The 62,479-nt window shown below is 29.6% G+C and overlaps 2 protein-coding genes across 4 annotated transcripts; both read left to right on the top strand.

The window, feature by feature from the left end:
- Positions 1 to 6,946: 6,946 nt before the first annotated feature.
- On the top strand, positions 6,947 to 24,598 carry LOC107437319 (cyclic GMP-AMP synthase-like receptor). 3 transcript variants are annotated; one of them, XM_087163559.1, is made up of 7 exons: positions 6,947 to 7,290; positions 13,670 to 13,940; positions 16,018 to 16,218; positions 19,001 to 19,147; positions 20,137 to 20,304; positions 22,321 to 22,449; positions 23,023 to 24,598. In XM_087163559.1, exons 2-7 carry the CDS (start codon positions 13,767 to 13,769, stop codon positions 23,227 to 23,229), a joined length of 1,026 nt encoding a protein of 341 aa, XP_087019685.1. In that variant the 5' UTR covers positions 6,947 to 7,290; positions 13,670 to 13,766; the 3' UTR covers positions 23,230 to 24,598. The 3 variants fall into 3 exon arrangements, with proteins under 3 accessions (XP_087019685.1, XP_087019686.1, XP_087019684.1); XM_087163558.1 differs by lacking the exon at positions 6,947 to 7,290 and adding an exon at positions 7,314 to 7,425; XM_087163560.1 differs by lacking the exon at positions 20,137 to 20,304 and having other exon boundaries at positions 6,947 to 7,425.
- A 7,586-nt stretch (positions 24,599 to 32,184) lies between these two features.
- Positions 32,185 to 61,873, top strand: LOC107437322 (extracellular serine/threonine protein CG31145). Its single transcript, XM_087163557.1, has 8 exons — positions 32,185 to 32,827; positions 39,225 to 39,349; positions 40,362 to 40,440; positions 43,856 to 43,948; positions 49,132 to 49,244; positions 51,835 to 52,134; positions 57,366 to 57,453; positions 61,506 to 61,873. The coding sequence occupies exons 1-8, from the start codon at positions 32,406 to 32,408 to the stop codon at positions 61,831 to 61,833; spliced, it is 1,548 nt and encodes a 515-aa protein (XP_087019683.1). The 5' UTR covers positions 32,185 to 32,405; the 3' UTR covers positions 61,834 to 61,873.
- The last annotated feature ends 606 nt before the right edge of the window (positions 61,874 to 62,479 follow it).

Genomic DNA, 62,479 nt, shown 5'->3' with positions numbered 1-62,479 from the left:
TCAGCTTTTAATAATTTTTTATTTATATATTTTTCGCAAAAGTAAAAGGTACAGTTGGTAAAGGGTTTTAAAAGGTAAATTTTTTTTCGCTCTTGAGCGAGGTTAAATTGCGAAAAAAATATGCTTTCAGTAATAGGCATGAAAAGAAGGGAGATTAAGGAGGCAAATGTTCCTCCCTCAATATTCGTTTACAAACTTCTAAAGGTTTTACAATATTCACTTAAAAGAATTGTTCATTTAAAAAGAAAAAAACTTAAAAATTTATTCTTTATTGATTTTATTTTATTTTCATTTTATAATCGTAGTTGAACTGTTGACCCAATTTTTGGGTTAACGATTACTAATGTTCAACTCTGTAGGCTTGTAATTTTGAACTCAACCTAGAAGACAAGACAATTCCTGGATCATGTATTGGGAGAAATTTTTCCTTCGTGGAGGACTTTTTGATAGAACATTTGCTTTACATAGAGATCTAGAGCACGAGAACCTATCACGGTTAACCTTGAGACAAAGGGACTCTAACCCATGTTCCGTCTACGACTGAGGATATTTTACCTCAGCACTGTGGTCGGAACAAGCCGGATGTGCAGTCGTATCAACCAGCCATTGCTGGAATTCGAACCCGGTTCACCTCATTTGAAGGTGAACGCTCTATCCCCTGAACCATAAAAATAAAATTTTTAAATAGTTCTATGATAATTACCTTCATGTAAGTCATAACTAAAAAACTTGTTTTAACACGAGCGCAATTATTTTAAAGAAACAAAATTTAAATACTATTTTAATTTATAATTGTATTAAATAGTTTCTTAGTGTAGTTTATTAAACAATAAATTTGTTTTATTTGATTGATTTTTTGATATTTTAATTTCATTAATAGTTACTCTGCATTAATGAGTTAAAATAGAGATTAGGTTTTCACATCAGCGTAATTTATGTATTGTTGCATATTTTTTTTTTTGGCATACATTGAATGAGAAAAAGCGCTAATATCAACCTAAAATAATGAAACCTGAAAATAACTTTTTAAATGTTTTTGGACAGTTAACCAATATTTTAATTTTATAAATAGCGAAAGTTAGTTTTTATAACTGTTGAAATACCTAAGTTTGGTATAATTGAACTCACACAATTTATACTATCAAATACTATATTTCAATTAATAAATCAAATTATATTGTTACATTAGTTAAGTTATTAAAATACTTTTATTACTATAACATAAAGATGCAGGAATAATTATTATAAAGTGTTTATTTGCAAGGACTTCTTTATTTATAGAGGTTTATCAGTTGGGACTGTTATATTTTAATCCGATATTTATAGGAGTATTTATCAATGGGGTATCAATTATATACAGGGTGTTTCATAATCTCTACCCTTAATATACGTAGATAGGAATCGCAAAGCAAATAAAATATTAAAAAAATTATTTAGATCTAATAAATTACAACTCAGAAAAGCAGAACTGAAAAAAAAAAATTTAAAACCTGCAGAAGAAAACTGAGACAGGAGTAGGAAGACGATTATTAGAGACAACTCCAAGAACACCAGTGAATCAAACTGGCTTTATGCTTTCAGTCATACATTCCTCAAAAGTGATTCCACATATTTCGATAATGCTTTTTCCCTCACTAAATACCGTTTTATGACACAATTTTTAAATTTAGTTTTAGAAAAACTTTAAAAATATATATTTAACTCGGTGATTGTAAAACATACTGACGATGCAATATCTTACAATATATCTCAGAATTCATTATCTCAGGTAAGTTTGCATCTAACAGAACATACAATTTCACATACACTCTTTGTAGACATTGCTAAATTTTACGTTTTTTGTAGGGTTTTTTTTTTTATTAAAGTCGAAGACAAATTTATGTTTTAATTACGGATATTTGGTTTTGTATATTATATAAAAAAAAATCGAATTACCACGACTTGCATTAAAATTTCCCGTATCAAAAATATATAAACTTCGGCGGTTTTCCCAATTGAAAAAAATTCGCCAGATTATTTTCTAGAAATGTGTGATTGAAGAGCGGATATGATGCGTGGAAAGCAGGTAATTAAGAGATTTTGCTATTTAATGTCTGACAATCAGGAAATGATTTAATTGAAGCAAAACTAATCTGAAAAACTAACAGCACTCTTAAATACAAGCATTTGTTTCAAAATTAGGTCCACATAAAGTGAATTTATTACTTTATTTTAAAATAAATGTGGATTCATACAGAAGAGTAGTGGACAATATATCCAACTCTTTTACTACAAAATAAATAAATAAATGAAATAAAATAAAATAAAAAGAATCGAAAAAATGAAGAAGAAAAAAAAACAGAAAATACCTACCATTTATAATAAATTTCTTTACTTACACTTTGAACTAATTATTATTAAATCAGCCGTCTGTTAATTTTTCTAAATTTCCAGCTGACAGCATATGCTTTTACTTCTCTATGACTTCCTTTATCCCAAGCGTCTCAACATTGATTATATGTTAAGGAAAAGGGGAAAAAATGTCTTATTAGCCTCGCTCACATTTAAACTGGCACTTTTTGTTTAACTATTTTTTTTAATCCTGATTTCTTTATTCATTCTTAGAACTCGAAAAAGTTATTTAAGTCTGCTTCTTCTTCTTCTTAAGTTATGCTAGCTGGGCACCAGGGCCTATTAGCCCCCCCTATCCTATCCATCGTGAATTATTTAGCAATGTGTGAGTTCTTTGAGGCAAGCAACTTGCTTGAATAAATAAAAATAAAAAATGAAACAAAGCAGCTTGCTTTAAACTACTTGTGGCTATGAAACTAGATGCAGGTGGATGGTCTACTGGGGAAAACGCTTGACAGATCTTTCAATATTGTTGCGGTTGAATCTGATGCTATAGGCTGGTTCTGTGATTAAGAAATTTTTTGAGGCTATAATTTATTTTGATGATTGTGATATGAACCGTCGGATGTTAAGTGAGCGGTAATTGGTTTGAATTTTGTGTCTTTTTTATAGTTTTCGAAGTTGAATATTTGGTTGAAGTTGGCTACATTGCATTTTACGGCCTTGTCAAAGAAACCTGTTGTGGGGAGAGTAGTTACAGACCATGTCAACCTTCATCTATGAAAAGGTACCCCAACATAGAGTCGAGTTAACATGTCTTATATACTAGTGAATTGTAGTTGTAATTTTGTAGTGGTAGATACGCTACACTTGTATTTAATTTGTCAATATATTGTGATAAGGTCAGGATCTTGAGGTCTTCATGAATATTTGTATTTCTGATTTTTCTTAGTATCTTGTTCTGGCATTGGTTGAGCTTTTTCATGAGGAATTCTGGTATGGTTGTCCAGGCAGGTGAGGCGTGTGTGAGAATTGGTCTCATCATAGAAGTATATAGCAGTTTTCATAGTTTTAATGATACATTCTGGTTGTAGATGAGTGGTTGGTTTATTATTGTTGCTGCATTTGCTTTATCGATTATATTTTTAATATGATCATTCCAAGTGAGTTTGCTGTTTATTATAAGGTCGAGGTAGTTTGCTTTTTTGACTATTGGCATTTGTGTGTTGAACATTTTTGGTTTACATTGTGGTAATATTTTTATTCTTCTTATCTATATGATAAGGTTTGATATTTAAATGCATTTACAGCTACTTTCCATTTAACGCACCAGTCTTTTATTTCGCATATTTGATCTTATAATTTCTGTAATGCTATATTTGTGTTTCTGGATTTAATGATGATTCCTGTATCATCTGCGTAGAAGGCTGTTATACTATTGTAGTATGTTTTATTAATTGGAAGTTCATAAATGTATAACATATATTATATCGGTCCAAAAATGCTGTCCTGAGGCACTAAAGCTGTGATATTTCTTTTTGATGATTTGTAGTTTTGAATTGATACTTGGAAGATTCTGTCTGAAAGATAGCAGAAAATTAATTTGATGAGATCAAGTGGAAAGTTCAGTTGCATTAATTTGAATATTGTGTTAGTATGCCAGACTTTGTCGAATGCTTTTGAGATGTCCAAATTAAGTCCGCTCTGCTCTCAGTACATGCTCAGCTTTGTAAAAAAAATTCTTTCTAGTGGTTACAAAGTTTAAGTTATTTTCAGTTTAGTAATTTTCATTATAAGTTATTTTTTCACCACCGTAACTATCCTTATTCTACAAGCTTTACTATTCGATTCGTTACCAATTTATTAAAATTCTTACAGAAAGTCTTTTTTTTTCTTTTAAAAAAATGATGAGCATCACTCAAACCCTCCTCCCTGCCAATAAAAATAAGCAAATCATCCCCGTCCCATTTATGTGCTTATGTAACATTTGAACGGCCTTCTTCCTTTATATGGAATAATATATTTTTGCGAAAAAACACCTCGTATTTATTCAATCAGCAATTCATTCTTGATAATGATTTCTGGGAAGGTGCCATTCTGTAGGTGCCATAATTATAATTGCATATTCATGCACTTATAATTATAATTATGACCGTCGTTGAACAGCTGCCCCAAACTTTGGGTTTACGACTACTACTGTTCAATTCCGTAGTCTTGAAATGTTTAACCCAAGCTAGAAGACAAGGAAACTCCTGGATCAAGTATTGGGAGAAATTTGCCTTCGTGAAGGACTTTTTTTATAGAACTTATCCGCATTTGCTTTACATGGAGTGGAAAACCACGAAAAACTCCTACTGTTTGCCGATGGCAAACGGACTCTAACCTATGATCCTTCATCCTCTAAGGATATTTTACGTCAGCACTGTGGTCGGTGCTAGTCGGATGCGGAATTCGTATCGACCAGCCATCGGTGGGATTCGAATCCGGTTCAAAAATCTTAAACTAACAATTTCTGTAAGCGATTAATGATGTAAATAGAGATGTATTATGAGTTTTTACTCGTACAATGCAATGAAACTAGAGACACTATAACGAAAAAAAATGACAGTACATTAATAAGTTTATTAAGCAAACCGTTATTTTTAGCAACCATTAAGGTTTTAAAAATTTAGAGCGCTATGAGTGATGATCCAAATTACAAACTATACATTTCTTATAAATACACACTTAGCTAAAAAGATGTTGGCAGCATAATATTATGATAATCTTGTCAGTATTTATCTTTCTGAATAAAAGAATTAAAAATTTTATTCAATGCAAATGCGCAAAAGGGCAACTTGGATACAGAGACAAAAATACTGTCTTTTCTCATATATGCAAGTATTTCTATGAAAGCAAAAAGAATCTATATTATATAAAACGCTAATACGTACGTATGTATCAATAAAACCGATGATATTTCTTTTCTCGCACTGGCAACAGTTTTCATTTTTAATTGATAGGATTCGGCGCGCAAGAGCACGTAGTGAGCATCAGATGGCTAATCTATATTATATAATATAGATTAGCCATATAAAACGCTAATACGTTTTAATTGATAGGCTTCGGCGCGCAAGAGCACGTAGTGAGCCTATCATATGTCTAATCGGGTGAATTCTCACCGAATTATCAAAAAAATTCTCACAAAATTATCTTCATCGAAACCGATGCTTTACATCCGGCGTTCAGTACTATTTCATATTGCTTTACAACGCATGGTTTTTTCCCTCTGGTGGGAAAGACTTTAAAACAAAACTTACAACAGTTACTTTTCTCAACAACTGAAATTTAGAATAGTGTGATTAAGAAAAATATGTGAACTGTTTGCAATTTCAAATTAATATTGAACTGCACAGGTTTAGAATTTTCTACAGTGAAAAGTTTTCGGAACTTCAGTGTTCTAAAAAGTATACAAAAGCTAGACGTTAAGAACGTATCCAATGAGCGAGCAAAGCGAGCATCAGATTGCGAAGCAATCCGAAATGAACTGCGAAAGCAGTTTTGGGGGTTGGCAAGCGCCAGCGAGCAGGGGGCGAAGCCTCCTAGTTTTACAAATTTTCTTTATTTTATTTTAATGCGGTATGGTTAAGTGGAAAAAAAAGCATGAATTTTGGAAATAAAAATTGCGGTCACTGCAATACCATTTTTTTGATTATTGGACAAAAAAGTTAGAAAATACTTTTTTCTAGTTCTTATGGGTGAAAAGAAGATATTACTAATTCTTTCAACTTTATTTAATACATTTGAGACAATATAAATTGCATTGTTCTAATAAAGCAACATGATTACGTTGGCAGTTCAATAAATTATATGAATGAGGCACAATTCTCTAGCTCGTCTTTACGTAAAATGCTGTCAACCAATGAAAAAAAAAGTTAATTTGGAGTATTTTAAAAAATCGTTGTGTGGTTTATGCAATGTTTTAGCTAGTGGCCGGCTTCGGAAGGAAATATATCGAAGTATATTAAATAGAACAGAAGATAAAAATATATTAAAAAGAATATTTTCTATTATCTATAATTTATTCCAAAATTTTTGCAATGTTCAATTGAAGCATTATGTTTAATGCAGTTTTTGAGTTTAGGGCAAATTTAAAGTTTTTAAATTGATTTCAAATTCAAGACCTTTTGAGCTGCCCTGAGTCCTGAGACAATTAAAACCTTCGTAGCAAAATTTCCGGAAGAACATTCGTGAACTCCCCGGTTTTTACCTTTCGAAATCAATCTTCAGAGAATAGAAGTATCTATCTATGAGATTCTCTAACAGAATAAAGATTTTTTAGTTATTGGAAAAGTAAAGAATTGAAATTTTGAATGATGTCTTAGAAATTTTGGTGCTAGGTTCCTAGATTTTGAAAATGTTCGTCAACTTAAAACTGGAACAAACGCGATTTATGAGTAAAAAGATTTTTTATGTACGCCATCTGTAAAACTTTCTATTATCGTAAATAAAGAAAGAAACTTCTTACCCCTATAATTATCCACACGTTTGCAGTGCACCATCTGTATCAAATTTCAATTGATAAATGCTAGCCTCGTAATTTGGTTAGATAGGACAGAAATAGAGATCCAGAAACGTTCTGAATAAGTTGTTTCTTAAATTTTTAAGTTATTATCCAAAGTGAAAAATTTAGTGAAATATGAATCTTCGAATACTGTTTAGGCTTTGTCTATATTTATTATTAATCTATTATCCCATCATGATCAATTTTCTGCTCTTTAAATACCATTTCTTCCTTATTTCTTAAATTTGGACTTAGTTTTTTAGACATTGTGAATCGTATAGTTTCTGTTTGCTTCGGATGATTTTCACCTAAACTGAAACCCTAAAGATAATATGTTGTTACTTTCCAATTTTTATGTCTCTCTTCGTAAAGGTATTGGATGATCAAATGAGGGAAATTAGTTAAAATATTTCATGGTTTGTGATATTTTATATATTTGCTTAAATTCTTCTATACTTTTTACATTTAAATATAATAAATATTTGAGAGATTTTCACACTTTTTAGCTGTATTTGAGGGAAATTGTTGTTATTAGCAATGAACTACTGCAGGTATTTAAATAATTGTTCCATTCTGTATTCCATATAATAGAATTTTTGCATCAATAAGAGTGTTTTTTGATTAAAAAAATTTAGTGTATTATTTTTGCCAACGTAAAATATCAACTTACTAGCTCAATTATGTTTGAAATAGCATTTTTATTGTTCAATGATATAACTTTTCTGTTTCTAATATTTGATTCTGCTCTTTAAATACCGTAAAATATCAACTTACTAGCTCAATTATGTTTGAAATAGCATTTTCATTGTTCAATGATATAACTTTTCTGTTTCTAATATTTGATTTATATTTGTATAATTTCATGTATGAAGTTGAAGAGAATCAATATTTGACCAGAGGTTGGGAGGTTAAAAATATTTTTTTATTAGGCGAAATTCATGGTTTTGAACACTTTCCAGGCAATGACTCCTGGTTAATTATCAATGAAGGAATAAGAATATTCTCAACTTGTTAAATTTTTTAAGTATCTCTTTTTGCAGGGAAAATAAATTTTTTAATGATTTTAAAATTATATTTGAAACAAATACCTTTTTTTTTAATGAAGCATCTTTTAAAAATTCATTTTCTCTTAATTTTTAATTATGAAAAAAGTCTTTCAAGTTTTAAGTTATTCATCAATTATTCTTTTTATTTTACTTTTTATTTGAAAAAAATTTATGCACAAAGATGATCTTTTAGCATGCCTTTCATTATTTTTATAAACAAAATTTTTTTTGCTTATTTTGATTATGGAAGCAAATTATTTTTTAAAATATACTCATAAAATAGTATAAGACGGTAATTTAAAAATTTTGGAGGATCAAACTCAGTTATCCCATCAGATATGCCAACGGCTCCAAATTCGTCAAAATATTTTAAAAAATGGTAGAGAACAACAAACTAAAATTTTTAACTTTTTGGATGAATTTGAGAGCTATTTTTAAAGGGCTCAACACGGTTGAATTACGATTGACATAAGCCTTTGAATGAGGAACCTGCATGCTTCGCAGAATGTTGATTATTTCGAATAGTTTATAACTTAAAACTCCCTAAAATCAATTCAGAATTTATAAAACTGACCCGAATATTAAAAAAAACTTAACTTAAAATTAGCCCAAAACGAAACTAACTTCACGTGACACAAAATGAGGCGTGGTTTGCTATGACGTCAAGGTATAGTAACTCAGCGAACGGGAGGAGTTAAACCAAAGCTTCCTATCTAAAAATGTGTTACAAAGGCGTTTTAATTTGAACCGCATTTTTTAAAAATGGTTTTTCTTTCATGATTATATAATTTATATATAGTTTAAATATATATGTAGTGTATATCAGTTGCATCCTCCTCCGTGAGAAAATTTTTGTGAGCACCTTTCAGCATAATGAAATAAAATTGAGGAATGAAAAAATAAATATCGAATCTACATTCTTTTTAAACAACTTTTGAAATAAATTCATTTTTATTTATTTATCCTAATTTGTTTTTATTTATTTTTGTCCATGCATAAAAGTCTGAACTATTTTGAAAGTTTTTTATTTAATAAGTTGATCCCAATTAGAGGGAATGGAATGAATGGTATATGACTTGGAATTAAAAGTTTTTAGGTAAATAAAATGTTTTAAAAAATTATTTTTTATTATTAACTTCTAAAATATTTTATAAATTTTTTTTTGAAGAAATGTAAATAATGCTAAACACCTATCATTTTATATTGTAACTTTCATAATTTTTTCTTCTAGATAAAATTATATTTTTTTTAACTCAAAGCCCTTCAGCATAATGAAATAAAATTGAGGAATGAAAAAATAAATGTCGAAACTTTTTTTTTCAATAACTTTTGAAATAAATTCATTTTTCTTTATTTATACTGATTCATTTTTATTTATATTTGTCTATATATAAGAGTCTGAACTGTTTTGAAAGTTTTTATTTAATGAGTTGATCCCAATTAGAGGGAATGGAATGAATAGTATATAACCTTGAATTTAGGTAAATTTTTTTTAAAAAAATCTCTTTATTATTAACTTCTAAAATATTTTCAGGAATTTTTTTTTTTTTGAAGAAATGTAAATAAAGCTAAACCCCTATCATTTTTTATTTTAACTTTCATAATTTTTTCATCCAGATAAAATTAATTAATTATTTTTTAACTCAAAACCCTTCAGTATAATGAAGTAAAATTGAGGAATGAAAAAATAAATGTCGAATCGAAACTACTTTTTTTTTCATCAACTTTAGAAAAAATTAAATTAATTTTTAATTTTTTTATACTGATTCATTTTTATTTATATTTGTCTATATATAAAAGTCTGAACTGTTTTGAAAGTTTTTACTTAATGAGTTGATTCCAATTAGAGGGAATGGAATGAATGGTATATGACCTGGAATTCAGGTAATTTTTTTTTAAAAAATTCATTTTATCATTAACGTTTAAAATATTTTCTTGATTTTTTTTTTTTCTTTTTTTTTTTTTTGAAGAAATGTGAATAATGCTAAACCCTATCCTTTTTTTATTTTAACTTTCATAATTTTTTCTTCCAAATAAAATTATTTTTTAACTTTAAAAAAAATAACCTGTACACAACTGCTCTGTCAGAATAAAATTCTTTCATTTTAAAGAATAAAGAAGGAAAAAAACAAAAAGAAAGAAAGTGATCTGAACAGCATTTCAAAAACATTTTAAAATTCAGTATAATGAATTATTCATTCAGAGAAGCTTATCAATTAGAAAAACAATCTTATAGAATTAAATTATAATTAAGTAAGTTACTGTAAAATGGTCTTAGCAACAGTATAATGCAGTAGTTGCAGACAATTTGCGAGTATTTTTTTCATCGCGTTTGATGGCTTTGCACCAAATTTGTCTTTTTTCTTCTTTTGGTACACTAAAGAATAATTTATTTGGCGTGTTTAATGTAGAACTATTGCACATGGTACAATGCAACACTTGTAGTTTTTGCTTGGAGCCATTTTTCAAAATTTATACTCGGAGTGGCATATACTTTCACCGTTTCACAAGATGGAAGTTGTGGTTGTACTATATCGTGACGTCATCAGAGCAGATGGGAAACCTAGCAGCGATTTAAGGGGCGGGGCTAATCGAGCGATTTCAACTATTAATAATAAAATAACTAGTTATCGCACCGGTCTAAAATTGGTGTCTATCTTTATAAAATGACATGATGTTTCATTTTAAAACATAAAAAAAAGCATGCAGGTTCCTCATTAGTATGCGATTCAAAATGTCATGATTTTTGACAATTGTCAAAAATAATGTAATAATAACAAACTTTTTTTTTAACATGTCGGTTAAAACAAAATAAAACCGTCAATTGTCAAAAACTTTCCAACCCTACCTAATTATGATTAAAAATATTTTCTGAGTGCTTAAAAGGTGCTTATTTTTTGTTAAATAATTTGGCTATGCACCCTGTACCAATTTTTAGAACTATCTATTGATTGGAATGTAGCCATAATTATTTTTTTCGTATTTGCTTCTTCTATCTCAGTTTCCCATCCCTATATTTTTTGTACGCCAGACGAAGAGTAATGAAAAATAAAAGTTAACACATTTTTTGTTATTACATATTGTTTTTTAATCATTTTTGTATTTCTTCTTTTATTACATATTGTAAATAATGTAATAAAAGAAGCAATGTGTATTAAACAGGGATGAGATTTTTCCGCTTTTTAGCGGATTTCCGCTTTTTTTCACTTTTGTCTCTCGAATTTCTGCCTTTCTTATCAAAAACTCCGATTCTCTTAAAATTTCGCTTTTTTTTAAAAATAAATATTCCGCTTTTTCTGAAAATTCAGCCACTGAAATATAATAATTATTTATTTCCGATTTTCAAAGGTAAACAGAAAATTCAAACTACAAAGCTACCAACCCTTTCCGCATTTTTACTTATTTTAGCTATTTTCTCCGCTTTTACGCACAGATGATAAGATTTTCCGCATTTTTACCCGGCAGCCAGACAGCTCGTATTTTCGTAATTCAAACGACGATGCTTCAGACAAGTCTTTCAGAAGTCGCAAGCCTGGAATCTGCTAATATCTCGATTCTCATTCACGCGATTTTAATATCAAGCATAGCTTTTCGTATTTACGTGATTCAAAAGTTGCATGTTGCGATTCTTATTTACGAGATTTAAAATCCGATATCGTGATTTGTATTTACGCCTTTTTAAAAACCTATGTAGCGATTCGTATTCACAAGAGTTTGAAATCCAATGTCGTGATTCGCTCATGCGGTTATAATATCAAACATCGATTTTCGTCTTATACGTGCTTTAAAAATAAGGCATTGGGATTTGCATTCAAAATTAGGCCTCATAATTCTTATTTATGCAATTTAAAATTTACGCATCATGATTCGTATTTACGCGATCTAAAAATTATGAATCGTGATTTGTATTTACGCGATTTAAAAATTTTATATCGCAGTTTGTATTTTGTCATTCTCAAAATCGTATATCTAGTTTCATACTCACGTGATTTCAAAATCCATAATCGTGATTCATATTCACGCTATTTTAAAATCCAGGATTGCAATTTGCATTCGCGCAATTTTAAGCTCAACTATTGCGATTCTTGTAAGAAGTAAATTTTTTCTTGATTTAGTTACTCTAAAGGTGACTGTTTTTCTATCGACGATTATTAGTATATGTAGGTGTTACAACATCAGCGAAACTGGAATAGAATATATTTAAAACTTTTACTCTGGGCTTGCAAAGAAGAAAAAGTAGGATTTGTCACAAGATGTTTGAAGATGGGCTAACGACTAAATATAGCAAACATAAAAGATATAGCACTTAAAAAAAGATAATAATTTTTTTTTTGGAAAAAGAGTTAATTAACTCAGCATCGAAATGCAAAATTTAAAAGATAATGTTGCTGTTATTTATGCTATAAAATGCAAAGTTCTTATCAAATGAAAAATAATTATCTAAACAGTTGCCGATTATCATGTAATTTTTCAAACTAAAATAGCAATTTTTGTATGTTAAGGAGTTACTATATATTTCTACTTCACAGTTATTGATATGTTTCACAGGGCTCTAGTTAGATCAGATTATAATTTAAACATAGTGATTTTCCAATTATAGAAGTTGATTTTCTTTTCAAAATAATTTAAAAAGTCATGTTACTGATATCTTTGCCTTAAATCATGTAACAGTATTTATTAACAGAAATGGAATGTTAATGTATGTTTAATTTGCTAAACCAGACAGTTTCTCAAGTAATAATTGTCTCTTATGTGAACTGAAGAAAAATATAATTTCTAGCTTTATTTTTTCAATTGGTAATTTTTCTTTTTACTAAATGTTAAGTATCGATGTAATCATTTATATAATAATAAATTAATACACAATTTTATGTCAACACATTGTTATTTATTATCTTAAACTGTCTGTAATTTATTGTTGACCGATTGTGCGTACGTAAAATTTACTTGCTTGGAAATTCAGCTTTTTTGCCTTTTGGCCAATCTCATCCCTGATTAAAAAAGAGTAGTTTGGAAAGATTAGTTAAAATTGTTTGCAGTATGAATATAGTCAACTCGCAGTTATAGTAAACCAAAATTTCGGAAGATTCACTATAGCGGGGTTTGACTGTATTATATATGAAATTTATATATATATATATACGGGCAAATCTCAGGAATCATTAATGGAATTCGATCTATTCTCTAGGTTGTCCAGACCGTAACCTCAGGATTAATTAATTGAATTTAACTTAATACAGGCATCAAAATCTTCGATGTTCTCGATTATTTTCTGATATTTTATGCATTTTCAAACAATTCTGGAGGTGGGAAAATAGTGTCCCTATTATTTTTTCTGCACATATACATTTAATATATATATTTCTCATTTTATGGCATTTATTTTTATTCTGTTCACTGTGACATATGAAACCAAGAATTTTCCCATCAGGTAAGAATAGGGACATATGTATATTTGGACAATATATATATTGCCTTTGCGTAAGGATGAGTAAGAGATTATTTGGTAGCAATTTTCACCACGGGAATGTTAAAGCTCACTCGAATGAGAGACATTTTTTTAAAATTCAGCATTGACTTTATTATTTATTACTGAATAATTGATTAGATAGCTTCTTAGTTACTATATATTATATTTTTTATTGTTTTAATTTTTCATCTTAGATTTTTTGTGTTATCAAACTAATGTGATATCTTTTTTCTTTTTTAAATGGGTAATTTTCTACAATTTTTTATTCTTCATTTACAGAGAATCATGCTGTAAGAAGTTAGGCTTCCTCTTGAAGAAAATTTATTCTTCTAAAGTTGCATTAGAACCTGAGCATGATTGTAAAAAAAAATTGTTGATGTTTTTTGTAGACCATTTTATAAACTTTTGCTGTGAAACAAGTTCTGTCTTCAAAATATTATTCCATGGACTTTATTTGACTGGTAGTTACTTTGAGGGACTTAGAGTCAAAAGTGCTACAGAATTTGATATTGATATCATCTTTGCATTTCCTGAGAATATAGCATACAAGGTAATTATTATAAATTATTACAGCACTAATTATATCAATGCTCATTTACATTAATTCATAAGCATATTTTTACTGTATCAAAACTTATTTTTGTGTTTTTTTTCTCACAAATTGTCCAAAAATTCTTAAAACCTACAATAAGTTGCTGTTCTATATCATTATGTTGAGCATATGCTCTATAATTATATCTTTGTTTTACAGTGTTGTCAAATTTAAGACATTAAAATTTGATTTGTTTGTATTTGAAAATGTTACTAAATACTGTCAAAATCTACTATGGAAATGCAAAATTTCTTAATTGATTTGATCATATTCATTGTGTTTTTGAACGATCATGTTATGAAACAGTTAAATAAGTTAATTGTGTAGTTAATAAATCATGAAATGTTATTTTTTGAATGTTATAATAAAAGAAATATATAATGTGTAACTGATGTTTAATGATCAGGAAGATTCTTAAATAAGTGAGAGCTTCACAGCATAAAAAATCAGTATTGATATTGTTGCTAATATGTTTTTAAAAAAAATCCCTAGTAATAAATTCATAAAAATTCCTAATTTTAAAGTGTTTTAGAGCTGAAAATATACAATTTTAAATATTTGTTCAAATGTTAAAAAGGAATTTTGCTGCTTCTAATATTTGAGAAAAATCTCTAGCTATAAGTCAGAGAAGTTAGCAGGTTTGAAAATGCTTGTCTTCCTGTGGAGAAGTCATAGCTGTAGATAGTTATTTGTATCAACTATGTTATCAACTGATGGCCTTTGTTTGCTGGCTACTACAATGTGCCACAAAAGCTTAGGCCCTCATGAAAATTTTCAATAAATTATAGAATTGGGCATATTTTTTCCAATAATTTTATTAAACAGGTAATTAATTGTTAGAAAAAGTGTTCCAGAAAAATATCAGAGTAAATTAAAAGTTAAAACAGAGAAAATCACTTTATCCATAATTAAAACTCTGAGAAGGCTCTATTAATACTTAACTATGTTCTTCATTTCTCACAAATCATGTATAAGATTACTGTTCCATTTAATTTTTGCCTTATATTATAATGCTATTCATTATCTTCTCATAGTTGACTGATCGTAAAAACACTCTTCCTAGGCGAACACGGAAGTCAAGCAACACTCATTGCGGTTAATAAGCGGGTGGGTGACAACTTTGATTAGCCTACGTAGGATGTTTCAGTCTCCATTAAACTACTCTATCATGAAGTGCTTGACTTCACATGCAGTTGGGCTACGAAAGTGAGAGCCGTTCATTCCGCATAGAGTCAGAATTGTTATGACATATCTTTGGATCATCCTCGGGATGCTTCCCAGACCGTACTCGTATCATATCTAAATAAAAAATTTTATTATTTTAATTGTTCGAGCTTTTGCACAGTTACTAAATAAGATTAAAATTCTTAATTGCCAGTATCTTGCTAACAGTAGAGGAGCTGGAATGTTAAATTATTCCATGAAATTACTAAAAATGTATGTTCACATTTTTATATATTTCATTGGTTTTGTCATATTACTATCTTCTCTAAAGGGGCCTTTTTGTTATATTTTTGTTTATAAACTACTCAATTGTAGTCTCATATATAATTTAAATACATTATAGGAAAATTTGATTGTTGATTGAAAAACTCAACAGTTATTTTTCTAACTATCTGAAATTTTGTTTTTACAATTTATTAGCCAGCAGGACAAAACTATTATAATTTCATAAAAATTGTTGTCTGGATAATTTTTTTATGTATACCTAAGTATGCTTTATTTTTCTAAAGTTAAGAATTCTCACATTGCCATATCATAACAATAAATTGTTATAAATGATAGTTGATATAAAAAAAATAATTACGTAAAATGCTTTTTTTTATTTTTGCTAAAGGCAATGAATAACTTAACATTAAGGCAGTGAACACATTCTATTTTTATACATAATACGAAAAGTGACATTTCGAATTGGGACTATTTGCGGTCAATCGAGGTGTTAACTATGCTATTTGTCTACTTTATTTGTGAATTAAAATTTTTAAATTTTTTAGTGATCCACATTTTATAATAATTCTTTTCATTTCTCTTTTAGGTTACGGAATTAGATGAAATACCTTCTTTTGCAAAATACAATGTAACTGATTCTTCTAACTTAAGCAGTGAAAACTCAGAATTGAAAACATTTTTTGACAGTGAGAATTATTTACATGCAAGTTACCTAATGAAGTGGTTTCAGTCTCTAATAGATTCTTTTATATTCCATTTCCATTCAACTTATCCTGGACTCTCAGAGGTTTGTAGTATTTTATATCATAGAAATTATTTAAAGTATATTTATGAAGATGATACATATTTATAAATTTTCATTATTTACATTTGTGCTTGTTGATTCAAACTGATTTCAATTCTAGAAGAAAATTTTTCTGGAAAACACTAAGTTTTCTGTTGTTAACCAATGATGTTTTTTTCTTTCTACTTTCTGTTTGTAATTATGACTGTATTTCAGGCTGACTCCAAATTGATTTATTTTTGTGTTCTGCTGTATAAAAATACCTAATAATATACACAACGAAGAAGCCCTTAATTTCATATTCGATGAAAAAAACTTAAGGAAGTTATTGTCTAAAAGGAAGAAACTTTTACTACGACTGTCTGGAGGAAAATATGTCGGACCAAAATCAGTAATCTTGTTATGAATTTATGGAAAAGTTAGTTCTGAGAATGAAGGAGCTAGTCTTCTTGAATAGAACTTTTAGAATACTTATTTCAAAGAGTCGGGTTCAGTTTTTCTTGTGATAAGCCAGAACTTTTAGCTCTTATGTTAAAAGAAAATTCTGTCTTTTGTGCTTTTAGGGATAAGCATATGGACTTAGTAAAGAGAGATCTTTATTCCCCTTACCCTTGAGGAAAGCCAGACACAATCAATCATTGCACCAATCTGACATTATTCCAGATATTGTGTAAGTTCTTAATGAAAAATTGAGACCTTTGTATATAGAGAAAAAACAACATTATCCTGTGATTTCACTAGACTTAGGAATCTTTGGGACCCAGGATTTTTCAATTTCTAGGTTTTTTTTCTTTTTACCTAAATCGGGTCCCAATTTAAGATATTATTCTTGTTTTAAAGATTTACAAGAAAAGTAAAAATTTTATGACTTGAAAAAAATACAAATGCAATTAGCAATATTTTCACAAATATTTAAAACCCAAATTTTCTTATTAGTTGCCTTTTAAGGTTCAAAATCTGGAGATATTTTGTAAAATTAACGAGAGATTCATTCTTCTTATCATATACTTCTATATATATTTATAGTGCTGATTTGATCATTGAAAATAACACTTCACAAAATGAAGGATAAAACCATTAATAATAAGAATTAAATAGTATATAACTTGGGTGTATAAAAAATATTTAAAAAAAACATTCAGTAGCTTTAACATAATTTTAGATTAACAACAAGTATTAAGAAAAAACTGTAATATAAGTTTTATTTACAATTTATTTCTTTTGAAAAATATCATAAGTAAATTGCAACAGATTTTATAATGAAAGTTCAAACCTTGATTGTGGCAACAACTGTTTTATTCAAAGTGTATTTTTTAGATGAGTTATTTTATTAAAAATGAGCTTTTATTAACTTCTTTAAGTCAGCGTAATTTATTACCAAAAGCAAATGTTGTCTGCTAAATAAAATGAAATCAATTAATTAGAAAATGATAAATAATAACAAGTAAATAAATAAATCTGTTATAGTAAAAAAATATTTTTGATTTATTCTATGTTTAGCTGTTTAAAATGAATGAATCTTAAAAGAAAAATTTTTGAGCAATCAACTGAATACAAGGTAGTATAAAATTTTGAGAAATTACAGAATTCTACTTAAAATAAATTAACTCAAACTTCAAACGTTTTTTAATTTTGTTGCTGGATCACACTATATCAAAAGATAAAATTTTTCCCTACAGTTTGTGTCAATAAAGTAAAGCAAGCAGTAGCTAGATGCATATTGTCATCCAACTGTTTTTTACAGGACATATGATATCGCATTACAATAATGTTGTTCATTACAGCCAAGTGCAGGCGGTGATAATGTGTCTGTCATTGATGAATTGTAATCTGTAAAAATAAAATCTAAGTTAGATTTTCTTATTTTAGCAAGCATTATTGTTTTTAAATTTTACAATAAGTTTGTTTTAGTAAAGAATATGTTTTTGTCATGAAAAAACATATTTTCTGAGAAAGTAGTTGGATGATATTACACATCTTGCTAATACTTAATCTGTTTTATCGACACTAATTGTAAGAAATAATTCTGTCATGTATTATTGTGTGATCCAGAAACGAATGCGTTAATCTGCATTTTACAGTAGTTTATTTCATGCTTAATAATCTTTCTTGTTGTTTACATTATCTGGACTAAATTTAATTCTAATTGGTTATACAATGTATCTAACAGAAATTACTGTATTCAAATGAAAATGGCAGGACTTTTTCAGAAAATTATAATAATCTAATCTTTTTGAATTGAGGAGAGTATATATTTTTCTTTATGGCTGAAAAAGTCATTCGTCAAATTAACGATTTAACCGCATTTGGCTAGGCTGTAAGTGCTTAGCCCACAACCTGCAGTAGCAGAATTAATGCGTTGTGATTCATTTTTTTCCCAACAGATAAAAATTAGTAATAAAAATAGATAAATTGGGGTTTTAACAATTAAATCTTGGAATTAAAATTTTTCCATATTGTAACAGATCAATACAAAGGTTACTGTTGTCTGTAAAGGAATTCTCTGCATTAAAGTGTTAAAACTTAAATTTTTGAAAGAAATTTTTTTCCCCTTTTCCTTTGTACGATAGTTCTCATGAAGAAAAAAAAAATTTTAACTCAGAATGTGTGGATCATGGATTATCGGGATTCTTTTGTGTTTCAGTTGACTAAGATGTGGGTTGAAAGTTACTTTTAAAGATCTTCTTAATAATTGAAAATTCAATCTAAATTATGTTATTTATCTTATTTCATTACAGTTGAATTTACTATTGTTATTTTGTTAATAATTTAATCTATTTTTTAGATTAGAACTACTCATAGTGGCCCTGCTCGCACTATCAAACTTCTTTTCAATTCTGAATGGATAAGCGTTGATCTTGTTCCCGTTATTTCAATCGCAGCTAAAAAGTTACTCAAGTGCACTTTTTGCAATGTTGCAAACTTTCAAGAGGTAAATATTATTGTACTTTCAAGTTTATTTTAATTGAATATTATGATATATATATTTATTTAAATAAGCATTATTTGGAAAGGAAGAGTTAAAAAAATTTTGAAACTTCATTCAAAACATTTTTTGATGTTAAGTCATTCAAAGATTTTTCAGTCAATTTGTCAAAATTAATAATAATTGTGCCATTTCCAAAAGCATCTGCCATGTTTAAAAAATAATTTAGGCTTTTTTTAAAAAAACAAACAAACAATATTTAACTGTTTATATTTAGGCTGTGCCGCGGTGGCTCAGGAGATAGAGCGTTCGCCTTCCAAGGAGCTCAACCGGATTCGAATCCAGCATCAGCTGGTTGATACAAATTCCGGCTTGCATGGGACAGTGCTGACGTGAAATATCCTCAGTGGTAGACGGATCATGTGTTAGAATCCCTTCGCCGGCAGGCTGACTGTGGGAGGTTTACATGGTCTTCCTCTCCATGTAATGTAAATGCGTGTTAGTTCTATCAAAAAGGAAGGCAATTTTCTCTCAATACTTGATCCAGTAGTTCCCTTGTCTTCTGGATTGGGTTCAAAATTACAAAGTTGCAGAGTTGAACATTAGTAGTTGTAAACCCAAAAATTGGGTCGGCTGCTCAATGACGGTTATAATTATAATGTATACTTAAGCTAATGATATGCCAAGTTTTTATTCATAATTACGTAAATCATGCAATCGCCTCTATTGACCCTCTGACACTTTTGCAAATCTGCAAATATAGGAGAACATTTCTTCCTTATACTTTGCTTATTGTTCATGCATAGGGAAAAACATTTCTCCTATTGCTAGCTAATGATATAGAAAGAACTGTTGGAAAAGAATACAGGTCTAATCTCCACTTTTCGATGTGAAAAACTGTCAGAGGCTTAATGAAGCTATGTCTTTTCTTCCTGCACCCCTTCTTATTTTCTATAAAGATGATTAACCTTGTATTTTCATTATGTTTTTTGTAGGAATCATTAGCATATTGTTTTTTGGTTCCTAAACCTGTTAAGTCTGATTTGAGTTCTTTGTTATCGAATGAGGTGTTGGAAAGAGTGTGGCGTGTGCATTTACCAGAAATGGAGAAAAATATTATTCAGAAAAAAAATACCTTAAAGAAACTTATAAAACTGATGAAGGTATTTTCACTTATGCATAAAAATGGATTTAGTTAAGGCTCTCATCATTTTAATGCACCAGGATATTAAAAAGCAACAGATATTATTATATTTGAGATCTATGTGGATTATCAAGCACTTATTCAGTTTTTTGATTGATTAATGAAACATGCCTAATGAGATTTGATTGAAATGAAAATTTTTATTTTGAAATTCAAAACGAAATTTCATAATTACTGTTGCTTGATGTTATTCTTTGATGTTATTTCACTATATTTTTGTATGCCTACTGACATTCGATCGACAGGAAAATGTAATTCTGAAAGAATTTACATTATTATTTTACTGTTGCTTTATGTTTATTCTTTGATATTATTTCATTATATTTATTTTTGTGCATATAAATTTTTAAATATTGTGCTGCACAAATACTTTATATTTGTGTAGTTTTAAATTAGTATATTACTCTTGCTTTTCATAAATTCTATTTTTTTATTTCTTTTTTTATACAATTTTATTGTAGTTATGCTTGGTGTCTTACTAATTAAAATCTTTATTGGGACTACTTATTATTTAATCTAAATTTCTTAATATTTGGTTGTACTTCTAGAGAAGCAGATTACTTCTAGAAAAGTACATTCATATTATTTATATATTTTTGTTAGTTTTGGTAATTAACTGACTTAACCTTCTGGCAATCGGTAAAATATTTCTCTCCGTTACGCTAATACAGTGCAAAGTCCCACGTCTGTTTCTTTTCAAGACAAAAATAGCACACCACAGAAACCATGTTTATTTATATGTTGCTGATTAAAATGAATGTTAATTATTGTCAATTTATCTTTTTTTAATTGAATAAGGATGTTTTAATGTTTGTCACCTTAAAGTCCCATTATCCTGAAAAATCTATTTTCTGGACTTTCCAAAGTCCAGGCGATTTCGGATTGGTTCCTCTTTTTTTGTAGCCTTTAAATACAGGCTTTTGCTACACGGAGAAGACTGCAGGTCGTGCTATATACTTAACTGCCATGGTGTTAAGTTAGTTTTTAATCTGATCTTAGATGTATTATGAATTTTTAATCAACTGTTCATGATCTATAATTTAAATAACTAAGGTGGTTTCTGGATAAAGCTTTTTTTACATGCATTTTATTGATTAATACATTTGGAATAAAATTCTAAACCCTTGGCACAAAAATGATTATCTCTCACTAAATTGTAATTGGGTTAGTTTTAAATACTAACCCAGAAAAAAGAGACAAAATTTAACTGCTAATTAACAGTTTACATTAAGTATTGAAGTCGTATGTCACATAAAGATTATAAATATTTAACATCGTATTCTGTAAAATTGTAAAAAAAAAAGTATTAATAATAAATGAAATAAATATATTTTTAAAAGTTCTAGCAATTTAAACTGGCTTACCTATGAAATGAAATATAAACTGTTGTTACATAACAACTGTTTGATACATTGAAATACAACTGTTGATACATTAATAATACAAATTTTTAAATCAACACATTCCATCTTATCAACTACTTAATATTTTTGCCTTTTTAATTAATTATATTTAGTCAAAGATTCCCTACTGAGTTATTTCAATCATTAATCCTTTGTGATTTTATCACAATTTTGAGCTTCCAGTTCCTATTGAACAAAATATGATTACAAATAACCACATTAAAATTTTGTATTCTAAAAAAAAATTTTAAGATATCATTTATTTTTCTGAAGTGGGATTGACATTTTTTATTTTACCAATTTTTGATTAATCAATTTACGATACACTCTGCATATTAATCTTTTCTTAATTCTTTTTCACTAGAAAAAAAAATGCTTTACACATTTTTTAACAATTTTTTTTTGGCCTTATAATAAGTTTGCAGTTTTTTCAACTAGTATAAATATAACTGCAGTTGGACATAAGTTAATTTGTATGCAGTTTAAATACCTTAAAGCAGATGTAAGCGGAAATATGTACAAAAAAAGTTTAATACATTTTTTAAAATAAATGCTCTTCTCTTTTTTTTTAGTATTTAAGGGATCAAGAAAACTGGCCAATTTGTTCATATTTCATCAAAGTCATGGCATATTGGCTTGTTAAGGAACACCCAGATGCAAAGTGGTGGAAAGATTCAAAGCTGGGATTGCTTTTTGTTGAGGTAAGTGTGTAATTTATTTACTTGAACATTTGCTTATTAGTATTGTGCTGATAAGTACAACACATTTAGTTATTATAAATTATCAATAATTAACGAAAATATATATTTAAATAGCAACATTGTATTATATATCGAATGAAATCAAAAAAGTCTTATTAAAGAGTTAATGGGCAATATAGATAAGTATACAATCATGAAGTGCTGAAATCATTATTGAGACTTAATACCTCACTTTCGAATTTAAGGATGCTAAGATTATTTTCAATGTTTACTGTAATTTTTATATTCAGTTATCATTAAATATAGACATTTTTATGAACAAAGACTATACAGTAAATGAAGAAACTTATTAAATTTTAGTAAATGCATGGAATAGCTTGTTTGAAGAATTTTATTTTCAATTTATGTTTCAGTGCACTTTTTTTTTCTTTCCATTTTCTCTTCCTTTTCCCCTTTTTCTCTATTGATGAGGGGTGGTTTTTTTCCTGAAATGCATAGCTTTATTTTTCTGTCTGTGTTTAAAGAAATTTCCATAAACATTCACAAATTCTAATTATTTCTTTTTTCTTTCAGTTTCTCAAAGCTATGCAAGGACATCTAGATAAAAAGTTTCTCAGGCATATATTGTATCCTGCTTTTAACCTGTTTCATTCTTTAAATGACCGCACAATGTTTAACATGAAACAAAGAATTCAAACTATTATATCTCAGATTGAAATGAATCCTAAATACATTCTTCGAATTTACAATGTTCCTATTTTAATACATAGAAGCCTTTAAAAAGCACATGGCATTTAATTTTGTGTAAAATTGTGACGTGTCTGTCTTTTATGCTTTGCATTCAGTGCTGATATCTATCGAATATAAATGAAAATGTCATTAAATTATTTTTATGCATACAAAAATTACTGTATCCTGTATAATTGTAACGCATGATTTATATATTTGTCCAACTTTGCTCATAATAATTTATTTTTCCCATCATCTTTATTTATTTTTTTTACAAAATTATGCTATTTCATTATTTATATACATTTTTCATACAATTGCATAAGAAATGAATTTTTTGGCTGATTTGTGATATTTTTTTCCATATATTTTTATGTCTATTTATTTATAATAATATTTTTTTAAATATTTTATTGCTGGCACATTATGTTATTTAATGGATTTTTGCCCTTGAAAATAAATAAATAAATAAAAAAAGAAAAAATTTGCTAGTTGATTAAGTAGTAGTTGAAGAATTCCTAAGTAATAGAAATTTTGATTCATTGTCATAAGTTTTCAGTTAAAGTTAATTTTATTTATAAAAACTAATTTAATTATCAATATTTAAAATCTAACTCATATTACATTAGATCGAAACAAAATCTGTCGACTAATTCTTGAGAGAACCAATTTTTTCTATTAAACTTTTTTTTTTGAAATTTCATAATATAGAAACTATTTTATTGATTTCAATCAAATTTTGTATTTTGCCGTGTAATTTTGTGTACCTTAATTCCAAATTTTTTTGGTCATCTATAAATAAAGTAAAATAAAATAATAAATAATTATTTTAATTTATAAAAAATAAATTATTATTAAAATATATAATAATTTATTATTATAAAATTAGTTTTTGTTGAGAATTATCTTTGGATAAGTGAATTTAATAATTGAGTGTAAAGATCTTATGATTTACTTTAAAACTTCTTGAGATCTAGCAAAATATGAAAAAAGTAAAATTATCATTAAGGGGTCCAAACCTTCTGCCCAAACTTATTGGGACCTTATTTTCCAGATTGTGGCTACATCCCATATTTTATTTGTTCAGAGAAAGTACATTTTTCTGAACTTAAAATATTTTTTGCACTAATTAGCGTACTTAAGGCCACCCCTATGAAGCATTAAGATTAAGTCTTAGTACATGAAAATCCAATTGTTAGATCAAAAGTTATTCAGTGTGTCCCGCTTTTTTTATTTGTGCACTGTACAAAATTATGCCTGCACTATAAAGTAATTCATGTATAGCTTAATTTATTTTTGATTTTCTGAATGTTTCACTATACAATTGTTAGAAGATTTGTTATTTATATCGATAGACAAATTATTTATATTCCATAGTTGCATAATGTTATTTCTATTAATAAAAATATTTACATTTTCATTGGGTGGCTTATATTTTCTGTTAAATTATAGCTTTAATTTTTGTCTTGTTCAACCCTCTTTTAGTCACACAATTGACTTAATTTTTGCTAACATATTTGTTTTGTCCAAATAACAAAACCAGTTTTCTCATGTAATGTGGATAAAGAAAATGTGTATTGAGTAGACATAATTTTGAGTACTTCATCCATTTGAGAAACTGCCAATTCAGTTACGTTTGATTTGACATACTATGTACAGTCAATTCACTATAACTCGAAGTACGATAACTCGAATATTACTATAACTCGATTTGTTTATGCTGTCCCGACCCTTTTATCTTCAATTTCATGTTAATTATTCTCGATTACTCGAATTTTACTCCCTTTAACTCGATTTTTTTTGGATCTTTTAAAGCAAGAAAAAAAAACCTAGGAGCTGATATCTTGCCCCTTCCTCTGCAAAACACACACAATGTCTTTCGCACTCTTCATGGAGAAGCTAAAGCTGTCCCTCTTGAAGTATGTGAACAGTGGTTTAAATGAAACGTTACCAAATTTACTTCAAGGATGCAGTGAAAATGATGTTTTCAATATTGATGAAATGGGTTTATTTTTTAAATGTCTTCCAAATAAGACTGTGATGTTTAAGGATGAAAACTGCTCAGGGGGCAAAATGTGCAAAGAACGTTTTACTGTCCTAGTTGGAGGAAATGCGTCTGGGACAGAGAAATTGCCCTTACTTGTTATCGGAAAATACCGAAATCCCCGATGTTTCAAAAATGTAAAAACGTATCCTTTGGATTACAAGTCTAACAAAAAGTTTTGGATGACATCAGTTTTATTTGAAGACTATGTAAGAAAATTGGATCGGAAATTCGTCGCTAAAAAAAGAAAAGTGATACTCTTAATGGATAAATGCACAGCGCATAGTGATCTACCTAATTTGAAAGCCGTAAACTTGCAGTTTCTCCCGCCAACCACAACAGCAAAGTTGCAGCCGATGGACCAGGGTATCATAAAGTGCTTCAAGTCTTATCGTAAATGGCTTGTCAGAAAAATGATCTTAAATATTGTAAGCATTTAGAAGATTTGTAATTAATAAGCATTAATTAAATAATCCGACAATATTTTAAGAGTCCAAAACTAACGGTAAGTCGAACTTCCGATATGTTGAAGTTTTTCGTCAGTCCTATCAGATTCGAGTTATCGCGAATTCACTGTATCTGGTTTGTGGGAGGTAGAACATCAACTGAAATCAAGTAATTCGTTCACTTGAGAAACTGTAAATTCCATAAGGATTAATTAGATTTAAAGTGAAACCTCTCGAGAGCGATCACTCTCTGTTCCACAGAAAAAGGGTCGTGAATGGAAGTTGGTCGTTTCTTAGGGGTTACCTCCATTGACTTCAAAATATTATTTAATTTTCACGATTTTTCGCAAAAGATTTTAATTTTAGTCAGTGTCATTTTCTTAGTGCGAAAATGCCACTTGTGTTAGCGTTATGAAAACCGGATCGATGATTAAAATTTGACGTCAATAAAAATTATTCTTACTGATATAATTATGTGTAAAAACAAATTTACTAATTATGAATGATAGAACTGTTTTAAATAAATAAGTATCATATTTATTATTTAAGTTCGCATTTAATTTTATATCATAAAAATTAGTTAACTTTTAAGAAATGAGAAGAGGCATGTTTGTTTGAGATGCTTATTTTTTTCTAACAAATTTTATTCCCTATAATTTAACTTTGAACTCTAAAAATAAATCATTGATAGCATCGTCTTTAGTTCATTCTGACTGCAATATGAGGTTGTAGATCGCTTTCTGAGATCATCAAAAAGAGTTCTAAATAAGAACCTCATACAAATGTTTTGAATTAATTTTAATCTACCTATTTGTTTTGTTAATATTTCTTGTTCTGATATTTTTTTGTGTTTCCTTATTTGACCTTTCTGCATTTGGGGGAAGAAGTTTGATGGACTCTCCTAAAGAATATCTTCAGCACAAAGTCTTTGAAAAATATTCTGTTCCACCCAAAAGGGATCGTAAATAGACGTGGTCTTTCCTGGCGGTTTCACTATGCTATTTACCTGGTTTGTCAGAGGAAGAACATAAGTAAAATTAGTTTAAAAGAAACATGCTTTATTTTAATTTAAAAATATAATTAATTTATCTAATGGACAAAGAAAAGGAAGACTTAATTTTGAGTATTTCTCCAATTTGAGAAACTTATAATTCAGTTAGGATTGATTCGATATACTACGTTCCTGTTTTGTCAGAGGAAGAATATTGAGTAAAATTATTTTAAAATATAGCTTTTTTTATTGTAGAAAAATAATGAATTTATCCAAGGGTTTTCTGGCAAAATATGCTATTTATATTTGATTATATGAAATATATTAGTTTAATGTACTTTTTTGTCTGAATTATTGCTTTTAATTTAGGTACTAATTATTTATAAATTTTTATTGAGAGATACCTAGTAATGACCAATTTTATGAAATTTCGAAATTTAACATAACAGTGAAGGCATGGTAATTATAGACTTTAACTGAACTTATTATCTCTCTATGCAGACAACTTATTTCTTCCAAATAAAATTAAGAAATGGAGCGTTTTTGCTAGCAGTATTTTTTTAATTTCTGTATAATCTGCAGGCCTGTTCTACAATAAGTCCTAATTTTTACTCACAACAAAATATCCCATTTCCATAATACTAGTCTTACATGCAAACCCTCTAACACTTTGAGGTCTGTGTGAAACATCTTTTTTTCAGTAGTAATAAGCTGAAGCAGAAATTTTTATAAGCAGGGATGCCACATATGACTAAAATTGGTAGAAGTCAATTCCATACCTGCCAACTTTTACGCCTTTGGCGTAAAATTTTATTTCTATACTTAAAGTGGTAGTAAAGTGTATGCTTTCAATATATTCTTTGCATTTAGAAACTTAATTTATAATAAGCTTTATTTAAATATAGCGAATGTTTCTGTCTAAAATTGTAATTTAAATTCCATTTAACTACCACTGGGGAAAATTATCCTTGAAAGGATTAAAAGTAGGCTGCTATGCAATTCATTTAATGTATCATTCAACGTTTCTACCACTATAACTTATATTAATAATTAAATCGCAAAAGTGAGTGTTGAACCGACTTAAAATGTCTGATGTTAGCGATGCTAACTTGCTCTGGACGGTCTATAAATATTTTCGAGTGGTAGTTTTTTAATGTATAATTCTTGCTTTAGTTGACTCGATTATAGGGTTTTTGTTCACCACTACTTCTAAATAATTTAAAGGCTTATGTAGTACACAACCTTATTACAGATAAGCTGTATCAAGCCTTTTAAAAATTTGGCAAAATAAACCGGAAATCTGCACATTTTAGTTTGTAGCTCTGAGCCGTTTATTAAAATAATTTTGCCATGTCCGGCAGGGGTGAAAGCGAGACGAAAAAGAGAAAAGGCTGGTAGTAAAACCATTTCAGTAATTGCTAATTTTCGGGAGGAGTTGACTTATTCTTTTTTTAAACTATTCAACAATTTCAATTTTATACTTGAAAAGAAGCAGATTTATATATACGTTAAAATCTTAAAGAAATCTTGGTAGTTACAGATATTTTATTTTTCTCAGAAAAAATGCTATAATAAAATGTCTTTTGTACCAGTTTTTCATCATTTCCGTCTTGCTACATAAGGGCTTTCAGCCATGATGTCCGGATCAGTTAGCCCCTTTGCTTGTATATGGTGTAATTATTGTATATAGTTCTTATCCTACCCCAAAATAATCTTGTAGAGAACCATATAGAATATTTATTTTATTGTGTTCATTTGATAACGTAAACTCTCTCTCAACCCCTCTTCCCTCAATCTTATTATTTTTCGATGAAGGAACAGATAGCCCCCTGGGTTAGGTACTCCATAACCAGAATCCACATTGGCATTCATTGCCATTCGCTTTCAATAATATGCTGGAAAAAGATGCTAATTTTAAATTCTTTCTAATGAAAATTTGAAGTATATTAGTCACCTGTTTTTGCATTTTTAGTCACCCTTGGCGACCGTGTTATAAGTAACAAATATGTTACCAGATTTTTAATGATACTAAAAAACATGATCATATATATATATATTTGACCATTTATATACCTGTTTAACCAGGGACCGATCAAGACAAATTCAGGCCCAAGGCCCACCAAATTTTCCGGGCCCCTTCCAAAATATTTTGAAATTAAATTTCTGAAGAATAGTCCTAACAATAAAAAAGAATCGATTGAACTGCATGATTCAGGAGAAACATTCTAAGAAATTTTGAAAACGGACAATTGAAGATTATTTTTCTAACATAAAGTTTACGCATATACATTAAAGCAAAATATAAAACAACAAAACATTGTGTCAAAATAAAAATAGTTTGATGACCACAGATAATTGAAATCAGTGATCATTGCTAAAAGTTACTGATTAGCTAAATTATTATTATTTCTTTTTTTGTTTGCTGTGATTATTTTTTTATTTAGTGCTTAAACCAACACAAACCCAGCCGACTTTTCATTATATTTAACGATAAGTTCAGCATGTATGCTAAGATATTACGGTTATTAATTATAATTTTTATTAAAAAATAAACGTAAAAATATTTAAAAAAAATTATAGCCACTCACGGAAAATTAAAAACACATTTAAATAATAATTTATTTAAATATAACACTTTAGAAAAATTTAAAATTCATATTCAGTGCATTCACTTAAGCCGTTGACGTAAAAATTGCACCAATTCCAATTCAGGTATACTTTCGAATTAGATTCGTGCAATGTTTACACGAGTTTGGTTTATCACAATATAAAGAGAATTTTAAATGTAAAAAAAAGCAGTTTTTTGAGAAAAACTGTTTTTTCACTTTTTTTTAAAAAATAGTAATATTGTGGACTTTTTACTAATTTTCGATGGCCCACAGAAATAATGGGCCCTAGGCCCGTGCCTATTATGCCTAGGCGATAATCAGGCCATGTGTTTAACCCATTTAAGACTACTGTTACGAAAACGCAGCATGTAATTTTGACGCAGAAAGCTCTTTTTGGAAAAAGTGATAAACTTTTTTTTCTTCTGTTTAGATTAGACTAATGCGAAATTTTATAGCCTCGGCTTCTACTTTAGTTGAAAATTACTTTATTCCATCATTTATTTAAAAATAAAACCTTTATATTATTTTATTTTAATAAATTATGGTAAGTACGACTATCTTATTTCTCCAAGATAAATTTTAAGAATGAAATAATTGAGCTACCGGTTTTAATCTTTTCGAAGATGTTTCACGAGCACAATGGCACTAACTGGGTGAAATAATTTATTAATAGATAAAATTCTTTCTACCACTAAGAAATATATTTTCTGAAAATACGGAATTTATCCCCTTTAATAAAATGGTAAGCAAGGATGCCACAGAAAACTATAACAAAAAAAACTGGTAGAATCTCAATTTACTTTTATTTATTTATTATCTCTTTAATTAATCAGTTGTAACTGCCACTATGACTATAATTCAAATTATCCATATTCACACCCTCCAACTTATGAGGATTTTGAAAATAATTCTTTCTAGTGGTAGCGAACCAAAGTAGAAATTTTTAAAGCAAATGGATCTCTCGTAAAACTTTTATCAGAACTTAAGAATCTAGCCATATGGCGTGCACTTTTATAAGTAATAGTGGACAAGTTACGCTAAAATTAATTTTTTTTAAATATTAAGACATTAATTTTGCTACCGTCTGAAAAGAAGATTTCTGAAGCTACGGAAATTCCGTAGCAGTTGGAGGGTATGCATATTTAAAACAAAATCCTTAGAATTTGCTCTTAATATTAAACTGAAAAAATTATACTATAAAAAGTTACTGATTTTAGTTTCTTTTAGTAAAATTTCGAATTTTATAAGTCAGCACTCACATTTTTAGTCGCCCGTGCAACCTAGATACATTTCATCGTCATCAATATTTATCTGGGTACCTGGGGCCGTACATAGATACATTTACCGATGCGCAGTCGATATATATCAGGACGGAGAAAAGTAAAAAGTGGTAAAAAAATAAATTTCATTTGTTAACTTTTTTTCGGAAATAATATATCCATTACTACCATTATCTTTCCAGCCCAAAAATTATCTAATATTGAAATAATTCTTCTACAGTTTCCGCAACTTCCGCACAGGCCAGTGCGGAAGTTGCAGATTCTTACAATATTTAAACCGTTAGCTTTCTAACAATCGATTATTACCAGAGATGCCAACTGCTCCGGACACGACAAAATAATTTAAAAAACGGTAAATAACTTCAAGTAAATTTTGCTAACACCTGACTATTTTGGCGCGCTTTTTAAAATGTATAGCCTGAAATGAGTACTACTAAGTGGTGAACTTTATAAACCTACGAATTATTTAGAAATAGTGGTGGATAAAAATCTTCAAAATTGAATTTATTAAACCAAGAATCACAATTGATAAACTACCACTTTAAATTATATATTTGCTGTCCGGAGCAAGTTGGCATCTCTGTATTACTAGTTCGTGTCAGTGCTGCGACAATCTCGATAACTGAAAGCCTCCACACAGTTTTTTATAGGTAGTCCGATTAGACCACTGTGAAGGATATCTACTTTCCGAACGAGTCATTTAATACAAAATTTAGTCAAAATAAGAAAGTGGTAGCAAATATATGACTGAAAATTTGTTTTATTTATGAATATTATTGGATTGCCTTATTCACTTGTCAACCATTACTGATTCAATTCTCAAATATGTATGATAAATTTCTCTCAATTACTTTTATAAAAGGTTTTAGGTTCATGCGCACAACTGGTTTACTTTTTAAGCAGTCTGCGCGGACTACTTACAAAAGACCGCGTGGAGGCTTTTTGATGTAGGAGGTGATGTATAATCTCTTTTAATAAAATTTTGAATTTTATTAGTCACCACATTTTGCATTTTTAGTCGTGTGCTTAATGAGTTGTATGTCGTTGTAGTTGTATGCTTAATGATGGTATGCTTAAATGGGTTAAATAAAAAAATGTTTATTTGGTGAACGAAGTTTTATCAGTTGTAAATGAATGATAGTCCTCTTTAAGTTCCACACGGTTTTACATTAATTATCTAAGAACAAATAAGAGTTTGCATAACTATTATAAAATCGAGCTCGAAAATTCTTCCAAATATCCAGCAATTTCTCTTAAAGCAACAAAGTGCAAAGTATGTAAATAGAAGTTATAGATGATGTCACAATTCAATTTTTAGGATGTTATATTGTAGTATTACGTGTCATGTAGACATTCTTATAAATAGATAAATGCTTTCATTGAGGAATTGACAACATTCAAACATGTTTACTCTTGAGTGTTTACTTTTTTAATTATACGATATGATTTCCCGATGACAAAGTTTTATAGATTTGTAAAAGAAACGAAAGCAAATTAAAACTTCATTTATATCATCATTTTGAAAATACAGCGTCAATGCGATTGAATTTAGTTTATTTTTTATAGCATATCTACCAAGAATCTAGAAAACATCAGCTTGATTTGAACAAATACATTTATGGGTCGTAAAATTGGTAATTCAAACCATTTCGCTTTTGATGCTCCACAATCTTGAAGATAACGATGCGGCGTTGGCAGTTTTCAAAATTTTAAATTAAAATTTATTCTTCGAAGTTTATACTTTTTAAATTCATCAGTCCGAGAGAACAGGTTTTTTAAGTATAAACTTTTTACATTCGCAAAATGCTTCCATGTAGTCTTAACTCTTAACTAATTGCCACACGCCCCCGTTCGAAAATGAAACTTAGCGAGAGACTTATTGTGATTCCTGCCTTGGTTGTGGTCGCCTTATTTATTATAGTTTTGTATCGTAGTGAATCGAACTATATTGAATTGAAGTCTAAACTGGAGGAATCAAATATAGATGTCAAATTACCAAAAAAGTTTCAACGTTCAGAAAAAACTGAAAAAGATGCAGAGTTTGAACCTATGCCAAAATCATTAGCAAAAGTCATTGTTACCGAAAAAACAACATTATCAACAACTACAAAAACAACAACAATTACCACAACAAGAGCACCAAGAGTTAATAAGTTTGAAGATATGGATAAATATACAACTAACAATCCTAGATATCGCTCGTATATGGAATGGCCGCCATTTGTTACTCTTCCTCCAGATAATCCGCGGTTAGCAGACATTATGGGATTAGAAATAAGGTAAGTGCTTTGCATTTGCGCATCTTGTAATATATACAATAATATATTAGAAACCACGAAAAAGTATGTATTTTACTTTGCTTTTGCTGAGTTAAATCTACTCAGGCTTCTTTGAAATTTGTATTTTTTATTTGATTATTCAAACACTATAAGTATAATAAAAATAACTACTTGCAATTGAAATTACAATAGTAAATAAAATGAGTGGGCTGTAGTGGCCCCTTGGTTTGACGATAGTTTTCATTCAGTTTTGTTGAAATCCCATTTCTGGTTATACCACGATATACTTTTCGGTCTTTGCATACAAGGACGTCACCTTCGGTATCCCAACTTTTGTTTCTTTTATGTGATTGGTCCTTGGTTTATTTAGATACATATTCGTTTATTTTCAAATTGTAAAAAATGAGAGGGTTCCCGAAAATAAACTATTACCACTGGGTGTTCCAAAAATAAAAACAATCGAAAAATGGAAAAAAAATATATATTCTTCACTACGTTTAGGAAACTAGCAATTTCTCTGCACCCAGTATCAAAATTAACTAAAAAGTACCCAAACAGATGGCGCTTCTTACTGAAAAATTACAAAGCAGTTTCCAGAACAAAGACTAATAACAGAAACAAGGAGTTGTTATCTGAAAACAAATTTAACCCACTCTCAAGCAAAAACTTTTTTGGAATGATCAGAAATGCAGCAAAAAACATTGTTTTGTAATTTTTTATGCTAGCAATGTCATCTGTTAACCAACTTCGTAAATAATTTTGAAGAGAAAAAGTTTGATTTTCCAAGCACATCGCAGCAAAACGTTCGAATTTTCTTTTAAAAGATTTTTCAAATCGTTGGTTATTATCTGGCCCCATGACGTCACTCGGTCTGTATATGATGTAAATATTTCAATAAATCGGAGGACATTTGTGTTAGGGAGCATGGGGATAAAATTAGCCATTTTGGGAAACTCTTGTCCCCAAGTTTCAAAACGAAATTAGCATCTGATTCGGGACGAAATTTCCAACCTAATTGTAGCAAATACTTTGGAATGGTGCGAGTATTATAAAATTTGCTACCACTTTTATACTTTTGGTGAATCTTCGGGAACTCCCTTTATCAAAAATAGGCACACTTTCCGGGCGACCCAATAAATTTGTAGTTAGCAACATGTTTAATATTACCAAATAATTACGCCGAGTTGTGACGCATTGAATTTTGATTTTAAAGTAAAAGCCAATAAGAAGAAATCTTTAAATTCTTACAACAATATTGACACCACTTTTAAAATTTTGTAACAACCTTACGAACTCTGTTGGGGCAATTATAATGAAGCATTATTTTACAATAATGCCTTCAAACAAATAAAACAATTTCAAATTAATTTTATATTTCCGTACAAATATTATAACTGCTTGAAATCTATGCATCCTATGTTGTTATCATAAATCTAAGCATTAGGAATAACAAAATCAATTCAATAGTTTACATTTGCCTCTATTGCAATCTGTAAAACATATAAATGTAAAATAGTGCATTCTTTAAATTTTGCAGAAAAAAAAACACAAATCCAAAATTAAAAATAAAGAAACAATTAAATTTTGCTGGCATGTATCCCATTCGCTATCATAGGTGCTGTTTCCAAACCAACAGAAACGTTGGTTTGGAAACGTGGCTTATTCCTTATGTGTTAACCTATTTTTTAAAGACCTTCATACAAACTACATTTATTTCGTCAGTGACGTCGAAACGCATGTTTTACGACTCGCAAATTTTTATGATGCAAAACAAATTAATAGAAAAAGAAATGTTTGAAACTAGCAGTCGATATTAACCATGAAGAAATATATATATTTATGCTTCGTAGTAAATTAGGATACTGTAAAATATGTTGGTTGAAATTATTCATGCTAATGCAAACAATGACGAGATGCGATCAATTTTCGTGAATTCAATAAATATCTACATAAATAAAGCAGAATATTTATATGTATGAACGTATATAAATTAGATAATTCCGCAATATTTTTTTACTGTTCTACTCGAAATTTGGTGGATAAACATTATAAGACAAGGCGTAATCCGATCACCGGTTTAGTCCCCCACCCCAAATTTCTTCCCCAGAGAATTTGATAAATATTTTATAGTCTGAGTGATTTTCTAGCTTGCAGCTCCAATCAATCAAAAATTAGTTTTGTTGCAAGTTCTTATGAATTATTTATTTTAGGTTTTCTTTGTTAGCTTATCACAAGCAAAACGATTATTATAAATGGGATACCCGCAAGTATGGGTATCTCAATCCTGATTGGTTGTTGAAACGTGGCATTTGTTTACATTATCAACTGTTCTTTCCATTCAATTTCGAGTAAGCTAAGCCCATCCAGTATAAATTCTTTTAAGTGGCACAATCTTTCTTTGACAATATATTTCTTACTTAACACAAAAGCAGGCGATGTAGAACATAAACTAACTATGCATCGAAGTTGCCAGGTGCACTAAACAAAAATATGTCACGGTTATAACAAAATACCTTAACAAAGAGTAAATATAAGTTAAGTATAAGACGCAAATTAGAAAAACTTATATTTCAACAAATTCGATGACCGAAACGGCGCAATGTTTAATTAACATTAATTAACATTCTAACTTTTGTGGAGAAACTTGGCTCAAATTTAACAAAAAATTTTGTTATGAAAGATCAGCTGGAGCTGACGTCATAGGTCACATGCGTGGGTATCCGTCATCTTCTTCTTCCTGAAATGCAAGCTCCACAATTTCGTAAACTATGGGAATGACGTTACCGACTTCGTATTTTAAAAGGTATATGAAATGTGCTTCTTAATTTGATCTTACGCTTTTAAAGCACGCTTCTATAACTGAAATAGTAGAAACTCAACAAGTACTATTGTTATTACAACTACAACAACAAGTACTATTACTACAACAAGTACTATTGTTGTCATATTGTTATTGACTCCAAGGATGTTTAATTTTAGTAATAAGTACAAATTGCCATGAAATAATTAGTTTTGTACTAATTATTTCGAAAATATATTAAAAGTTAAATTAATGAGAAATTATGCTGAAAGTTAAATTAATGACTAAAAGGTGCTTTTCCCCCATCTAGAAAAACCATAAAAAAATCACGGTAGTATTATTGACGCATTTGTTATTTTTATATTGATTCTTAATTAATTTTAGTAAAGGGTACTACTGCTATTGTGTTAATTGGTGTTTTTCAATAAGACCGAAATAGACAACTATTGGCACCGAGATACTTCTGTAGAAATAGGTTTTTAAGGCCCATCGAAAGTAATATTTGATTATCAGGAGGTGACCTCAAACAACAGAATTATGTCAAATAATGTTAAATATGGTTAATTTTTATGAACTTCGAAAACGCATATTTTACTTAATCTAATAACATAAAGCCACCAAAAAGACCAAAAAAATAATAAAAAATATATGTAAATTGGAATTGTTTCACCTTACTAAATGATGTCGGTCTATTGTTTTATTGATCATTTACTTTTTCCCCACCCCGTTAGAAGAGCGGCTATTCAGCTAGTGCGCAATAACAACAACTTCTAGGATTAAAAATTTCAAGTAGTAGATGTAAATAATGCTGCATACTTTTGCCAGATGATGACAGTCAGGAATAAAAAAATGTTAGTAAAAATATGTTAGTGACGAAATTCATTTCATTGATTTTGCTAAAACTCCAATTGGGTACTTGCACTTCAAGAAGAACAAGATCACGTATACCTATCCACATATGTGACTTATGACGTTGGCATTCAGTTGATCCTTTGTAAGTAAAATGGCGGTTCAAGGTGAGCTTTTGAATCATTTAAGTATAGTTAAGGGGAAAATAATTTTAAATCAAATTTATGAAACAAAGAATCATACATTATAACATAATTACCACTATGTAGATATGCTGGCTTAACAAAATGTAAAAGAGTAACAAATCAATAAAAAAATGACTGTGATACTTTTTATCTAAATCTTCTTTTTTTTTTATCACATAAGCACAGAAAATCATATTGACTAAAAGTTGCAACCTATTACAAATTAATAAGCACGATTTTTTAAAAAAAAAAATCATAATTAAATAATATCAAGTATCTATATATAAATTTATCCATTACACTTTCCTCAACAATTCGAAGTCATCCGGTAAATCTAAATTATAATCTATTTTCATCTTCATATCTCTCGCTTCAATTCAAATCACCCATCTATTTATAGACAAACTGAAGAAAATTCTAGATAGAATTTACTGAAAATTTCTGAAAGGACATTTCCGTTTGTTGGCACCTAGAAAATTCTGGAAACATTCAATTCTTAAAACCGGTAGATATCAAAATGAGAAAATTAGCTTACAGCTTCTATAGAAAAATAAATTTGAGGGATTAATAGAGTAGTTAACAAATTAAAAGTGCTTAATTGGGTACTTGCACTTTCAAGAAGAAGAACATCTCCCATACCCACACATGTAACCTATGATGTTTGCTACAGCTAGTTTTTATCAGCAAAATGGCGTATTAAAGTTGAGTTAATTTTCTCTGCATAAGTTAGAATGTCAATTAACGACAAGTTCATTAAATACAGAGCAGTATTGCACATCGAATTAGATAAAATATAATTCTTTCTCGTTCCAAAATTTTGTTCAATACCTGTAAAAATCTGGGATATTTTTTTAAGGTTTTGAGATATTTCTCTTAATAACAATATTTTGCTTTTCTTCTTTTTTATCAAATTAGTTTTCAAGCGACACGGATTGTTTTCACATCTTACATATTTTTTAAAAAATATTAATGATAGCACAAAGAGTACAAAAATATGTGTAATTTTATTTTCTGGACAAAGAAAAAAAATATTATTTAACAAATTGATTTCAATTACAGGGCTGCCAACTTTCAATTCGGTTTGTAAAAATTTATTCCAGCGGTACCTAAGTTTATGCTTTAATGTATTAATTTTTATTCATTTGAAATTATTTTTCACACTACCATACATAATTGACTTAAAAGTTCTTATACAGCGCCACTTTTTTTCCAGCTCAATCCTGGTAAAGTTTTTAAATTGTTACCAAAATTTCTAAAAGCTTTGGTTTTTAAAAGTCTACCACTATATGAAATATTTTGTGAAAATCGTAGAAGTTGGCAGGTCTACAGTCATGGTAGATTTATTTATCGTAAAATACTTAACTTTTTTTCTAAATTTAGGTCCTAACTGTACTTCTTAGTATAGTCCAATGCTCTGTGCAGTGTCGCGGTTGCCCAGGGGATAGAGCACTCGCCTCCCAACTAGGTGACCCGGGCTCGATCCCAGCTGGATAAAGGCAGGAATTCGGCACCCTTCTTGCACCAACCACAGTGCTGACGTGAAATATCCTCAGTGGCTGACAGATCATGGATTAGAGCCCCCTTGTCATCAGGCTATCAGAGCTCTTGTTGTCCTTCTCTCAATGTAACGTGAATATGGATTAGTTCCATCAAAATATCCTACATGATGGAAAATTTCTCCCAATACTAGATCCGGGAGTTCCCTTGTGTTCTGGATTGGGTTCAAAATTACAAGGCTACGGAATTGGACATTAGTAGACATAAACCCAAAAATTGGGTCGGCTGTTCAACGACGGCTATAAAATAAAATATAAGATGCTGTGTTACAAATTTTGAAATAAAATACGTCAAGATTTATTCTCCAAAAAGGCTGAAATCAAAATTAATTTCATTTTGGCTTTAGATATACCTTTATGAGTTGTAATGCATGGGGCTATTTAATAAGTTATCAAGTTTGTAAATACTAGTCCCATTGCTTTAGAGACTAGATCCGTGTGGACAAAAACATTTTTTTAAAAATATATTTTGGAAAAATTAAACAACTTTATAATTCTACATGTAAACCAGAATCCAGTTAAACGGTATCAATTGTTATGTATGAAATTGATTTGTAGAAATAAACTCGTTTTAGTAACTAACTTAAGAATAAAATTATACGCCATAGACCCCGAAATCCCGGCTCTGATTATTTTTTTAAAATTCCGCATGATTAAGTTCAAAATATTTAAAAAATAAATTATTGTAATAAGTTCCATGTTAAAACATTTTTATTACTTCTCATAAATTTACGTATTTTATTCTTTAAATGTATAAATTATATTCATTATAAATGTCCAAGGCCATTTTTAAAAAAAATAGATAGGGATATTTTTTTTTTAGAGCATAAATTCGAAAGTGAAGTCTGAAGAGTCTGCTCCCTTACATAACTCCAGGAACCTCTGTAATCTAATTATATTTCCAAAAAAAAAAATTTTTTTTTTATTCTAAATTATTCGAAGTACATTATTGCTTTAAGTAGAAACTTCTTTAGATGTTCAAACTAAGTAGTAAAATTTTTTCTTAGACCTGAATTACCGAGCTGGGAAAGATTCAACTTACAAATCAGCAAGCAATATGTGTACGAAGAGAACTCAACCATTATCGATGATTTAGAACGTGATTTGGCGACTCAAAGGATTGTTGCAGTAGGTAAAACTTATTTATTGATTTTAATAAATTTTACTGTTCTTTATCTATTTGTAGCTTATGTTATTTGTCTAAAGATTAATTTTAGTTCCCGATTTCCCTATTAAAAAGTAAAATTTTTTAGAATAAAGAATAATTTTGCAAACTCTTCAAAAGTTTCCACCACCAAGATAATTGTCGCAAAGTTATATTTTAAATTAGGCTTTTAATTTTTGATTCGATTTGGTATAAAAAATTTTCTGAAAATAAAATTTACTAAATGAAAAATAACTTAAACTTCGCTACCACTAGAAAATAATTTTTTTGCAAAGTGAAGCTAGCATTTAATGTAAAGAAATATATAATATCAACTTATTTCATATCAACAATAATTTTTTATCCAAAAAGATTCTGTTTGTTATTTTTTTTACAAACTTGTGTCACTTAGAATAATTGAAACTGCATACCTGCCAACTCTTCCGGATTTTCCGGAAGATTTTATTTTCATATTTAAAGTGGTAGTAAATATATATTATTTTTTCTTTTATAAATTCAATTTTTAAATGATTTTGATCACCGCTATTCTTACAAAAACTAAGCACATATATCAATATGCGTTACCATCATGGTTGTCAACTTAAGTTTTCTCAAATACAACGTGTTTGTTTGCCTAAAGTTGAAGTTTTAATTCCGTTTTAATACCACTGGGAAAAATTATAATGGAAAGGATTAAAAGTTGGCAGATATGAAACTGTTGTTGTAAAATTAAAATATTTTATTATATTGAAAATTATCTTAGATATTTTGCGTTGAATATAATATGTGCTTTAAGTTTGGAACAGGGTGTCATGTGACGCATTTCACACGAATCGATTAAGTCATACTCATAACAGTAACTTCTTCAAAATCTCTAAATTAAATTCATAATTTTAATAAGCAGCATAATCTGTTTCATTATTTTTTTTTTTAGCTATATACTTAATTCACTTTACCTAATGAATTTAGTTATTAACAACCCAACTACTATTATTTGCAGAGCAACTGGGTGGAGGTATGCAACTGAAGCTTTTGTTCACATTTGCTGATGGAGGTCATGGTGTGTTTAAACCTCAAAGGTATTCACATAAAATTTTTAGCTAAAGTCATGGGTGCCACTCTAAAAAAATTTCATGACTGAATTTATTTTTTGACTAATTAACACAGTCTAGCATTGTTTACCAGAATTTTCAGAAATTTATAATTGACTGCAAAATGCACCTTTCCACGATAATGGCTCGTATATTGTCAATAATTTGTTTGTTTTTCTCCCTAAGGAAATAAACAATATTTTTCTCTATTTTAATAATTTATTTTTACGGCAAACAAAACAAAAATAAGTAGCAGCTTACCTTGTTTATCTTTTTCACATTAATCACCAAGTAAAATCTCTGACATGAACCACTATTTTTTTCTGGAAGATACTCATTTGTCTGTTTCTGCTTTCATCATTATATTTTTTCCTAACTCTATAAATTTCATTTCTTTAAGAAAAATTGCAATTTAACTTTTCCTAGCATTTCAAAACATCGGGGAAGAGTGTAAACTAAATCACATTTATAGTGAACAACAGTACAAATTTTGTTTACACAAGCAAATGTTAAAATTCAACTAAATTCTTTCATTGTGGTGTGACATTATTCGATCATTTACAATAAATACAAAATAAATAGTGTTTTCATTAAAAAATATTTTATTTATCTAATTCTAAAAGAAGATATCTGTCACATTTTTAAGGAAATAAAAGAAAATTTAATTAAAAAAACATTTGGAAAAGAAATATTAATTGATGGAATTTAGTCATCACCTCCTACATCAGAAAGCCAGCACGTAGTTTTTTATAAGTAGTCAGTGCAGATTATTTAAAAGGTGAAGCAGTTGTGCGCATGAACCCCAAATTTTATTTTAAAAGAAATTGAGAGAATTTTATTATATATATTTGAGAATTGAATCTGTAGTGGTTGACAAGTAAATAAGACAAACCAATAATATTCATAAATTAAAAAAAATTTTAGACATATATTTGTTACCACTTTCTTATTTTTATAAGATTTTATATTAAATGGATCTTTAGCAAATTGGCTTATCTTAATAGTGGTCAGATAAAACTACTTATAACAAACTAGAAAAACAAAATATAAATCTTCTTCCTTATTAAATCAAAACGAATGTTTTAAGACATGAAATTAAAAAACAATGTTGCGTCCCATTTTTAATCTCTATATATGCATACCCTCCAACTTATGAGGATTTTGAAAATAATTCTTTCTAGTGGTAGCGAACCAAAGTAGAAATTTTTAAAGCAAATGGATCTCTCATAAAACTTTTATCAGAACTTAAGAATCTAGCCATATGGCCTGCACTTTTATAAGTAATAGTGAACAAGTTACGCTAAAATTATTATTTTTTAAATATTAAGACATTAATTTTGCTACCGTCAGAAAAGAAGATTTCTGAAACTACGGAGCAGTTGGAGGGTATGTATATGTATCAGGATAAAATAAATATGGTCAGCAAAAGAACATAATCAGTTCTGACGAAATAAAAATGAAAAATATTTCCCTAGAGAACATAAATAATTTAGATCTCATATTCAATTTAAATGTAATTTGAAATTATAGATTAACCCAGTTTTAGGCAGGGCTTCTTGTCCCATTTAAAGGTTTTCGTTGAATTTATAAAATGGCAACAAAATTTAAACGTTTTTAATTTTAATTTGATTGAACAAAGTTTATTAACAGCGATTTATATGAACTTGATGTAAATAAATTTAAAAAATGAGTATTGACCTATCCCAGGCCTGCCAACTACTACGCTTTTTGCGAAATATTTTATAGAGTGGTAGACAGTTGAAAACGAAAACATGCAAATTTTCTGGTAATTTTGCTAGCATTTTAAAAATGTAACCACACGATAACTGGAACTAAGAGGCGTTTCATATGAACTTTTAAATCATTTATGTGTAGTAGTGTGGAAAATAGGATGAAATGAATTAAAAATACATTAAAACATAAATTTTTCCAAAAAGCGTAGAAAGTAGGCAGCCCTGCTATTCATATGCCTTGGTAAATGAGATATCTTAGTATCAGGGGTTCTAACTAACTAACTATCTAGGGGTTCTAACTAATTCGTCTGAGTGAAGATTAGAATAAATCAACGAAGCTAGCTTAATTGGATGGGGAAAAGCCCTGCTATTCATCGTAAAGTGAAGTTTAAGGAGTGTTTTTTCCTTTCAAAAAAAGTGATAGTTAATCTCCATTATTATTATTACCATTTCTTTTTGTAAAAAGAGGGTGTAATTGAATATTGGGAGGTTCTAAAAGAATTATTTAAGCCATTCCTTGTTTTTGTGGACTCATCCATGATTATTATACTACCACGGTTTTGATTTTTTACTCAAATTCTGAAAGGGTACACATTAATCTCACATTTTAACATTTATATTAACTTAAAAATGTCAACAAATATTTTGTAGTTGATAAAAAAAGTTTTTTATAGAATTTTTTTAATATTTTTTTTATAGAAAATATTAGTTTGTCGTATTACTTATTTATTACATAATGACTAATATCGAATATAGAACAGGCTTTTTTATATGACATTCAATCAAGAAATTCATTTACATAATATGTTTAATTTCTACGTTTGTAACCAAACTCATATTTTTTGTCAAGTGTTAGCCAACGACTGAAGGGAAAATTTACTTAGATGTCTTAAGATGATTTACTTAGCTTACTCAACTTTACTTAACACATTGCTGACCGGCCACGAGTTAACTCGTGTTTTCGTGGCCAAGCGTTGGTGACCGGTCACGAGTTAACTCGTGTTGTCGTTAGCAGTGTTCTCGTGGTGACTATTTTAAAAAGTGGGCGTAATTTTCCTTACTTTTCAAGTTTCACTATTTAATTCTGTACCAATTTATTATAACTTTACGAAACCTGATATATGTGCAAAACTTGCGGTGTTTCATACTGCCTCGTACTCCTCCAAATTTCCCGTCCTCATTACTTCCAATGTCATTAGTCTCAGTCGCCCTAGGGCATATCACAGATCAGAGGTCTAGTGCCCGCTTGCGCGGGCAGGTACCTTGCCAAAATACATGATCTAGCTAGGTGTTTCATTACACACAGGTGATTGTAATACTTTTTATTATATGGCATTAAAAATTAAAAGTTTTTTAAGTTTATTTATATTGTTTTACTTCCACATTCGCTTTCAAGACAATATCCGGGTTCATGGGGTAATTTTCAGAAAAGTGGCCGGTCAGCAATGTGTTAAGATTTACTTTAGATGTGTAAGTTTATCTTCGGAGTTGACATTTAGCCAAATCTAAAGTCGTGTAGTTCTTTAAATTAAAATTTTAATTATTTAAAAAAATTAAGCCATTTTTAAAGTTTAAGACTATTTCTTATATCAAAAATGAATTATTCTGTTTAACTTTTATATAATATAATAATTTTATACAATATAATTGTTTTTCCACGAATCTCTTAGGTATCCAAAAGAACAAGATTTGAACCCTAATGTATTATATATGATGGAATATGAGAGACACAACGCTGAGATAGCTGCATACCATTTCGACAGGTAGAGTTATTTTCAATAAAATTTTTATCAAAATTAATAAACTTATGAAACTAATCTATGAAATTTTAAATAGTATGTGTGCAATTGGTGCAGAAATTTCTCTTCAGCTTTTTAAAACTTTAAGCGCCATTTGTAATTATCCTTTCTAAGTTATTGAGATATTTATCTGCCGTTTTTCATGTAATTAATTTTATTGCTTTTCATTACCAAACAGTTGTATCAATTTATGTCAATTGAGTATACCACATTGTAAAAAATTTCGTGCATCTGAACATTAAAAATGCTGGCAACTACTTTAAACCAAAGTTATGTCTCACAAAGTGTTCTATTACACCAAAACCAAGGATATTTCCAGGTATAGTGTTACATCTTCCAAGTTGAAATTTTTGATGGTTTATTATGATGGACCAACATAATTTTGATGGTAATCATCAATAATTTCATCATGAACCATTATATTTTTTAATATAAACCAACACAAGTAAACGTTACCTCAATGTAGGAATTCGGTCTGATTTATGATGGTCCAGCATAAGAATAGCAACTTGTTTTTATGGTTTGTTGATGTTGAACCATCAGAAATTTCCATCATGATAGGCCAACATTGGGAGTCAAATTTCTCTTGATGGTTAATCATAGCATACCAGCCAGCTCTTACGCATTTGGCGTAAAATTTCATTTTTATGTTTAAAGTGGTAGCAGGGCTCGAAAAAACTCAGAAATTTCACCCGTCCCCGAGGACGACTTGTCCAACAATGTACTCGTCCTCCTTTGAAACTAACCCGTAGCTTCTAAATAAATAAAAAATATAATTTTCTCTTATTTATTACAAACATTTATATAAATTGCACAATGAATTAGTAATTACTAGGACTACAATATACAGTAATAAAAGAAATACTTGGTTACTAGCAGTAACCTAGTATTTCTTTCTTGAAATAATTTAAATGACAAAGGTCAATTTATCCGAGAGTACTGTGTTTTTTAAATGAATCAGATTGCCAGTTTGCCAGTTTCATAATCAAGCCAATGATTTACAGAGGTTTCTGCACAGAAATCTGAAAAGGGTTTTCCATATAGGTAGATGTTCATAATTGCGTTTAACGCTTCTTGTTTAAAACCTGTACGTAATGTGTTTTTTGTGAGTTCGTTGTTGAAAAGCCCTTTTCAACGGCTGCAGTACTCCCAGACAGAGAAAACATCAATTCCACCATGATCAGTATGTTGCTGTATTTCTAGATTAGAGGGTCATTTTAGAAGTGAGGCGCTAAACTATTGTAAGGTAACAAAAATTGAAAATGTATCACGAACATTAACGGGAAAATGGCCGTCCGCGTGGACGTCGGATTCGAGTAATTCGTTGTCCGCGGGGAATTTTTGAGCACCGAGGACGGGCGGTTTTTCGAGCCCTGAGTGGTAGTAAAATGTATGCTTTCAATATATTCAATGCATTTACATACTTAATTTACATTTTTTTTTACCACCACTATTTTTGAAAAACTTAAACATATATAATAATATGCAATAAAGCTTTGGCAATTGGCTAAAAATTTTTCAAAATACCGCATACCTGCCAACTTTTAATCCCTTCCATTATCATTTTTTCCAGTGGTACTAAAATGGAATTGAAACTTCAATTTTAAGCAAACAAATATGTTGTATTTGAGAAAACTTAAGTTGACATCCATGATAATACCCTCCAACTTATGAGGATTTTGAAAATAATTCTTTCTAGTGGTAGCGAACCAAAGTAGAAATTTTTAAAGCAAATGGATCTCTCATAAAACTTTTAAGAATCTAGCCATATGGCCTGCACTTTTATAAGTAATAGTGGACAAGTTACGATAAAATTAATTTTTTTAAATTATTAAGAGATTAATTTTGCTTCCGTCTGAACAGAAGATTTCTGAAACTACGGAAATTCCGTAGCAGTTGGAGGGTATGCATAGTAACGCATATTTATATATGTACTTAATTTTTGTAAGAATAGTGGTGATCAATATCATCTAAAAATTAAGATTATAAAAGAAAAAATAGTATATAATTACTACCACTTTAAATATGAAAATAAAATCTTCCGGTAGAGTAGGCAGGTATGATACCGCGTAAGCCAATCACGAGATGATCTACCATATTGAGAGCATCAAGCAGATCCCGATCAGCATAGAGAAATACCACGGCGGCCGGCGGCCGCTGCAGTGTTTTCGATGTCAGAGTTTCGGCCACACCCAACGTTCCTGCTCCTCCAGCCCAAGATGCATGAAATGTGCCGAAGGGCACTATTCATTCCAGTGCAGAAAGAGCCGAGACTCCCCAGCTAAATGCTGCAACTGCATGCAAAACCACACCTCAAATTTCACTGGGTGCGAGGCCCGTCCCAGTCGAAAGAGAAAAACGACCAAGGACACGACTACTTCTACAGCCCACAGACTTGTTAGCCTCATCAGTGAACTTAAAGACTTGCTGAAGGACCAAGACGTACTGCATCTTCTCACAACTTTAATCCAGGGGAATTCCCCATACAACTAATGTACTACTGAATCAACTCATGCCTCACCTCATCATGGACTTATTATCTGATCCTAACTTAGAACTTTGAACTGTATATGACCTCTGGACTAAATGCCAAAACAGTATAGATGAATCGGTTAGAAGCGCTTCGCGCTTAACACCGAGATTCCACTCATATCAATCAATCAATCAATCAATGATACCGCGTATGTCACTGCCTAAAATAGTAATTTAAATTCCATTTTACTACCACGGACGAAAATCATCCTTGAGAGGATTAAAAGTTGGCAGGTATGCCATGGTAATAAAGAAGCATTTTCCATGATGGAAATTTGTTGGCATATAAAAACCATGAACACATAATGGAAAAATGTTGGATGATGGTGACCATCAAATGATGTTGGATCATCATGAGTAGCACTGAAACCAACATTAACCATCAAGATTTTTGACTTGGGATAGAATGTTCTTTTACATTACTTGGCGTAAAGTAGTCACCACTATGTTATATTATAATTTATTATTGCAATAGGAAATGATACCCATATTATGGATCAAAAAAGTTGCTTTTAGGTTACGATCTAAAGTAAGAATCATAAATTTAGGATGCATATGTACAATGTTTCTTAAAGTAAAATTAGTTTGTTAATCAAACATACAGACAGCACAGTAATATTAATATGGATCTGAACAAAACCGAAGTGAATAGAAGTTAAATATTATAAAATTGAGTAATACAATTTGCAGATTTTTGTAAATCTTATGAGATCATAAATTTCTTTACTATGCATGCATTTTATAACAATTTGTAAGAAAAGTTTGTCAAATCAATCCGACGAAGAGATTGAAATTATTTGCAAATAATCGACCGCAATCAACATGTTTTTATCAATCAGTAAAAAATATTAATATTGAAACTTACTTGGTATTCAATAGGTTATGACCAGTCTGCCAATTAAATCCGACTAAATTCGATTAGACCACCATCTTGGCCGCCATATTGTCAACATCTTGTGGTTTTCCTCTATGTCAACATTTTCGTGGTTTTCCTTTACATGAAACACAAATGCTGGTTAGTTCCATAAAAAAGTCCTCCCAAATATATTCCAATACTTGATTCAGGAGTTCCCTTGTCTTCTGGATTGGATCCAAAATTACAAGGCTATAGAGTTGGACATTAGTAGTGGTAAATCCGAAAATCGGGTCGGTTGTTCAACAACGGTCATAAAATATAAAATAAAATAAAATCATGTGTTAATATCTAAAATGTTCTGTAATTGTTACATGATATTATTTATCCTGTTAAAATTTATTTTTTCATATATTAAAAATAGTACCATTAAATATACAGCATTATGTTGAAATTATCAAAAATGACCATTCAATAATAACCAAGAATAAAATTCAGAAGTATCCAATGCGAATGCAAAGCATATCTTAATTACCAAGTAACCCAGAGGTTGGCTGACAGTGCGATCTAGGGAACTTCTATTTTAAGAGTGAGATATTTTAATTTCATAATTATATACTGTGCGCAAAATAAAAAACCGACCAACCTGAATAAATTTTGATCTAACAATAGGATCTTCACGTTCTAGGACCTAATCTTATTGATTCGAGAGAGTGACTTCAAATATGCTAATTAATAAATATAGACGATATTTTAAGTTAGGAAATCATACACAAAAATATACTTTCACTGAATCAACATATTTGTTTTATTGTTCAGATTTTTCCCCCCCAAAATATAGGGGGTAACCGTAATCTGGGAAATATGAATCCCATAGTTAGATCCGGCAAGCGGTCCAAAGTTTGGACTCTTTAAAGTTATTTTAATATTTTGCATTTTTCGCCATATTTCAAGAACTTTTAAAGCAAATTGAAAAATTTTTGCACCCACTTATAAAATGCGTTTATCCAAAGGTATGCAAAAAAAATTTTAGTATATATTTATTATTTCATTATATAATAGTCGAAAATATTTTTAATTGTATGGTATGCAATTATTTACATCATTTAAAAGTATGTAATTTTACATGACAAAATACAAAATGACGGCAAAATCATCGGTTGAATAGTTCTTGAGAAATCGAAATTTAAATATAACGACTTTTTTAAAATTCGATTTCTCACGAACAATTCAACCGATTTTGCTCAAATTTTGTATTTTGTCATGTAAAATTACACACTTAAAATGATGTAAAAAATTTTATACCTTGCAATTCAAAATTTTTTCGAGTAATGTGTAAATTATTAAAAAATAATAAATACTTATAAAATTGATTTTTTTGCATTATAAGAACAAGATGAAAAAGAACACGAAGCATTCTTAATTTCCACGGTATTTCGATAACTCAAACATATATAAAGAGTTGTCTTATGAATGAGGTGAAAGCGTGCAGTATGTATGAGTTTGCTGAACCAGGTTAATTTTCCTTGCTTTGATAATAATTTAACTACCATTATAACAATTTTGAAGGAGCGCTAGGCGCTCTTAGCTAGTTAGCTGATTTAAATCTTCCATCATTTAATAAGTTAAGAGTATTAATTATTCTAGTGCTACTTAAGGTTTTCACTAGAGAACTTAACTTAAGGCTGCACTAGAGAACAATTATTACTATTTTGTAATGTTTATTTCAAGTTACAACAATTTTATGTACCTTTTCATGAAGGATCATGGGATTTCGAAGGGTTCCTCCTCACGTTGGAAGGAAAGTCAGCATTTCTAGAGAACTGTTTCCTCTAGTAGATGAAGCTTTTATGGATACTTTTTTCTACTCCCCAGGTAAACTTTCTAATGATTTTTCTGGAAAAAATTGAAAGATTTGGGAAAGAAATTCCGAAAATTTATATAAATTTCTTAAATGAAAAATGGCACCAAGGAAATAGTCTTTATAACTGAAAATCACAAAAAAAAAATTATGATTTTTGTTAAAAGAAATAAATTTAACAGAATAAACAGTTAGATAACTAAAATAAATTTTATTCACAAAGGTCTGTATAAATTAAAATGAACTTTACCAACTATAGCATTGCTCATAGAACTATATGAAAACTAAAATGTATCATTAAAAACATGATCTTAAATGAATCTAAATTATTAGTTATAAAATTAAAGAATAAATTATTAAAAGTCCCTCAGAATATATTTTAGTTCAATGATTAAATGTTTTTTATAGAATAAGAATTTAAAACTTGCAAAAATTCCCTCTTTATGTGAATGACTAAACATTTAGTGGCGTTTAACTGCCAATATTTTATTTTTGGATTCTTTTCATGATCTTATTTCGATATTTAATGTGGTACTGAGACTTATACTTTCTTACTTGATTCTTATTTTAATACGTCTGTTTTAAAATTATTTTTATTATAATTACCATACCTGCCAACTCTTCCGGATTTTCCGGAAGATTTTATATTGATATTTAAAGTGGTAGTAAATATATACTATTCTTTCTTTTATAAACTTAAATTTTAAATGATTTTGATCACCACTATTCTTACAAAAATGAAACACATATATTAATATGCGTTGTTATCATGGTTGTCAACTTAAGTTTTGTCAAATACAACGTATTTGTTTGCTTAAAATTGAAGTTTTAATTTCATTTTAATATCACTGGGAAAAATGAAAATGGAAGGGATTAAAAGTTGGCAGGTATGTAATTATGTTCAGAAATATTAAACATACATATTAGGTAGCAGCTAATTATTTTATTAACTTTTTTTTGCTGGATATATGTGAATAAAATATTTGTTTCCTATATTACTCTTACTGATATTTAACTACCACTATACTTTTATTTGAACTGTTTAAAAGTTCGCACGTATACAGTTGGAGATGTAATATTTTGTTTTATTTTCATATCAGAAATATTGTGAGAGATCTCATATATGTATATTTAATTTATTTTTGTATAGTGGTGATCTTAAACTTAATTGAACTTTAAAATCGGGGAAATAAAGAATTTGAAATTTTTCAACTATTACTATGCAGATTCAGCAACTACTACGGATTTTTCGTAGTTTCAGAAAATACTAAATACATAATAAGGAGACAAAAAAAGAAGAGTGAGTGACGGAGGGAATTAAGGAAAATGATAATATGAAATGATATTTACTACGCATAAATTGTAAAAACATGGAACCCATAAAATAAGCTAAAAATAATAAGGAAAAAAATATGAATGTTCATAAAGAGAAGAGATGAAATATTGGAAATAAATAAAATGTTTAAAAAATATTTATAAAATTTAAGAGTGATTTCTAATATTGTACTAATATAGCCGAAGCAAAATACTGGGTGATTCTAAAAAGATGGGAAAAATTTTAGGAACTGATAGTACACACCCAGACAAACAATTTTTATCAAAGAATGCATGGTCGAAAACAAAACGCAAAGGTGCTGACGCATTTGGAAAGTTTTTTCATGCAAACGAGAGAGCTCCATTCCTATTGCGAGTTACTGCGCTACGTTATTTGTCGCCAAGCTCTCGGCCGCTGCTGGGAAAGTTCGCCTATCTTTTCTTCGCAGTTGTCCCAGCATAGCCGCTGCCGGCCACTGTTTTGAACATTTATTGTAATCACATGCCATTAAATTTGCTTTTATAACTTAACTTCATAGTTCTTTGTCTCATATAAGAACATAAACTTTGACGCCCTCTAGCAGTTTTGGGTTTTGTTTTCGACCATGCATTCTCTGATAAAAATTGTTTGTCTGGGTGTGTAATATCACTTCCTAAAATTCTTCCCATCTTTTTTAGAACCACCCTGTATGTCAATACAATAGTGTGAGGAGTACCAAAGAAATGGAAGCGAATATTATATATATATATATATATATATATATATATATATATATATATATAAATATATATATATATATATATATATATATATATATATATATATATATATATATATATATATATATATATATATATATATATATATATATATATATATATATATTATATATATATATATATATATATATATATATATATATATATATATATATATATATATATATATATATATATATATATATATATATATATATATATATATATATAGCTGGAGTCTTTGAATAGGTAATAAAAAATCCGTTGCAGCTACAGGAATATAATTTTTCAATCAAATTTTCAACACTAATCGTGTCTAATCATCCATCAGTTTTCATATTCCCTATTTTTCACAGACATTCGTATTTTGAAAACACACTGAATATTTCATTTAAATCAATGATTATATTTACGATTAAAGTGATCAGTAATCACTAATCACTATTAAAATGATTTTACTATTAAAGTGAAATCACTATTAAAGTAAGGATATTTACTTTTTGTTAAAAAATAATATTCATTCTTGTGCAGATGGCAACTACTGTTTTCATGGGAAATGTCGACTTTTTTGTGACACGCATCACGCTTTCTGCGGAAATCCTGACTTGATTGAAGGAAGTGTTGGAGCATGGATTTTAACTTCTCCGGACTACATATTTCAGCACAATTTCATCAGAAGTCCCTGGAAGCGAAGCTATCTTCCAAATACTTACGCTCCGTGGGAGAATGATCCTTTCTTCTGTGTCAACTTCGTCAGAGAAACGGAGCCTTTCAAAGAAGGTCGAAGAATATATGATGCAATGGACTGTACAATTTTCGATTACATCATAGGTAACTGTTGTATACACATTTTATGTGGTGTAAATGATCTCAAATGGTTGATCACATGTTTTACTAAACACCCCATTCACACCTTAGTCTGTAGTTCTATCTAAAATTTTCTTCTTTGAGGTGGATCATAGAGTTGAATTTTACCAGATGGGGCATCACCTCCTACATCAGAAAGCCTCCACGCGGTTTTTTATAAGTTGTCTGATCAGACTATTTTATAAGTGAACCGGTTTTGCGCATGAACCCTATATCATACCTGCCAACTTTTAATCACTTCCATTATCATTTTTCCTAGTGGTATTAAAATGGAATTAAAACTTCAATTTTAAGCAATCAAATACTTTGTATATGAGAAAAATTAAGTTGACAACCACAATAGTAACGCATATTAATATATGTGCTTTATTTTTGTAAGAATAGTGGTGATCAATACATACCTGCCAACTCTTCCGGATTTTCCGGAAGATTTTGTTTTCATATTTAAAGTGGTAGTAAATATATACTATTTTTTCTTTTATAAACTTAATTTTTAAAGGATTTTGATCACCACTATTCTTACAAAAATTAAGCACATGTATTAATATGCGTTACTATCATGGTTGTCAACTTAAGTTTGCTCATATACAACGTATTTGTTTGCTTAAAATTGAAGTTTTAATTCTATTTTAATACCACTAGGAAAAATGATAATGGAAGGGATTAAAAGTTGGCAGGTATGTCAATATCATATAAAAATTAAGTTTATAAAAAAAAAGGTATTTAATTACTACCACTTTAAATAGGAAAATAAAATCTTCCGGAAAATCCGGAAGAGTTGGCAGGTATGCTATATCTATTTAGAAAGCGACTGAGTGAAATTTATCATATATATATATATATATGAGAATTGAATCTGTAGTGGTAGACAAGTAAATAGGACATACCGATCATATCAGAGATGCCAACTTGCTCCGGACAGCAAATATATATTTTAAAGTGGTAGTTTATAAATTATGATTCTTGGTTTAATAAATTCAATTTAGTGGATTTTTATCCACCACTATTTCTAAATAATTCGTAGGTTTATATAATTCATAGTACTAGTGTCATGCTATACCGTTTAGGGAGCAAGCAAAAATAGTTAAATATTTGCAAAATTTAGTTTGTAGTTATTTACCATTTTTTTAATTATTTAGGCGTGTCCAGAGCAGTTGGCATATATTTGCAACCACTTTCCTATTTTTACTGGATTTTCTATTAAAGAGCTCTTTCGTAAACTGGTTTACCTTCATAGTGGTCTGATCAGACTACTTGTAAAAAAAAAACGTGTGGAGGCTTTCAGTTGTAATTGGCGTTGGATGGGGAAGGTGCAGTTCGGTTAGCCACAGAGGTTTTTCTTGTTTTTTTTTTCTTTTATCCATGTAGCACAACAGTGGATTAGTTTCACTTTGATAAAATATCCAAAAAAAATTTTTTTGCGTCGAAGAGTTTCTTTATCTTTGTATTCTCGTTCATAGAGTTGAATCTGAGTTAAATTCAAATTAAGAGATGACTTGTTACGCCATAGAACAAATTATTCAGAACAAATTTATACCTTTATTTAAGTTTTATCCATACCATGGGGACAAAATTGTAAAATATATTTATTAAATAAAAAATAAAATGTCAGAGCATAAAATTTACTACCATTTGAAACACTTGGAAGAATTATGTAGAAAACTAAATAAGTTTATAACATTATTGTAAGTTTGATCCACTTTGTATTTAAATTTTTTCTAGTGGTAAAGAAATTTAATTTATCTTTGGTATATTTTAATTTATCCACCATTTCATATCATGAATTCAAAGAATCATATGAAATGCAATTTCATTTTCGTTTCTCGTGGTGCACACTTAAAGAGTGGACATAATTACATACCTGCCAACTCTTCCGGATTTTCCGGAAGATTTTATTTTCATATTTGAAGTGGTAGTAAATATATACTATTTTTTCTTTTATAAACTTAATTTTTAAATGATTTTGATCACCACTATTCTTACAAAAATTAAGCACATATATTAATATGCGTTACTATCATGGTTGTCAAGATTTTTCAAATCCAACGTATTTGTTTGCTTAAAATTGAAGTTTTAATTTCATTTTAATACCACTGGGAAAAATGATAATGGAAGGGATCAAAAGTTGGCAGGTATGTAATTATCCTTATTCTACATTATTTACTAAATCATTCGTTACCAATTTATTAATACTTGTGCAGAAAGCGGATCAGTTGGCATACCCCATGAAAGCCAGTTAATCCAATTTTCAGCTCAAATTAATTTCATCTTCTTAACAAAATTTTTGTTTAATGAATCCTAGCTAAGAGTGAATAAGCAAAAAATATAACAAAATGTGGATTAACGATGACGCCCTAAAATCTAATTTTCATTTTTTATGTTTTTTTGGCGTTTTGTAATAAGAAATTGTCCAGCCATCTTTATGTGGAAAATCTAATTATGCTACAAGTTTTAATGACTAAACAACCATGCATCGCTAACACTCAATTCAGCCGTTAAATTCACTATTTGCAGCAAATGCTGCAACATTATAATTGAATGCTCCGCTTTGAATTTTCAATTTTAATGCAGCATTCCGTATTTGCAAAAGTTTGAGAATTTCTTGATACGGCATATAAAATATTTCCGCATTCCTGATTTTATAGATTATCATACCTACCAACTCTTTCGGATTTTTCGGAAGATTTTATTTTCATATTTAAAGTGGTAGCAATACTCATGTTATTCCAATTAACTTTTTGAATTGTAATGATAATTATAAATGAGTTTGACCACCACTACATATAAATAATTACAATAAATATATAAAAGCATAATAATCCTTGCCCAAGCGAATTTCAACGGGATCAAAATATAAATGTATTTTTGAGTGAGATTGTTTTTCGTTTATTGTTTTACAACCACTCTGAAAATCCATTCTCGGAAAGAGTGAAAGTTGGCAGGTATGGATTATAATTGACTAGATAATGGTGGCTATGAATAACTTATTTTTATTGAAAAAATAAGAAATGAAATGTTTTTAGGAATACTGCTTTATTTTTCCTAAAACTTATCACTCTTATTGAAATTGCAATAAAGCGAAATTAAATGTTTACCAATTTTATAATAATTTAAAAGTAATTATGTTTTTGAAATATTTCGTATTCATTAATTGAACAATGAACAAATATAAAAATTCGATTATCATCAGTATAATTGCATGCTGGTGAACATTGGTTTTAAAAGAAGGAAATTGGGTAAAGCTTGCGGCACAGAACTAATCAGATATGTAAGACGTGGCATAAACAGGTAGAGGTTTTAAAGTTTCGTTAACAATTAGCAGGACTAGTAATATCCTCTTGCTCTTCGAGATAGAATTCTATACTCTAGAATTGAATTCTAAGCTTTCGATCTAAAATGCTCTCTCGTCATCGCTTTTGAAGCCTTTAAAGAAGTGTTGAAAGTAAGATGGAAAAGCTGGCAGAAAAACTATTTCATTTAACACGTTGAACACCACGTTAATTTTTACATGGCTTGCCCATTAGGCCACGGTAAATAACTACAAACTAAATTTCCAATTATTTGACGGATTTTGCTATTTTTTTAGAAGGTTTATCATGACATAATCTGTCCTAGTCCTAGTGTTTTGATTTTATTGGGCACCTGGGTGACATAATCTGATAAAAGTGGTGAATTATATAAGCCTACGAATTATGTAGAAATAGTGGTGGATCAAAATCTACTCAATTTATTAAACCAAGAATCACAATAATTAAGTAAATTTTGAATAAAATTTCTGCAATTCCATAAAAGAGTGTAAATTTTATAGTTCTATATCATGTTATACGCTGTCAGCCAGCTGTTTTTCGCGGCCTATGTGAAAGGTCAGTTTCAGCAAGCGGTGGGAGACGCAACCTAAATGTAATTTCAGTGTCAGCAACCGGTGGTTGAAGCAGTCTAAATGTAATTTCAGGGTCAGCCACCGGTGGTTGATACGGCCTAAATGTAATTTCAGTGTGAGCCACCGATGGCTGACGCGGCTCTCAGTGTGTTAATGCTGGTTTTTGTGAGTCGTATAATAGGGATGCCTACTGCTCAGCTATATGCAAAGGTGTTAAAAAATATGGTAGGAGCCGTGATGGCTCAGGAAATAGAGCGTTCAGGAAATAGAGCGAATAGACTCTAACCCATGATACGTCTACCACTGAGAATATTTAACGTCAACACTGTGGTCAGTGCAAGCCGGATGCGGAATTCGTATCAAGCAGCCTTCACTGGGATTCGAACACGGTTCATCTCATTGGAGCGACCACAGTGTTGACGTTAAATATTCTCAGTGGTAGACGTGTCATGGGTTAGAGTCCCCTTGCCGTCAGGCTAAACGTGAGAGATATTCGTGTTTTTACTCTCCATGTTAAGCAAATGCGGGCTAGTTCCATCAAAAAGTCCTCCACGAAGAAGAAAAATTTCACTCAATACTTTATCCAGGAGTTCCCTTGTCTTCTGGATTGGGTTCAAAATTACAAAGCTACGGAGTTGAATATTGGTAGTCGTAAACCCAAAATATGGTCGGCTGTTCAATGACGGTTTTAAAATTATAAAATTAAGTACAAAAAAAGTACAAGATCAATGACAAAAAATTCAAACTTTAGACTTGGCTCATTTGTCCATAATTATTGTGCCTACGTTTTCTTTTTGTGGGTACCCCCTTGCATTTTAAATTGTTAAAAATCCATATCCGTTGGAAAAAAGAGGTATGTTTATTCAAAGAATATACGCTTTTGCTTTTAATTTCGTTTACTTGAAATATCGTTTACAATAATTAATTATCTTTTATGAGGTTTGTATTTGAACCATTAAGCTTGCTACTTAGTATATGAAGACCTGATCAATAAATAGCATACTCTTCCAAATTTGCAAAAAAATTTTCCTGCGCTAAAAAACGAAAACAATAATTTTTAAAATACATAAATAAAATACGTAATAAAGACTTTTATTAGACTCAAGAACATGAGTTATTGTAAATATGTTAAGCAAAATATTAACAGCATTGAAATTTCATTATTAGAGAAGTACGCATTAATTCTAGAATTAATTATAATTCTTCGGTATATTTATGAAGCAAAATTTATGCAGTTTTAAAAATGTTAATTGATTTATAATTAACATTACTTATAATCAACGAATTAATACCCAGTTGTACTTTTAAATTTCAGGAAACTGGGACAGGCATCATTATAATGAGCTTAAAGTATTTGCTAATGACAGTACAAATGGAATTATCCATTTTGACAATGGTCGTGGGTAAGTATCATCAACTTATAAGCATCAACCCTTTTCTTATTGAAGTTAATGCTGAGAAAGAAAATGGCTGAAAATATCAAATCATACCAATTCACAAAGAATCTATTATACTCTTTTTGAAACTGTCATCATTCATAAATTGATGCGAAGTTAACTCCATTCTATGTAGTAAGGAAATTCATTATAATTCTCCGAGCTAAAACAAATGATAATCTAGCAATGGTTAGGCAAAAAATACTATACAAAATGATCCATAATTGACTTAAATTATAAATTTCCATTTTCTCATTAAACTATATGCTGAGAAAGATAATTGTTGACAATATCAAATCATACCAATTCACAAGGAATCAAACTGTCATCATTCATAAATTTGATATGAAGTTAACGACTTTCAACGTAAATTTAGCACTTAGAACTAAATTCGTTATAATTCTTCGAAGTAAAACAAATGATAATACAGCGATGGTTAGGCAAAGAATAATGAACACGATGATCCGTAATTACTACCCATAAAATTCTTTACAAAATGTCCTTTCAATCACAATGACGGATTGAACTGTTCAGGGCAGTGATCATATACGTGATCACGTGGTTCTCTTTTCATAGTCCACGGTATCGTAGAAGAGAAGAGCCCTTCTGACTCTAATGGCCCATAATCTGAATTTTGTACCCTCGTATTAGTACGTAAGTATATTCTTTAGTACGTACATTCCCTGAATGTTCAATATATCAAGCGATTTAAGGTTAACTTAAAATTTTAGGATTTGGTGGATAATGTCATTTGCATTCTTAGTTCTTCATAATGGTGTTTGAACTAATGTTAGAACAATTTCATGCAAAAATGGTTTTGAATTGACTTGATATGGAGTAATGCGAAGTGCCTATTATTAATGATGTCGCACACCATTTATCAATTTCAGGTTTTTGCATAAGACTGCCCTTTACATTTTCTGGGGGACTGAGCTCTTGGGGAGTGAGGTTGAGCAACGTCTCCTAGAACTGAAAGCCTCCATACGGTTTCTCATAGGTAGTCCGATTAGACCATTACGAAGGCTAACCAGTTTACGAAAGTGCCATTTTATAGAAAATCTATTAAAAATAAGAAAGTAGTAGCAGATATATGTCAAAAGATTTGTTTAATTTTTGAATATGATTAGTTTGTATTTTTCACTTGGCAACCACAACAGATTCAAATATATAAGATAAATTTCTCGCAATTACTTTTAAAATGGAATTTGAGTTCATACGCACAACTATTTCATTTTTTAAATAGTCTGCGCAGACTACTGATAAAATAACGTGTGGAGGCTTGATCAGGTCATTCATGACATACAACTTATACAAAAACCAAACAATAATTTTAATATATAATTTTAATATAATAATTTTGGAGACTAAATGGAGGCGTTGCTTGATGGAAAAACCGACTAGTGTTTCTCTGCAAATGACAATAAATTGATTTCAGGAATTTTTTGATGATTGGAAACCAGCTTACAGTCTAAAGGAGATACTAGGTCATGTTTCCCACTGTGACTGAAGCCTTCCTACACAATTAATGAACATTCACTTCGCTGTGTAACGGGGAAGAAATTTATCTTCCATTATGCCGCTTTAATACCACACAAAATTGTCTGTATCATCTCAATTCTTTTATTTTCTACTCTCCTTTGAATGTGGATAACTTTCATTATAGGCTAGTACTAATTTTTTAAACAGCAAATTCTTGTAGAATATATAAAACGAAACAGTAGACGAGAAAAAAAATGAAAAAACTTTTTAAAAATGAACAGCCACGTGAACGTTCATAAATGTAGTAGGAAATTTTAAGCTATGGTGGTAAATTTTACGCGGCCTTTCCCTGGGATTTGTAGTAAGAATTTTCGATTCTAGTTAGATTTTCCAAAAAAGTGAACGGCATCATTTAATCTGCAAAATCTTCAACATGGTTGTTTTGGGGCTATAGAGTATATGTCATGGATGACCTGCACTTTTTCATAACCCCCATCTCCAAAATAACGTGAAGGACTATCCTCAACAGGGCGAGCCATCACCTCCTACATCAGAAAGCCTCCACACAGGATTTTATAAGTAGTCTGGCAGATTATTTCAAAGGCGAACTAGTTGTGCGCATGAACCCAATTTCTATTTTTAAAAGTAATTGAGAGAAATTTATCATATATATTTGATTTAATTTGATTGATTTGATTTGATTTGTTCATTTACGTCGCACTAGAGCTGCACAATGGGCTATTGGACATTGTATTTGAGACATAAATATTGACATATATATTTGAGAATTGAATCTGTTGTCTGTTGAAAAATAAATAAGACAAACCAATCATATTCATAAATTACACAAATTTTTAGCCATATATTTTCTACCACTTTCCAGTTTTTAATAGATTTTGTATTAAATGGCTCTTTTTTAAACTGGTTTACCTTCATAGTGATCTGATTAGATCACCAATCAAAAACCGTCTGGAGGCTTTCAGTTGTAGGAGGCGTTGGTAGGGCTGTCTATACAAAAAAAAGTTTCTGTTTGTGTCAGAATTAAAAACTGCTACTGTGGAACTTGACATAATATTGATGCTATTATCCTCCTAGGATTGGTAACTAGCAATGTCACATATTTTAAGTCAGATAAAATTATGGTGAATATTTCTTCTACAATATCAGAAGTGAGTTTTTTCAATTGAAGTCTTTTTTTTTTCGGGCCTAGGTGGAGCAGAAAGTGAGTTACTCATTGTAAATATGTGTTTAGATATAGATTTCCTTAATAAATATGTTTGGTTCGCATTGGTTTTCTTTGTGTCAAGTTATAATAAATAATCAAGGTGGTTTTACTTATTTGGGGTAACTATAAGTGTGTTATGATAATGGTGTTGTTACTTATCCTGTTGTTACTAACGGTGCTAAATCCATACAAATTACGAAACTTACCATGCCACAAAAATGATAGAGAAATACAACAAAAATAGAAAGAGAAATACATAAAACGAAATTAGCTTTTCAACTCTAACATTTGACTCAAATTTTTACCCTTTACAAAAGTGTCAAATCAATAAGAAAATATGTTTTATTTTATATACATTTTGGATAATCTTTATACACTAACTAATTGTTTTAAAATACAATAATTTTTACAAACTTTTAAGAAATGCAATTTTTAAAATTGCTGTTTTAACTATTATCAACAAGCGACGTCACATAAGGTTATCGAACATGATTGGCTGCTGAATCGTTGCATTTGTTTATGTAACGATACATTGATCTTGACTTCAGGTATCCAATTATAGCAGATCTGAAAATTGATTCAGCAGAATAATAAAGTAACCCTAACAGTTGTAGCATTAACACGCCATCTGGTTTACACACAACCGACTACAGCGGCCTCCTTCTTCTTGAGTTACAGGCACCCAATTATTCTCGTTGTGATAACGCCATCTGTGGTATGGATTAGCTGCTGTGGAAGATCATTTTTATTTGCCAACAAGTCTAAAGCGGAAGCTCATCAAAGATAGTTCAAAAGTTTTTAAATATTGTTGATCTAATTTATAGTTCAAAGGTTCTTTGCTATGAGCAGAGACAGAATAACAAGAATTAAGCTCTATGTTCATCTCTCCTGAAAATGCTTTTTGAGCTATGACTATTTTTTCAAACACACATCTCAAGTTATGTTCGTTCTCTGAAACACGTATATTGACTTACGTCAATTTTTTCCGAACATTCATTTTATGTTGTGCTCTTTCTTGATACAAACTTTGTGCAATGACCATCGTTTCAAATGTATATTTCAAGCTATGTCCATTCGAAATTTGAGGCAGTTCCAAATTATAAAGTTCACCAAAAGTATGTTACATACTTGGGGTGAATTTTCTTCCACCCACCCTTTTTTTTACGTGAAGTTAATTGTTTTTGCCCACCCCTCATAAATAAAGATTCATTAAGAATGTTTTTTTTAAATTATTAAACATGTTTCTTAGCATTTGAATCTTGAATGTTTGAAGCACACTATGCATTTTTTAAAACTGTTTCTTGTGTTCAATTAGGTTCGGTAGAGCAGATCAAGATGAACCAAGCATACTAAAGCCATTAGAGCAATGTTGTATCGTGCGTTTGTCTACTTTCAATAAACTTTACGAGTTCCATGCAGGTCCTCGTCCTTTGAGCGACCTCATGCGAGAGAGTCTTAAAAAAGACCCTCTTTACCCTGTACTTACCGAGCCTCATCTTCTGGCCATGGACAGGAGAGTCGAAGGTGTCCTGGATGTCATACGTAGATGCGTACAAGCCAATTTACCTGCAGCCGTATTTCTTGATGATATTCTTCAAACATACTTTAGCTCAAATTTTACTAAGAAGTTTAAAAGACAATAAAAGTGTATAAATATGTGCATTAAAATATTTTCACAATTAAGTTTTCATTGACTTCTTGTCTATGGGACACTATTAAGTATGAATAAATTTGAAAAGTCGTGATTTTTGAGCTTAGCCCAGTAATTAATGATTACAGTGGACAAATAAACATAGTGGTAGTGAGCATACTAATAAAAAAAACTGAAATGTCGTAAGGAAGGCTCGGGGCACCATTCCTGGTGAAGGCTTGAAGCCCACTAAGCTTCAAATCGATGGATTTACGAGATAGTCTTTAAAGTAAAGGTAACCGGTTCAAAATACAGGTGACCTTGCCAAAATTATGCCCTTGGATTCACTGAACTTTAACCTTCTTGCGAAACCTTAATCTCCTTGACCAATAATTAGCTGTTTCGACAATGCTTTCTTTTTAATTAAATACTTTTCAATACCGTCAGATGGGGTGACTTTGTGAAAACTGCCATTTTTTTTTTTCAATTTTTGCGTCGTGCCATCTAGGTTTTTTTTTCCAGCTCGGTATCATCTGATTTGAGTTGTCAACATAACGAACTAATGGTTTACCTAGAACTGGCAATGTAAACATCATCGCTCTTGAAAAATTGTGAGCTCAAGTTACAAGCAGTTTCAAATCTTTTAACGTCGCAAAATC

This window comes from Parasteatoda tepidariorum, chromosome 5, assembly GCF_982258835.1.
Source record: "Parasteatoda tepidariorum strain Cologne lab strain chromosome 5, Ptep-v5.0, whole genome shotgun sequence".
NCBI lineage: Eukaryota > Metazoa > Arthropoda > Arachnida > Araneae > Theridiidae > Parasteatoda > Parasteatoda tepidariorum.
The sequence above is the reverse complement of the archived record's forward strand: the minus strand, read 5'-3'. Positions and strand labels throughout refer to the sequence as shown.

Bases quoted from the DNA above. Each gene is read 5' to 3' on its own strand.
- LOC107437322 (XM_087163557.1), top strand. From the start codon at position 32,406: ATGAAACTTAGCGAGAGACTTATTGTGATTCCTGCCTTGGTTGTGGTC. The intron at 39,350-40,361 runs GTAAAACTTATT...TATTATTTGCAG, and splicing joins TCAAAGGATTGTTGCAGTAG to AGCAACTGGGTGGAGGTATG. The intron at 52,135-57,365 runs GTAACTGTTGTA...TTTAAATTTCAG, and splicing joins AATTTTCGATTACATCATAG to GAAACTGGGACAGGCATCAT.
- LOC107437319 (XM_087163558.1), top strand. The intron at 20,305-22,320 runs GTATTTTCACTT...CTTTTTTTTTAG, and splicing joins AACTTATAAAACTGATGAAG to TATTTAAGGGATCAAGAAAA. The intron at 22,450-23,022 runs GTAAGTGTGTAA...TTTTTCTTTCAG, and splicing joins TGGGATTGCTTTTTGTTGAG to TTTCTCAAAGCTATGCAAGG.